Source organism: Engystomops pustulosus, chromosome 9 (assembly GCF_040894005.1).
Source record: "Engystomops pustulosus chromosome 9, aEngPut4.maternal, whole genome shotgun sequence".
NCBI lineage: Eukaryota > Metazoa > Chordata > Amphibia > Anura > Leptodactylidae > Engystomops > Engystomops pustulosus.
The window spans coordinates 26,098,132-26,170,220 of record NC_092419.1 but is presented as its reverse complement, the minus strand read 5'-3'; the positions used below and the strand labels follow the sequence as shown (position 1 = coordinate 26,170,220).

Below are 72,089 nucleotides of genomic sequence, written 5' to 3'. Positions count from 1 at the left end.
ATGCTTTACAGTTGGCATGAGACAAGACTGGAGGCATCGCTCACCTTGTCTTCTACAAAGAAGCTGTTTTCCAGATGTTCGAAACAATCAGAAAGGGGATTCATCAGAGAAAATGACTTTACCCCAGTCCTCAGCAGTCCACTCCCTGTACCTTTTGCAGAATATCAGTCTGTCCCTGAGGTTTTTTCTTGAGAGAAGTGGCTTCTTTGCTGCCCTCCTTGACACCAGGCCTTGCTCCTCACAGTGCGTGCAGATGTACTCACACCTGCCTGCTGCCATTCCTGAGCAATATCTGCACTGCTGGTAGCCCCATCCCAAAGCTGAAACACTTTTAAGAGACGGTCCTGGTGCTTGCTGGTCCCTCTTGGCACCCTGGAGCCTTTTTGGCAACAATGGAACCTCTCTCCTTGATATGCATGTGGCCTCACCGACTCAAAATAGTGATATACAGGTGGTCTCACCGACCCAAAATATTGATATACAGGTGGCCTCACTGACCCAAAATAATGATATACAGGTTGTCTCTCTGACCCAAAATAGTGAAATACAAGTGGTCTCACTTAATGATAACCTACTTACTGACTCAAAATTGGTAAAATCCATTTTACACAAGGACAAAAAAAATTTGTCTACAGTTATAAAATAAACTAGTTCTTATTTAAAAATTCTGCTTTGCCACATTCCCTAAGTCACTGAATGTATTATAAATCATGAGAGGAAACTGCATATTTGGAATAGACACGTGAATTGCAACACTCTGTAATCACTGAGCCATCCAGAGTTTCTGCCACATTTCATGTCGGTTTAGATCGTTAATATGTCTCCAGCACATGACAAACAGCAGTCAAATTGAGAGGTCTGCACTTAATTAATACATAACTCTATGTGTATATTCAATATACTTGTGAAATAATCCTGGAGGTGTGGTAAAAATATTGCCTGATTAAGATATTCCTAGAATAAACATGTCACCGGTTTCATCAACCCAATGGGAACAAATACTTTTAGAGTATCCGAACTGTTTTCAACTTCATGTCCTATTTTTGCCATGGCCAAAACAGTTGACCGATGCGAGGGCGAGGAATTACCCACCCACCCATCAGAGATTGATGGCAAGTCCGGTTGATAGATCATAAATAATCATTTCCAGGTACCCTTTTTGACTACTTTGTTCTGCACAAACCACCAGTAGTGGTTAATGAAATGTTCGCCATAGGAAATAAAAATTCTAGAACCCTGATCATGGTTAGAAGTAGGTAACAACTGTTACCTGGATATCATCCAGATCCTGGGAATCAGGGCCAGCGCCACGTGAGTCCTGGGGCCCAGAGCTGCTGAGAGGCCCCAACATAAGTCTGTAAATATGGCATCCATGGGGGTGAGAGTGGCTGTATCTAATTAATCTTTAGGGGGAGAGGGGGCTTATGTAAAATAACCATGAGGGGCTGTTTGGGATGATAAACTAGAGAATATTTTAGGGAACAGGCGACTGTTATAGTTTCTGAATTATGAATGCTGCCACGTGAGTTCACTGCAAAGGGGCCTACTGAGGCTCTGTCTCCCAGGGGCTGACTGAAACCTGGAGCCGACCCTGAAGGGCGTCAACACTGCAACACATGCCAAGAAAATTCTCATGTGTTCAACAGTCCTTAGTAAAAGAAGTACACCCTCTATAAATTCTACAGTGGTCCTTATCAGGACATAGATTCCCAGAAGCTCCTATGTTAGGTAAGTACAAATGGAAATTTCTATGGTTGTCTTGCAGTCAATGAGTTGACTATTACCCCGACTATTACCTCCTCTGAATACATACCAAAAGACAGAGATGCACAATCAATTTCTACTTTCCCTTCTTGCAAAAACACTCAGGGGACAATGGGGCAATAGTCCATAATTTGAGTATGTGCTCAGAACAGATGACAAATGAACAGAGAGAGACACACACACAGACAGACACAAGTGAAGTTAGAATAGTCAAATCTAAGATGGCGGAGAGGTACAGAATCATGAGGTAAAAATTAAGCAAGGTCCATTAAAGGTCCATAAAAGTCCATTAAATACAGCAAAATCCATTAAAGGGAACTTACCACCACAAATCTAGCTATAAAGGTAGATAGGGTGGTAGGTGGATCAATGGGACGTGAGGTTTAGCCCTTTTAAGGGCTAATCCTCACGTCCCCACACTTTTTTGTTAACTTCTATTAGACATTTATGCAAATTTACTTATGCGGCTACTGGGACGTGGAGTAGCCGCATCTGAGGTTACACAAGATGGCTACTCCACGCCCCGGTAGCCTCTTTTCCCCTCCTACTCACCCATCTTTGGCGTGCAGCTCCGCGTAGCTGCGCGCCCTCGTCCGGCGATCCTGCCGTCTGCACGTGCGCAGAAGAGCAGGCCCGCGCCTGCGCGGTCACTGCTCCGAAACACGCGCGGGCCTGCTCTTCTGCACATGCGCAGACGGCAGGATCACCGGACGAGGGCGCGCAGCTATGCGGAGCTACGCGCCGAAGATGGGTGAGTAGGAGGGGAAAAGAGGCTACCGGGGCGTGGAGTAGCCGCCTCGTGTAACCTCAGATGCGGCTACTCCACGCAAAGGTAGATGTGTGGTGGTAGGTTCCCTTTAAAGTGGGTTTGCGACAGACATATGAAAAAAAACATCAAAAGTAACAACATAAACCAGGGTGGGGACTGTTGTAAATTTATCCCAAAATGGAAATATGTGTAAAATCGCAAATCATGAAAGCAGAGTCTATGTTTAAGCGACTCTGCACTGTCCTATGTTCTTTTGGCACAATGGAAAGTTGCAATACAGCATTTGTACCAGACCTGCGCCAAAACAATGCCAAACATAGACAAAAAACCAAATGATAAATTTCTCCAATGAATGAACATGAACTAATGCCGCAAAAACTATGGTATATTAAAGGACATCTACCACCAGGATGAAAGCTTGTATGCAAATAAGCCTGAGGGGGCTCCAAACTCCATTAACCCCTTTGAAGCCTGGAGCCCCTCAGGCTTATTTGCATACAGTCCTTCATCCTGGTGGTAGAGGACCTTTATGTGTAGTCTGTTCAGCTCCTGCTTCGGAACAGGAGGGACAGCATGTTCAATGTGACAGTCACACAATCCAAATTAGGTGACACTTTGGAGAGAACCACTTCCCATCACGTCCCATGTTTATTTCCAGAAAAAAGTCACACTTCTTTTAAAACTTGTTTAGATGATATCAGATGTGATGTGACACATAGAGAGTATGTAGAAGGTTAGTAGACCATATAAACTTATCCTTAGAGAATTGTAATGTGTATTTAGAATTTATAACATTGTGTAATTGTTCTCATAAACTTAAAATTGAAGAATGAAGCAACGTAGTCCGGGGCGTAATAGTAGAGCAGGGAGCAGTAGTCTGCTTGCTCTGCCATTCACAGTAGAGATACATATTAGGGGACTCCCAGTTATAACCTTCCTCGGGGGTCCCAGAAATACTTTACATGGGGAGAGATAGCAGAGGTCAGTGTAGGGGTTGAAGGTAACATGTGTTTAGTTATTTTAGTGTACTCTAAAGTACAAAGATTGCAAATGAACAACAGATAAAAGTTTTAAAGGGAACCTGTCAGCAGAAATACACCTAATAAACTACTACCAGTATGTTGTCAAGCAGTTAAACACATTTTAGATCATATTTCTTTAATCGCTCATCTAGTATTGTTGTATAAAGTCAAGGAGTCGGAGAGTTTAACACTGAATCCAAACTTTCCCTGTCTCAGTTATTGATGGTCCTGCACCCAGAAAAATCACTAACCAGTACCAGATTGCCTGACGTCACAGGAGGAGGTGTGTAGAGACAGGGAGAGCTTGATATCACTGTTAAACTATCCTTCTCCTTGACTTTATAGTATCAATTTACATTTCATTTTAAAGTTGATTTTCTGGGGGATGGAACCATGCTGGGTTTTGAAGAAAGATGATCTGTAAAGTGTAAAGCTGCTAGACAACATACTTGTAGTTTTTAGGCCAGTTTCTGATGACAGGTTTCCTCTGACAAACATTATTAAAAAAAACAATTAAAAAAAAAATACAAAATTCCTTTTAACTGTAATAAGGTTTATTAAACTTTTATCACTCTAATAAATTATATACCCCACATAATGTAACATCAACTGAAACATCAACTGTGACATCAACTGAAACATCTACTGTAACATCAACTGTAGCCACAATCTATAACATCAACTGTAACTTCAACCTGTACCATCATCTTGCAATGTATTGAGACAACACAATTGGGTAATCACTCAGAAATGAAATGAAAATAGAACAAGCAAAAAAAAAAAAAAAAAAAAAAAATTTAATCGCAAACAAATTTTATTATGTATGTAGACTCTCTGTATATTATATGATTAATTTGTATGTTGGATGTTTGATGCTAGGAGAAGGCACCTGCGCGTTCCTGATCTCCTAATTCTTGTCTTCTTTGAATCACTTGTAATAACTGAGTCTATTTAATAAAATTTTATTAAAAAAAAAAAAAAAAAAAAAAAAAAAAAAGAAAATAGAACAAGCCATGTGATAGATAAAAATAAACACACATGAATTACACACTCATATATACACACATTTTAACACTTATATTAATACAGTCTATGCACCCCCTATACACACATGCAGATTAAACATACATACAGTATATACACACAACATACACAAAACATATACACACATTCATACAGTATCATATAGACCCATTAAACCAAGAAGATAAATTCCACCACACAGTATTCATGTAGAACATGATTACTGTGTGGTGGAATTCATCTACTTGGTTTAATTGGTCGACGCACATTCCACGTATCTCAGATATTTTTCTTGACTGAAGCGTCAATAGGAAAATTCTATTTGTTTGGTTAGGTACCATGTAGACTCATGCAGCATAAACACATCACCATATACAGACATACATAAGGCATATTCACACACAATGGGGCACTAGAGCTCACTAAAAGTGCTATTTACCGATTCAGTAAGATCATGCACTAGAAATCATGACTGTGTCACTTCCCTGCACTGGTCCGACAGAGTTCACCATCTTCTTTGTGGTGCACCTTGAACATAGGGCGTGCAACACAATTTGAAAGTTAAATACGGCGCTCGGTTCGAATCAGTTGGACCGCCTGACCCCACACCCCCTAATTTGTTTTGCATAGAGACCAGCGCTGCTGCGCCACAGAAGGGTTGCGTACCACACAATCGCAGTAGAGACACCTCGTATGTGTCCAAGCCGTTTTAGCCATGAAGAACATGCACAGTCCGACAAAGGTGCGTCGCAAAGGCCTTAGTAAATGAGCCTCAGTATATACACACCACACACACACACACACACACATAAACTTATATAGCATATACACAACAAAGATGCTGAGGCCCCCTGACACTGTGGGCCCTATAGCAGTTGCTATGGCTGCTACACCCCTGTTAATATCCTATTATTCTTTTTTTGTGTCCAATTATTATCATTCTTACTATTATTATGTTTAATATGACTGCATTGGTTTTCTTGTTTTTTGTCATATACGCACAGGGGGGGATAGAAAGAGGGATGGAGGACAAGTAAAGTACAAACTGTTGAATCACAATTGTCATTATTACTCTTATTATCATTACCAAATTATGATTATTATTAATGAAAATGCATGCCATTATTTTATAATGATTTCTATTACATCAACTAAGAAGTCATGTATATAGAAGTTTTTGGTTTGTGCCTCTGCCTGTACATCTGTCACTGTCATTGATTTATGATCAGTATTTAAAATGAAGGCCTGAGGCAACATCAGTGATCCAGCATCACCTGAACAAAGCCCAAGTAAAACAAATGTGTAAAAGAAACCATAAATTACCTGATTCCCATCATGCAAAGCATCCTCATTAAACAAATTACTATTCTGTACCAGTTGCAGCTTAATTAAATTATAATAGTGAAGTTAAATACTGTATATGGACACACTTGGGAAAAATGAAATGTCCTGGTGTGACCTTCTTGAAGAGAAAGGAGTCGTTCACAAGTTCTCGATAACCAGCAACTAGGAGTGGGACAGAATAGGAATATACCATATATACTCTAGTATAAGCCTAGTTTTTCAGCACAAAAAATGTGCTGAAAAGCCAAACTCGGCTAATACTCGAGTAAAAAAACTCACCTTCCCCTGCTGCTGGCTATATACTGGGACAGGGGGCTGGCTACATACTGGGGGATATGGGGTGGCTGGCTATATACTGGGGGCAGGTGCTGGCTATATACTATGTGGCAGGATCCGGCAGGTTATATACTGGAGAGGCTGTGACCAATGCATTTCCCACCCTCGGCTTATACTTGAGTCAATGGGTTTTCCTAGGTTTTGGTGGTAAAATTAGAGGCCTCGGCTTATACTTGTATATATACAGTAGGTATTTCTTGATGTAAGTGGGCAGTATGGAGATTATTTCAATCTTGGCAAGAGGAACAATGGAGTTGGTGGTGGAATACAAGTTCAAAAGAATGCAGCACCTTATCTGTAGGAAGAGCTCAAATGACGGTCTCGGATGGATCCAGATCATCTGAAGATTTTGATGAAGAATATTAAGTAATGTGACCAGAGCTCTATTAATCTTCTAGTTCCTCAGTTTTATTTATGCCTTATGGTTCCGTGTCTGGATGGTGCCTTATATTTCGTCTGAGGCGTTAATGGTTCAACAGGTCAAGGGACTCCATTGGAAGATATACATGGAATACGTATGGAGTTGGTGGTGGACCTGTTTAGTTTTCTAGTTTTCATTTATTTCAAGAACTTTCTCATGATTCATCATCCTGTGGGAACTAGAACTATCAGGCTTTACAGGTCATTGGAGTACTTGGGACACTGATGGTATCACCGCTTGAATCGAGAACCATAAGGTACTGCTGTCTCGCAAACAGTAAATAAGATAATTGATAGGTCGTCACCTTGGAAGGTTGAGTATTTAGGAACAATTCTAGTGAAAGTATGTGAAAATAGGGTATTGGTCGTTTTTTGTCTACTGGGAAAGGCAACAAAGGGAATTAGAGAAGAACCACCGGTATGTAAATGGCGAGCCATCTGGAAAGATCCAGCCTTCTCTGAATTTCAATTTCAGATTGGAATATTAATTTCAGAAGAAGACTACTCACTACTACAGGTCCAAATAGACCTGAAGAAGACAAGGGCAAGAGGATGTGTTGAACTAGTAGACACACTGTATAACCCAATATGTAGGTTCCCTTGTAGACATACATTATGTTACGAGTGGATGCCATGTTATGCATAAGGGCAATTAGTACAGTGTTTGTAGGGACATGCCGAGTGCCAGAAACATAAAAGTGCAGTAACAACCTCTGTCTCCTCATAGGGGCCTGTGCCAGATGCATACTGACCCAGCGATAGTGAATCACAGGCACAAACTCCAATTAAACGTTATTAAAAGTCTATAAATGGTTTCATTAAAATCGGGTGAAACAATTACCAGGACACAAGTAATAATTACTCACACCATGGAATTACAACAGAAATGTGTATAAATGTGTGTCATTAAAATGTTTAAGGTTGTATGTAGGAAGGTGATAGAATGACTAGAATGGAAATGTTAGTATCTATAAAATTTAATGTAGTATGACACACACCATCATTACCATGAAGACCTAGATAAGGTGGGACAACAATTTTATGGATAAAGCTTTCTATGCATATGCCCCGGTCTTGGTGGTTAAGGTGTAATTAGTGATGAGCAGTTAGTACTGAGCCATAGGGCTTCTCCTTCAGTTGTCTTCCTCTCTCCCTCTTCTATACAGGAAGGACGTGTGGAACATGGATGTTCATAGGAATATGTTATTCCTAGAAATTTTAAAAAAATTGCTACAAAAAAATCCTAATTCAAAAAGTTATACATCGTCTCTAAACAAGATCAGTCATTTTAGTAAATATGTATCTTTCTCAGCAAAAGGGAAGTAAGTGACCTGGATGTTGAACTATCCTAAGATATGATTGTTGGGGGTCAGACACCTAGAATTATTTTTCTTGAGGAAAAGCAACATTAAGAGGTGGATTTTTTACTACTATTTAAGAATACTGGCACACATTGGGGCACATTTACTTACCCGGTCCTGTTGCGGTCGTCGATCCAGACTGTCTGACGAGGATGAAGTCCGGCACGATTCGCCAAGATTGTGCGCCCGATATCCTGCATGTGTCGCTTCCCGGTTCACCTTCTTCTTCCCGGTGTATGTGAGTGCTTGGTCTTGCGACACAATTTGAATTGTAAATCCCGCGCTTATGTCCAAATTAGTCAGGTTGTCCGACGGCCATGTCCCCCAATTTTTGTCGCAAGAAATTCGGCGTGAATGCGCCAAAATTCGATCGCGTGCACCAAAAACCCCTGTTAAATGTGGCGCAAATCAGAAATAGTCGGGAAACCCGTCAGAAATGCAGAGCCTTAGTAAATGTGCCCCATTGTACTATGGTTGTGATTGGCATTACAGTTTAGTCCCATAGAACTGAAAGCCTTGGGAGGTAGATAGGTGGACAAGTGCTATTGTCGTTTACCACAACTCATCTGTGAATCGGTCATCCAAATTTTCATTACAGAAAACCCCATTAAATATAAACTGTGAAGAATCTTTTCTAAGAGCTCTTTATTGTACCATCACCAATAGCGAGGGGCAGACCCATTTAGGTCCCGGCAAGTTCAACAAAATTGAAATACGGAAGTCTGATTGGGTTTGTGTTCGGGTACTGAAAGTAGTAATAAATGTGATTGATGTTCTTATAAATTGTGGTTGTTACCCTTTTTTCATACAAATCTTTATTAATTTTTACAACTTACAAATACACCAAAAAACATTTTAAAAATTACATACTAATCGCATCAAAAAAAGTTAACACTTTTTTTATAACACTGCAAAAGTCATTTTACATAATTACAATCATTACATTTCCCCTGTAGGCCACCTTTGTCAAGGGGAGACAGAAATAGCCTGATAAAAATGGGTTTGCCCCCTCGATTATTGTTTGTCCTCTTTGACAGCCCAATATGGATTCTGGACTCTTTTTCAAGCTCATATGGGGGAGATTTCTCATAAGTATCTTAGACCAGAACTGTTCTAGTTTCCCATGGGAACCAATCAGAGCTCAGCTTTCATTTTCCCACAGCTGTTTATAAAATTAAAGCTGAACTCTGATTGGTTTCCAACTAGGACAATTTTACCTCAGAAACGTAATGATAAATCTTCCCCGTTGATTCCATTATATATGCTTTAATTTGGGGCCGTAAAAAAGTAGAATGAAAATTTTATACATGCATAAACCAAATGGGAAGGGGGACTTGTAGTAACCTTCTTTTTTGGTTACTTTATATCAACATAGATAAGTAGGTTGATTTGATGGGGGGAAAATAGATTATTAGAGACTAGAGATGAGCGAGCACTAAAATGCTCGGGTACTCGTTATTCGAGAGGAACTTTTCCCGATGCTCGAGTGCTCGTCTCGAATAACGAGCCCCATTGAAGTCAATGGGAGACTCGAGCATTTTTCAAGGGGACCAAGGCTCTGCACAGGGAAGCTTGGCCAAACACCTGGGAACCTCAGAAAAGGATGGAAACACCACGGAAATGGACAGGAAACAGCAGGGGCAGCATGCATGGATGCCTCTGAGGCTGCATAATCGCACCATTATGCCAAAATTATGGGCAACAGCATGGCCATGACAGAGTGACAGAATGAAGCTAGATAGCATCTAAAACATCCAATAATTGACCCTGACACTATAGGGGACGGCATGCAGAGGCAGCGGCAGCAGCGGCAGGCTAGAGAGTGGCATGGCGACATACCCTAAATGGACTCAGGCTTCAAACCAATGGGTGGCAGAGAGGAACCAAAGGAGGTGAGCAAGAAGCGTTCAAATAATATCGGTACATGATAAAAGTTTGCCAGTATATTTTGTGGATTACACAGCAGGGTGGCGACAAAGTTAACATGGAAGCCATGAAAACAACCCAAAATTCTGCCTGACACAGCTCGTTTGATAAGGGGACCATGTATGGAGGCAGTGAACTAGTAGTAGATTAAAGGTGCTGCAGTTAAAACTATGTTAGTTGGATCTTGGCATGGAGCTGGCGCTCCGCTTCCAGGCGAGCTTTCGACAATCCAAGCCCCTGTCTCTAGGCTACTCCCCAAACAGCACTTCTAAGAACCTTTTGTATAAGATCAAGTGTAGTAGCGTTCTTATAAGTTTGGGATATGGCGGGTGAGGGGAATGTAAACAGATGCGCAAGAAGCGCTGAAATAATATCGGTAAATGGTAAAAGTTTGCCAGTATATTTTGTGGATTACACAGCAGGGTGGCGACAAAGTTAACAAGTTTGATGTGGAATGGCCTGTAATAGCTCTTGGGCGGTGTGCCTTTTATCGCCTAGGCTCAGCAGTTTGAGCACCGCCTGCTGTCGCTTAGCGACGGCACTGCTGCTGTGCCTAGAGCTACCGACTGATGGCGCCATGGCCACGGATGGTAATTCGGAGGAGGAGGTGGAGGAGGGGTGGGAGGAGGAGGAGGTATAGTAGGCCTTTGATACCTGGACCGAGGTAGGCCCCGCAATCCTCTGCGTCGGCAGTATATGACCAGCCCCAGGGTCAGACTCGGTCCCAGCCTGCACCAAGTTAAGTGTAGTAGCGTTCTTATAAGTTTAGGATATGACGGGTGAGGGGAATGTAAACAGAAGCGCAAGAAGCGCTGAAATAATATTGGTAAATGATAAAAGTTTGCCAGTATATTTTGTGGATAACACAGCTGGGTGACGACAAAGTTAACAACTTTGATGTGGAATCCATGAAAACAACCCAAATTTCTGCCTGACACACCTCGTTTGATAAGGGGACGATGTATGGAGGCAGCTATATGGACGACTTTTGGAGGTAGCAATGGAGACAACGTGTGGAGGCTGCTATGGAGACAATTTAATTTGGATAGTGCCTGTATGTGGCAGTCCAAAAAAGTTTTCAAACCAGAGGAGCAGGTAGGTGGCCCTCCAGAAAAATGAAATAGATTGAGTGCCTGTAGGTGGCAGTCCAAAAAAGTTTTCAAACCAGAGGAGCAGGTAGGTGGCCCTCCAGAAAAATTGAATAGATTGAGTGCCTGTATGTGGCACTCCCAAAAATTGTTTAAAACAGAGGACCGGGTAGGTGGCCCTCCAGAAAAATTAAATGCATAAAGTACTTTAGCTAGAGCCAGTGGGCCCTGTCAAAAAATAGCCAGTTTCCTCTGCTTTAGTGTACAAAGAGGAGGAGAAGGAGGAAAATGAGGAGGAGGAGGAGTGCATAAATTATTCAGGTTGAGCTTCCTTCACCTGGTGGAGATTGGAAATTATGAGAAATCCAGGCTTTATTCATCTTAATAAGCGTCAGCCTGTCAGCGCTGTCAGTCGACAGGCGTGTACGCTTATCGGTGATGATGCCACCAGCTGCACTGAAAACCCGCTCGGACAACACGCTAGCGGCAGGGCAGGCAAGAACCTCCAAGGCGTACAGCGCCAGTTCGTGCCACATGTCCAGCTTTGAAACCCAGTAGTTGTAGGGAGCTGTGTGATCATTTAGGACGATGGTATGGTCAGCTACGTACTCCCTCACCATCTTTCTGTAAAGATCAGCCCTACTCTGCCGAGACTGGGGACAGGTGACAGTGTCTTGCTGAGGTGACATAAAGCTGGCAAAAGCCTTGTAAAGCGTACCCTTGCCAGTGCTGGACAAGCTGCCTGCTCGCCTACTCTCCCTCGCTACTTGTCCCGCAGAACTACGCACTCTGCCGCTAGCGCTGTCAGAAGGGAAATAGTGTTTCAGCTTGTGCACCAGGGCCTGCTGGTATTCATGCATACTCACACTCCTTTCCTCTCCAGGGATGAGAGTGGAAAGATTTTGCTTGTACCGTGGGTCCAGGAGAGTGAATACCCAGTAATCGGTGCTGGAATAAATTCTTTGAACGCGAGGGTCACGGGATAGGCAGCCTAGCATGAAATCTGCCATATGCGCCAGAGTACCAACGCGTAAGAATTCACTCCCCTCACTGGCCTGACTGTCCATTTCCTCCTCCTCCAACTCCTCCAACTCCTCTTCTTCTGCCCATACACGCTGAACAGTGAAGGACTCAACAATGGTCCCCTCTTGTGTCTCGCCAACATTCTCCTCCTCTTCCTCCTCATCCTCCTCCACCTCCTCCGATATGCGCTGAGAAACAGACCTAAGGGTGCTTTGGCTATCAACAAGGGAATCTTCTTCCCCCGTCTCTTGTGACGAGCGCAAAGCTTCCGACTTCATGCTGATCAGAGAGTTTTTCAACAGGCCAAGCAGCGGGATGGTGAGGCTGATGATGGCGGCATCGCCACTGACCATCTGTGTTGACTCCTCAAAGTTACTCAGCACCTGACAGATATCAGACATCCACGTCCACTCCTCATTGTAGACTTGAGGAAGCTGACTGACCTGACTACCAGTTCTGGTGGAAGTTGACATCTGGCAGTCTACAATCGCTCTGCGCTGCTGGTAAACTCTGGATAACATGGTTAATGTTGAATTCCACCTCGTGGGCACGTCGCACAACAGTCGGTGAGCGGGCAGTTGGAGGCGGCGCTGCGCTGCCCTGAGAGTGGCAGCATCTGTGCTGGACTTCCTGAAATGCGCACATATGCGGCGCACCTTCGTGAGCAAATCAGTCAGATTGGGGTATGTCTTGAGGAAACGCTGAACTATCAGATTTAACACATGGGCCAGGCATGGCCCATGTGTCAGTCTGCCGAGTTGCAGAGCCGCCACCAGGTTACGGCCGTTGTCACACACAACCATGCCTGGCTTCAGGTTCAGCGGTGCCAGCCACAGATCAGTCTGCGCCGTGATGCCCTGTAATAGCTCTTGGGCGGTGTGCCTTTTATCGCCTAGGCTCAGCAGTTTGAGCACCGCCTGCTGTCGCTTAGCGACGGCACTGCTGCTGTGCCTAGAGCTACCGACTGATGGCGGCATGCCCACGGATGGTAGTTTGGAGGAGGAGGTGGAGGAGGGGTGGGAGGAGGAGGAGGCATAGTAGGCCTGAAAGACCTGGACCGAGGTAGGCCCCGCAATCCTCGGCGTCGGCAGTATATGACCAGCCGCAGGGTCAGACTCGGTCCCAGCCTCCACCAAGTTAACCCAATGTGCCGTCAGCGATATATAGTGGCCCTGCCCGGCAGCACTCGTCCACGTGTCCGTGGTCAGGTGGACCTTGTCAGAAACGGCGTTGGTCAGGGCACGGATGATGTTGTCTGACACGTGCTGGTGCAGGGCTGGGACGGCACATCGGGAAAAGTAGTGGCGGCTGGGGACCGAATACCGAGGGGCGGCCGCCGCCATGAGGTTGCGAAAGGCCTCGGTCTCTACTAGCCTATAGGGCAGCATCTCCAGGCTAAGCAATCTGGAGATGTGGACATTAAGGGCTTGGGCGTGCGGGTGGTTTTCCTCCTTCTCCTTCTCCTATATTTCCGTTTCCGCTCCAGCGTCTGGGGTATGGAGAGCTGAACGCTGGTGGATGCTGTGGAGGATCGTGGAGGCGACGATGGGGTTTTTGTGCCAGGGTCCTGGGCAGGGGGCTGACTATCAGCTGACACAGGGGAAGGAGCAGTGGTGTGCACGGCCGGAGGTGAACGGGCTTGGTGCCACTGAGTGGGGTGCTTAGCATTCATATGCCTGCGCATACTGGTGGTAGTTAAGCTAGTAGTGGTGGAACCCCTGCTGATCCTCGTTTGGCAAAGGTTGCACACCACAGTCCGTCGGTCATCCGGTGTTTCCTTAAAGAACCTCCAGACTTCTGAAAATCTAGCCCTCGCCGCGGGAGCCCTCGCCACGGGAGCTTCACTACGTGACACATTTGGCGCTGATGCACCTGCTCTGGCCCTGCCTCTCCGTCTGGCCCCACCACTGCCTCTTCCAACCTGTTCTGGTCGAGGACTCTCCTCCGTCTCAGAAGCACTGTGTTCACCCGGCCTCTCAACCCAGCTTGGGTCTGTCACCTCATCATCCACCGATCCCTCAGTCTGCTCCCCCCTCGGACTTCCTGCCCTGACAACAACTTCACCACTGTCTGACAACCGTGTCTCCTCATCGTCGGACACCTCTTTACACACTTCTTCCACTACGTCAAGAAGGTCATCATCACCCACAGACTGCGACTGGTGGAAAACCTGGGCTTCGGAAAATTGCTCAGCAGCAACCGGACAAGTGGTTTGTGACTGTGGGAAGGGTCCAGAAAAAAGTTCCTCAGAGTTTGCCGGTTCAAATGCCAAATTTTCATGGGAGGGGGCAGACTGGGGGGGGGGGAGGAGGCTGAGGTGCAGGAGCTGGAGGAGTGCCGATTTCGGTGACATGGGTGGACTGCAAGGAAGACTGACTGGTGGACGAATTGCTCGAAGCATTGTCGGCAATCCACCACATCACCTGTTCGCACTGTTCTGGCCTCAACAGTGCTCTACCACGAGTCCCAGTAACTTCAGACATGAACCTAGGGAGTGTAGATCTGCGGCGTTCCCCTGCTCCCTCATCAGCAGGTGGTGTCTCACCCCGCCCAGGACCACGGCCTCTGACCCCTGCAGTAGTTGGACGCCCACGTCCCCGCCCTCGTCCTCGTCCTCTGCCCCTAGCCCTCGGGTTAAACATTTTGAAAATGAAAGTTATATAACTTTAATTTTTTTTTAACTTTTTTTTGTGTTTTTTAGTTTTTAAAACCAAACAATGCTATCCTATTGCTATGGCTATTTTCTAGCCAAGTATGAAAGCACACTGCTATGCCAGATGAGATGACGCTGAGTTATGAAAAAATTAACGTAAAATAAAAAGGAAATGGCAGACTGTGCCTAATTGAAATCCAACCCCTAATAAATTTTCCCACTTCGGTCTTTGCGATGGATATGTGCGTCACTAAGCGCTAAACACAGCGGTCGCAAGTCTCACTCCAAATTCCTCACAATTGGCTAGTATATGCACTGCAGCAAGGACAGCCACCAGCAGATCAACCAGAAATAAAATATATATAACGCTATTGTAGGCGTAAGTAAGCCGTTTGGATTCTCCTTTGGCTATTTTCTAGCCAAGTATGAAAGCACACTGATGAGATGACGCTGAGTTATGAAAAAATAAACGTAAAATAAAAAGAAACTGCCAGACTGTGCCTAATTGAAATCAAACCCCTAATAAATTTTCCCACTTTGGTGTTTGAGGTGGATATGTGTGTCACTAAGAGCTAAACACAACGGTAGCAAGTCCCCCTGCAAATTCCTCACAATATGGTACTAGCTGCACTACTAGTGCCAGCAAGCCCAGCCACAAGCAAACAAAAAAAAAAAAAGTATAACGTTATTGTAGCCCTAAGAAGGGCTGTTGGGTTCTTGTTGAATCACTCCTGCCTAACACTATTCTAATAGAACACCCTAATGCTTTCCCTGACCAGCAGCAGCTCTCTCCCTAGCGGCATCCAGACACAGAATGATCCGAGCAGCGCGGGCAGCGGCTAGTCTATCCCAGGGTCACCTGATCTGGCCAGCCAACCACTGCTATCGACGTGTAAGGGTACCACGTCATGCTGGGTGGAGTGCAGAGTCTCCTGGCTTGTGATTGGCTCTGTTTCTGGCCGCCAAAAAGCAAAACGGCGGGAGCTGCCATTTTCTCGAGCGGGCGAAGTATTCGTCCGAGCAACGAGCAGTTTCGAGTACGCTAATGCTCGAACGAGCATCAAGCTCGGACGAGTATGTTCGCTCATCTCTATTAGCGACTTTAGTGAGTTCGACTGAAGGTAGAATGGAGACAATCTGCAAGGTATTAGAAAGTGGTTATTTTACTCAATCAGGATTTAAGGATTTAACAATTTGTAATTTGTTACACAGGACCTGGGATTCACTTTAAAAGCTATTGAATATTCAAGGGGTTATGGTAGATACCCTAATATGGTTTAATAGGAACCTTCCGGGTCTTTGGGATCTGCCGATCCCATATTTTGGATAAACAGTGGAATCCGGCATCTCTCTCAGATCTGGGAGGAGGGGAAGATAAAGATGATGATGATATACAGGATTCGTTTCAACTTATAAAGGGGATTATCTGAGTTTTTTTTCAGGTTGCATAAACATTTGCAGCAGCTAAATCTCAGAGAGAATTTGAAAATTGAAAGTAACGAGTGTATTTATTTTTTACACATGACATGTTATATGGACACGAATTTTAAGGTATATATAACTTTGCTCTTTTAATTGGAATCACAAGATTATACTATATTATATTTTTCACCATTGGAGTTAGTTAGGATGAAAGTTAGGGGAAAAGCAGGTTGCAAAAAATGTGATTTATGGCAGTGTTCATCAACCTTTTTGTATATGGGAACCGAGTGCCCCCCAATTTTTTTTTTACCAGGGACCGGGTATTCCCTCACTAATAACATATCCAGCAGTGGTCTCCCTTCACTAATAACATGTCCAGCAGCAACCTCCCCTCACATATAACATGTCCAGCAGTAGCCTCCCCTCACTAATAACATGTCCAGCAGTGGTCTCCCTTCACTAATAACATGTCCAGAAGGGCCTCCTCTCACTTATAACTTGTCCAGCAGTGGCCTCCCCTCACTATGTACCGTGATAGACAAACCATTAATTTTAATATTTGAAGATTCACTGAGGACTGGTTATGTTCCACAGGACTGGTGCATAGCAAATGTGGTACCAATATACAAAAAAGGATCAAAAAGAGATCCTGGAAACTACAGACCTGTGAGTCTAACTTCAGTGGTGGGGAAAATATTTGAGGGGTTTGTTAGAGATGCTATCCTGGAGTATCTCATTGTGTATAACCTTATAACCCAGCGTCAGCATGGGTTTATGAGAGATCGGTCATGTCAGACTAATCTGATTGGTTTCTACGAGGAGGTAAGTTCAGACTGGACCTGGGGGACGCTGTAGATGTTGTATATTTGGACTTTTCAAAGGCATTTGACACTGTGCCGCATAAAAGGTTGGTATATAAAATGAGACTGCTGGGACTAGGGGCAAATCAGTGTATTTGGGTAAGTAATTGGCTTAGTGACAGAAAACAGAGGGTCGTCATTAATGGCACATTCTCAGATTGGGTTGACATTACCAGTGGAGTGCCACAGGGTTCAGTATTGGTGCCACTTCTTTTTAATATTTTTATTAATGACCTTGTAGTGGGTTTACACAGTCAAGTTTCAATATTTGTAGATGATACTAAGCTGTGTAAAGTCATAAATACTGAGGTCGATAGTTTAGCATACAGAGGGATCTGTGGAAGCTTGAGGAGTGGGCAAAGAAATGGTTGATGAGGTTTAATGTAGATAAATGTAAAGTTATGCACTTGGGCTGTGGAAACAAAAAGTATAATTATGTTCTAAACAGTCAATTACTTGGTAAAACTGGAGCTGAAAAGGACTTGGGGGTATTGGTGGATGGTAAACTTAATTTTAGTGACCAGAGCCAGGTGGCTGCTGCTAAAGCAAATAAAATTATGGGATGTATCAAGAGAGGAATAGATTCTCATGATAAAGACATAGTTTTGCCCTTATACAAATCCCTGGTCAGACCACACATGGAATATTGTGTACAGTTTTGGGCACCAGTGTATAAAAAGGACATAGTAGAGCTGGAACGGGTGCAGAGGAGAGCAACCAAGATTATTAGGGGAATGGAGGGATTAGAATACAATGACAGATTACAAAATTTGGGATTGTTCAGTTTAGAAAAAAGACGACTGAGGGGAGACATGATTAAACTGTACAAATACCTGAACGGACAGTACAAGGATCTCTCCAAAGATCTTTTTATACCTAGGCCTGTGACCAGGACAAGGGGGCATCCTCTATGCCTAGAGGAGTGGCGATTCTACCATCAACATAGACAAAGGTTCTTTACTGTAAGAGCAGTGAGACTGTGGAACTCTCTGCCACAGGAGGTTGTTATGGCGGACTCTATGTACATGTTCAAGAGAGGCCTGGATGCCTTTCTGGAGACAAAAAATATCACGGGTTATGGGGACCGTTAAAGTCTTAGTTTGGGTTCAGGTCCAGTCATCACTATTGTCTACCTCACATACTATACGTTGGATAGTGGCCATGCTTGGTATTGCATCTCTGGAAAGAAGAAGTAATGTTTACAAGAATTACATTGTCACACAGAGAAGATTGATGGAGGGATAAGGTATTTAGAAAAGACCACCAATTTTTAATTCCAGGAAAACTAAAATAAACCTGTAACAACTTTATTTAACTGCCCCGGTTATTTCTCCTAAAAATATATCAATAAATAATGAAACTTAGTGTCAACATTCCTCTTGTTAAAGTGTTGTATTCCAAAATTTCTAGTAAAAAAACTGTCCAATTTGATGCAAGTAAATTTGATCACACAAATCTTTTCACACATTTTTTCACTTCCCTTTTTAACATCCTATATCTTTTTATGGATCATTCATTAATGCTCTTTAATATTCCAAAATGATCAGTTGCTATAAAAAAACATGTTGTATAAACTTGTAATACAGAGAGTTATGTTTATTAAGGTCTCCATAGTAACAAACCCAACAAGTCAACGAGTCTTTCCCCAAACCACAACCAATTTCATTGGCTAAATGAACTGTTAGAACTGGATGTAGATCTATTATAATTTATCCAGCTACACCCTGTTCATGATCCTAAAATGAAAATGTAGATTCCAGAATGTATGATAACCTCACCAGGCCCTGCATTGTTTGAACATTGGTCATTGAAAATGGTGGAGGGCAAACAATGCCTTATTTGTGGTCCCTCCCTCTTCCTCGGAATGGTGTCAACACCTCTGTCCGAGACCTTAAAGTGAGAAAGGGCATCATACTGCCCTCATTTTTACTATCCGTTCCAATTCCTTGGCACCAAGGAGGAACTTCAATGGTTCAAATATGGCTGTTGATCCCAAGACGTCATGGATAATTCTAGTAGCTGTGTATCTCGTCTCAGCTGGTAAGATTTTCCTGGTTATACCTCTGTTGGAATTTTGTATCCAAATGAATTATTTATTTTTAGCAAAAACTTAAAGTAGTATTAAAATTTAGGCCATTTCATTATGGTGCTGTTTCATATTATACATAACTCTATGGTGATGGAAACAACTGTACTTTTTGTAGTTTTTTAGGAAAAAATTATCTTATTTATTATTTCTTTAGAAAACAGTTTACATTTTTTTTTAAGAAAATGTTAAACAGATTTTTTGACAGTGCATGGTATTATTTCAGTGTGTATAAAAATAGGATGGGGTTTGTTATAATAATATTTTTTTATTTTTGGTTTCACAGAAATATGACTAGAATATACTGGATATTACAGCTTATGTTAAAAATTAGGCAATCTAATTATTTAGAATCAAATTCATTTATCATTAAAATTGGTGTGAAGAATGAAAAAATTGAAATATTTATTCATCAACTGTAAATATCCAATGATCAATAACCCAATGAACCATGTAAAAGATATAAAAATCGATATAGTGGTTAATATAGGTACAATATAAGAGAGGCAGGATGGGAGCAGAGAGATCTGACGTCTGATGTACATGTAGCTACTTGAATGTATATGTGATAGGGATGAGAGTGAACGAATTGTGAAAAAAAAATGGGAGGGCTTAAAAGGAAGAGATCGGAGAGATTCCAAAAAAGGAATAAAAATTAAAAAGAGTCAGATGAAGGGAATGGAACGAGAAGCTGAAGGTAAAGGGAGAAAATCCAAGAAAGAGAAGATAAATAGGGGAAGAGATTGGGGAAAGGACATAGGAGGCAACTGAAATGGGAGAGAAGAAAATCAGGAAAAAAAAGGGGAAAAGAAAATAGATGCAGTACAGGGAGAAAAAGAATAAGGGAGGAACTTGAAAAGAACTAGAAAATAGGAAAAAAGGTTAAAAAAGGTTAAAGATCTAAAGAAAAAAAATTAGAAGAGGTTTGGAGAGGAAACAAACACTAAGAAGAAAAAGGAGGGGAGGGAAGAAAGTAACAGCAGGCAGAGAAGGAAGGGTTAAAAACAGAGAAAGCTGGAAATTAAGAGATTTACAAATAAACTGAGTCATAGAGGAATAGAGAAGTAAGCAAAAAAGAGAAAGAATAAGCAAATCAATGGAAATAAGGGGAATGAAAAAACAAACATAAAAAGAAATGGAAAGAAAATAGAATGAAATGGAGAAAAAAGAAGGAAAGAGTCAGAGGAGAAAAGAGAGAGTAGAACCGAACCAACACAGAGGAAGAAAAGACAATAATTAGAGATTGAAAAAAATGAAAAGTATTAGGAAAGGAGAGAGAGAATGAAAAAAATTAGAAAGAACAACAAGAGAGACATCAATAGAAGAGAAAGAATAAGACAAGAAAAAAAGCAACCAAATAGACGGATAAGGAGAAGGTAAATAAAACCAGAGGAGAGGGAAAAGGACACAGAAGCAACAAAGATGAAAAAAAGAGAAAAGTACAGATGCAAAGAAAACAAATGTATGAATTAGAAAAGTAAGGAAAAAGGGAAAAGTGATGGAAAGATAAAAAAAAACACACAATATGCAAATCTAAACACAAAGAAATTACACGATTCATTGTACATTTACATTTTAAAAAATTTAAAGAATATTAGAAGGATTTAGTAAAAACACTACGAAATAGAAAAAGTTCATCGGCTTTATATAAAGTTTATTACTGAATTTGTAAAGAACGTATATTGATGCAATAAAGTAATAATCGCTTTTGACTTTTGCTGCCAGTACTCATTACCAGAGCGCATAAAGTTACAGCTAAAGAGAGTCAAATTTCTGCTGCTCCTTTAAAACCTTCGAGGGTAAAATTCCTCTACTGGCATTAACCCCAAAAAGATATAATATGACACATAATCAACTAAAAGCACAACATGGAAGGAGGCACAGACACAAACTTTGATCGGAGGTTTGTATTTTTCAGAATTCACAGCTAAATACATAAATACAATCTAAATACAAAAATAATAGTATTTCTAAAATAAGGGTGGAACAAAAAATATACATAAAAAAGCCTAAAAGCTAAAATGAAGAAATGTGTAGAGATGCCAGAAGTGAGAGGAAACAAGATTTAGAGGGTTGGTGCGTGTATAGAGTTGTTTAGAACAAGAAAATTAACCACATGTTTTACATTTTTGGAAGCTGATATCCCCCTTAGGGAGATAGTACTAGAATAAAGAATTACTCCGTAGATCACAGAAGGTAAGAGAGAAAAAAAAGGAGAAAGAAACCGAGAAAGTGAGAGGAAAAATGCAAAATTGTCTCATTTAAATTCCCATGAAAGGGGAAAAGTAAAAAAAGAGGGGAAAAACAAATTAGAGGCACTCAGGAGAAAAATATTCCAAAAATCTCTACTATGAGAATAAGACTCATTGCACACTCACCTCTGTTGGATCCAAGGCAATGTGGAAAGAAGGAGCTGAAAGTGACTTGTTATCTGCTGGTCCACACCCTGATATTAATAGCACATTATGTGGTCTATCTCAGAGGTTACTACAAGATAGGATCAAGAAGGATCTGTCAATAATATTATCTACCTGGATATCTTCTAGAAGTGTCTGGAAGGGATTTGCTTTCATTAATTGTCTATGTTGATTTACATGTGAATATAAAATGTAATCCGAAAAACCAGATAGTTTCCTGTTGTTGAGTGCATCGCCCCATATTTTAATCAAGTAGTGGTGGAGTTTAGATAGTGAGGGCTGATGTAACTCGTAGGATATAATTACATGGCCATCTAAAATAATCCAGAAGATTATGAAGAACTAAATGTCTCCGTGGAAACAGACTGTAAACACATGTGGTGTAGTCTGGTCTTACACTTTGCTTCTTGATAATTTGGCATGTTGTAGATACCTCTGGTGGGAGTGTGATAATGGTATTCTTAAGAAAAGTTTCAAACTGCATCTACAGTGGGTACGGAAAGTATTCAGACCCCTTTAATTTTTTTTGGTAAGATCAAGGAAGTTCTTTTTTTTCCAATTAATGTACATTCTGCCCACATCTTGGCAAAAGAGCTAGTAGCTAGTAGAGCCGTGAGTCTTCTTAGGAAGATGCTACAAGTTCCTCACACATGGATTTGGGGATCCTCTACCTCTTCCTTGAGGATCCTCTCCAGTGCCCTCAGGTTGGATGGTGAACATTGGTGGAAGCCATTTTCATGTCTCTCCAGAGATGCTCAATTGGGTTTAGGTCCAGGTTTTGGACCAGTCAGGAATGGTCACAGAGATATTCTGAAGCCTCTACTTTGTTACTTTAGCTGTGTGCTTAGAGTCATTGTCTTGTTGGAGGGTTTGGCCCTGTCCTAGGTCCAGAGCACTCTGGAAGAGGTTTCATCCAGGATATTTCTGTATAACCAGTGGTCCTGTCCCTGCCTCATAGAATGATGCTGCCACCACCATGTGTTACTGCAGGGATTGTATTTGGCAAGTGATAAGCAGTGCCTGGTTTTCTCCAAACATACCACTTAGAAGTAACACCAAAAAGTTCAATCTTTGTCTCATAAGACCAGAGAATCTTATTTCTTATAGTCGGGGAGTCCTCCATGAATTATTTTGCAAACTGTATGCTGTTTTCATATTTCTCACTCACCAAGGCTCTTCTCCTAAAATTGCTTAGTTTTGCTGCACAGCCAGGTCGAGGAAGAGTTTTGGTCATCCCAAACTTCTTCCATTTAAGGATTACGGAGGCCACTGTGCTATAAGAAACTTTGAGTGCTGCTGATTTTTTTTTAACCTTGGCCAGATCCATGCCTTGCCATAATTCTGCCTCTGAGCTCCCTGGGCAGTTCCTTAGATCTCATGATTCTCATGATTCTCATATGCTCTAACATGCACTGTGAGCCATCTCAAGGATCAGAAGGAAATTGATAGCACGTGAGTTAAAAATGTCATAGTGTTTCATAGTAAAGGGGCTGAATACTTATCACTATGTGATATTTCAGTTTTAATTGTTTAATAAATTAACAAAAATATCTACTGTTCTGTTTTTTTCTGTCAATTGAGTGCAGAATATACATTAATGAGCAAAAAGCACAATTGCCTTCAATGAAATAGAGTGAACAATTTAAAGAGTTCTGAATACCTTCCATGCCCACTGTACTTACAGTACAAGGGGTCCCTCATACACATTTGGACAAGGTCAGCTGAAAACACTAATTTTGGTGGCACCCCATGATATCTATGGATCCTGACTCTAATTTATAGGGGTTTACTGGGCTTAAAAAAATCATATAAGGCTAAGGGGGGTTGGAAAAACAATAAAAACTCACTCCAGTTCCCCCATTCAACCATGGTGCCACCCATCACTGCCAGCCTTTGTTTTCAGAGACCAGTGCTCCCATCCCTTCTGCTGCCTTGCATCTGCAGTGGTCCGGACGGGATGCCAAATAGAGGATGGAATTGTTGGCCACTAGCACAGGTGAATGGGAGCGCCGAGGAGGTGCCTATAATATTTTTCTTATTTTTCTAGCCCTCCAAGCTTTATAGAAAAGGCTTAGACAACCCGTTGTTTTCTAAAATGATAACAACCAAAAAAAAAACAAAGCCTATAGCTTTGCCCTCTTCCCATGTGCTAGTATGTGAACATACATAGATGCATTTAAAGAAGCGAAGAGTCTTATCATTTTGGATGACAGCTATTGAAAGTGTATTGTCAATGCGTATTCGGAAAGATAAGAAATGTACTGTTAAACATTGATAAAATATTGCTAGAGAGAGAAATAGACATCATATTGGTGACCCAATGGTCCTCTACCAAAGATACCAACATTATAAACAGCATTTAATATACTGGGGGTCATTTACTAAGGGCCCGATTCGCGTTTTCCCGACGTGTTACCCGAATATTTCCGATTTGTGCCAGTTTTCCCTGAATTGCCCCAGGATTTTGGCGCATCGGCGCTGACATGCACACAATGGAAATCGGGGGCGTGGCCGAACGAAAACCCGATGGATTCGGAAAAACCGCCGCATTAAAAAAAAAAATCTGTCGCGGAGCTTGCACTTACCTTCACTCATCCCGGCTCGGTGAACTCCAGTGCGTTCCGATGCTTTTCAGCGCACCTGGTGGACAGCGGAGGAACTACCTTAATGAATCCCGGCCGGACCCGAATCCAGTGCAGAGAACGCGCCGCTGGATCGCGAATGGGCCGGGTAAGTAAATCTGCCCCACTGTGTCCCAAGGGTCCTTATTACACATTGTTAACTGTAGCCCGGGAGCTTTAGCTTTTGCTTCTGACATGAAGAACTCAGCAAATTTAATTTACTATAAAACTTAGAACCTTAATAAAGAGATATATTAGGTAACTACCAAGTAGGGAGGTTTTTGGAGAGATGATTTGATTCCAGTTTATCTATGTCATAAAAGTATTGTATTCAAAGTAGCACTCAGCTTCACTAAAGTCCTGGGAACTCTATGTTTTCCATTGCCCTTAGAAGAGACTGCATTCTTATAATTATGGATTCTGGGTTTGATATCTGGGGGGCATGAACTCAATATCATGTTGATGGATCCAACTTGAGAAAATCGCTTTGGGTTGTGATGTTTTAGTCAACTCAAAGAAACCATGGGTGGCCTAAACGAAGATGCACAAGAATATAAAGAAGACCAAGGAAATAAACAACTAGAACTGAAGGGATTGAAATGGCCATAAGAACATTCCTCACTCGAGTACATGTATAAACCACATGCACAATGGGATCTAAGAATTTCTGGTGGTTTACAAAATATTTATTTTTCAACTAGTTCATACAGATTCTTCAGAATAGGTGACTTTTTTTATTGCCCTTTTTTAAAAGTCAACTACAGACAGGACCAGATATTAGAGTGGGGATCGTCTCTTCTTCCAAATCTACATTTGTACATTTTGTTATTTGTGTCTTATGCCTATATAATAACATAAGGTAGGTGGGAACTTATCCTTACATATCTCACTAGAGACTTTGAAGGCAAATCTCCTGAGGTACAATTTTATTTTGCTTAATTATCGCCTTAAGGTAATATTCTAAAAGTGACCCAAGACCTTAGAGAGCTTTTGGACAAATGAATGCTTAGCCAATAGTTAAACCTCTATACCCTCCATATACATACACAGTATATTTCTGAAATTGTGAAAAAGATGATGCCATTTGTTTAAGTCCAAAGGGAATTGTAGAGAGATGGTAAGGACACCCCAATATACTTATATATGTTGATACTAACACTGGCATGTTTGGCTGACAAAAACTGAATCTCCCTCTTTCAAGTCATACAAAACCTTTAACTTAATTGATTTCCAGATACAGTATCTTACATATTGTATAAACAAAGGTTAATAATGGTTTTTTTTTAGGAATTACAGCAAAACCCCTATATAAAGGTAATGTTAAAAAAGTTTTAAAAAAATAAATTGTATGCACAAAAGTAATTAGATGTGAAAAGGGTGAAGACTATGACATGGGCCAATGATGAGGAGTGAGCTGCGCGCTTAAGACAGGAGGGGAGGAAGGATTGAAAGAGGCTAATGGGGCGTGGAGTAGCCTAGTCTCCAGCTTCATGCCTCAGTAGCCTCTTAAGAGAATTTGCATTTATCGGAGATGAAATTTTTGGGCACAAAAAATTTTAATTAAAAAAAGGATAAGAATGGAGGATAAGACCAGAATACACTACAGAAACCTGCCACCGGTTCTACCTTAGTAGGTAGATCCATGATGGTAGGTTTCCTTTAAGCGCTAGTCACAGCTCCACCCTTATTGAGGTCATCACTGAATACTAATACAGCAAAATATATGTTCAAGAATGCTGATAACAAAGTTATCTCAATTTTACAGAAACAGAAACATGCCGGTGTCCTACTGACTGCTCGGATTTGATACTGAGCCTAAATCTCTGTAATATCCTTCGTCAGACATGCAAGTGCCCTCGTATGTAAAAATTTATTTCTTAATTTATACTGCACTACACATTTTAGAAAATTCTAGAAAATGTTTGGTGTATTGAACAGACTTTTGCATATTTCATAGCTTGTGATTTCAATTTTATCAACAAAATTCCATACAATTAGTGTTGAGCGGAACTGCAAAGCCCGTGCTTATACCTTACTTTATAGGTTCAGGTCCAGTCCATTAGAAGTTTGGGACCAGGGTTGGGTTTGGCTTAACTGTACACCCTCCTCCCTGTGGTCAACACCCACAACTGGGGGAATTAACTCTTTGAATACTATTGGCAAAGTCACCGGTGGCATTTAAATGGCTGCAACCGAGTGCCAGCACTAACCTGGGAGATAGGTGCTGCCATTTTGGGAAAGATATCCCAAAGACATGATCAGGAGCGATGACCTCCACAAAATGGTGCATCCCCGCAGTAGTTTAAAAGCCTCCGCCAGCAGCATATGAAGACTTAACATCTATGATTGGTTCCAGTACAAATCGCAAGTGTTAATGGCTGGGGAGTTTGGTCCGAAAAGGACTTTAAAAATTGGGTTTGGATAAGTTTAAATTTAACGAGTCCACTCATCACTACATACAATTACAAGTTTTTACAAAGGTTTTAGGAAATAATCCACTTTTAATAATTAAAAGAAATCGGCTCGTCAAGGTCAATGATTGGGCAATATTTTTTATGTTTTAATTTTTTTTAATGTTTCCACCAGCATTGCTGTATGAGGGTTTGTTTTTTTAATGGAACGAGTTGTAATTTGTTATATTTTCAATTTAGAGGTCAGATAACAGGTCAGCTTATTGATTATGCATTTTGAGCAGTTCACATGTTATTTCTACTCTGTGGCCCGGTGAGTCAGTGAGGAAGGGCCAAATTATCAAATTCTATAGCTTTACTCATTTTTTCTTACTTAGCTTTTCTATCTTGTGTCGTCATGTACTAAGATATCATTTTATTTTGTGTATGTGAGTAGAATAATGATGCATTCTGCTTCTCTTATTTTTATGTTTTTGGAGACGTGACCCAAAAAAAGGCAATTCTGTGGGCAATTCTTTGATTCAGGGATGAAAACAAAATTGCTTGAGTGTTTAATAATATGTGTTTTTCTGTTTTTTCTAAAGCAACTGTAAAAGCAACCACTATATTCTTCGGGCGTGTAGATGCCCTCGTATGTAAAGCTTTTATTATACATGAGGCCACTCTAGATTTCATGGAAAAACATCTGTGAATTTTTTAGGTTATTGCATTTTTCACACTACATTGTTTCAGTATTAGAGACAAAAATTTTAAAAAGTTTGAAGGGGTTTTTTCCAATGTACATGTTGGGCCCTATCCACGTGATAGAGCTTAACTTGCTGATTGGTGGGGGTCTTCATGATCATGAGAACGGAGGCCTGATGGGGTTTGATGTACCCCAGTCTGACCACTCGTTGCTCCCCAAGATGACCGGAGCAGCCGCTCGCGCATGGTCAGACTGCCCTGTTCATCTCTATAGAGCTGCCGGAGATTGCTGAGTACCTCAGGGAGCGACGAGGGGGTCCGACTAGGACCTAATTTCTATTGTTGGAATAAATTATTAATAAAAATTCCTCTAGAGGCATTGTTCCTTTAGGTTCTTTGGTTTCTGGCAATTTTGCATTCCCTGAAATGTTTCCTTCAACTTAGTTTAAAGAGGGTTTGTTTTTTTGGGAAGGAGATATAATGCCCAATTTTCAACATAATAACTGTTTACTCAACATGTGACCATTTTGTGGAGGAGCGGAATGGAAATGAAAAGAAATATTAACAATTACATAGTCTGACCAGAACCAGGATATCATGGGGAGATGGGAGAGTCATTTGGATTTTGGGTTAAAGGATTTCATGTTTCTTGATAAATTATAAAAAAATACTTATTTGCACAGATACTACAACTCCAACCACAACATTTTTAGTTATCTCATGTTTATTTCTATATTAATAACTATATACTAATGTTTTTATGCAGCCGCTACTAAAACAACGCAAACCACAACTACAAAACAGACCACAAGTAAGTGTTTTAACAGATTCTCCTGGTAAATTGAATTTCACCAAATTAAAATACAAAATACTTAAAGGGACCCTGTCATCAGAAATTGGCATACTAAACTATTAACTATCAGTATGTTGTGAACCAGCTGAACATCTTCTCGATCATTTTTCTTTCATGGTCAAGCTTTGTGGCATCATCAAGAAAACCAACTTTGAAATCAGGTGTTAACTGGTTGTATAAAGTCAGGGAGGTCACACTGAAGTCAAGATCTTCCCACCTCTAAACACCTCCTCCCCTGTGAGGAGATCTGGTTAATGATATCTGTGGACTCAGGACCACCAATTACAGTGAAGGAGGCATTCTGAGGCAGGTAAAGCTTGACTTCCGTTTTAAACTCCGCCTCCTTGACTTCATAAAACCAATTTACCCCTCACTTAAAAATAAATTTTCTGGATGATGCCACCACACTAGGCCTTGAAAGAAACATGATCTGGAAGCTGTTCTGCTGCTTGAAAACATACTGGTAGTGGTTTATTAGGGCCAATTTCTGATATCGGGTTTGCTTTAACCCGGTTTTACTAATACACTATGAACATCTCCACATAATGGGGCACATTTACTTACCCAGTTAGCGGAGTACCCCGAAAGTGCATTTTCCAACCAGAAACTAAGATTGTGCACCCGATATCCTGTATGTATCGCTTGTATCCTGGTGCATGTAAGTGCTTGATCTTGCAACATTATTTGAAAGTCCGAATTAGTCGGATTGTCCGACGGCACACCCCCCCCCCCATTTCAGTTACATGAAAGCCGGCACAACCGCACCAAAATCTGATCAAAATTCATGCGACACAATGCCCAGTTTAATACCTGTCCGAGTGGTGCAAATCCGGAAAATGTCAGAAAAACAGACGAAAGTGCGGCCGTGGACCGTTAATAAATAAGCCTGAATATGTTTTTAAAACCTATTATAAACTAAAGTAAAATACGTTTAAATGCATCCATTTCATGATACTATGGGGATTGAGATTGTGTTTTTAGTCATTTGTATTATTTCCTATCTCTTTTTTTAAAATGTTTATCACTTTTTTGATAGTATTACATGTCATTTCCATTCCAATTTGTTGTGATTTTTGGAGAAAAATATTTTTTTAATTTGTTTTACTGTTATATGTTATTTTTTTATGTAGCTACAACACCTGAAACTACAACAACTCCAATCCAGACGACAAGTAAGTCCTTATCATCTGAATAAAAGATTCTACATCTTAACTAACATTCACAGAAAAAATTGAATAACTAAATCAGTCTAAGATACTTCTATACTTCTATCTATTCGTTATTTGTGTACTAACTTGTTATGAACAGATAAGTAGAGACAAACAAATCATCCGAGATTTACTTTAAGAAGCTTTGGGAATTTTTTTAAAAAAATATTTGCTTCTGGTCTGAATCAAATCAGTCCGAATTGATGTTGCTCCAATTTGTATGCAACTCTCTCTAGAATCCTAAAACAGATTTTTTTTCATCAAAATGCCCCTATTTGTTTTTTTATAATTATCCTTACCCATCCCCCCTCCCGAAGCTGGGGTATTAGCTAGACGCCATTTTAAAAGATTCATCCAAAGCGAATCAGAAAAGATTCCGATTCAACTTGGTGACTAAAATATGTCAGGCTTATACCAAATCTACGAGCCAAAAAATAGATTAACTCGTCTCTACTAATAAAGTAATCAAATTTCCTATTTCCTAATACGACGGTTGGGAAAAATGCTTTATGTTAAGTCATGTATATTATCTCATATAGAATTTTTTTTACAGCTACGAAAACATCTCAAGCCACAACAATCCAAACCACACGTAAGTTATAACTATCTCAACTAAGTTCTTTCACTTAAATATTCATCTTGAAATATTGTATTAAAGCAAATCTAACACCAGGATGAAGGATTGTAAACCAAGTGCACTTATATGCTGATTTGCACCCACTTTGGCAAGATTTGCTCTTCTTTAAGCATCTCGTGCCCTTGTTTTTTTTTTTTAAACTTTATAAATTATGCAAATGAGCCTGGTTTTGTGAAAACCATCCAAAGAAGCTAAAAGAAGAGTGGTTCCTGTCAGAGGGGTCACCTACCAGCATGTAAGTGTACTTGGTTTACAATCCTTCATCCTGGTGGTAGATTTCTTTTAACTTCAGCATGTACCATCTGAAATAGACCAGGGCGCAAAAGTATCTGTGCCCACATAAAGTAAACTGACTAAAATTAGTCTACTCACATGTTAAGAAAGCGTTTAGCATCTAATTCAAAGGATGTAAAGAGTTGGAGTTGGTAGAGATGGTGGAAGGTCATTATGACCAGTTATTTCCTGCATTCAGTCTTGGGTGGTTTTCCCAATATTAAGCCAAATTATAACACAGGACCCTTGTGTGAAAGTGGATGTCCCATCAAATCACCCTCCGTATGGTCTATATATAGACTTTCAGTGATTCAGTGATTTCTCAGATATCACCACGGAGATCTCAACAACTACTGACTGTCCAGAATGTGTGGAGTCCTCTACCCCTCCAACAAGTACTATATAGACACAACCCTTTTTCCTCCGGTTTATAGAATCAAAGGCATAATATGACAAATCAAAAAAAACATTTCTGCAAAGGTAGATCCTAAATGTTATATCAATAGTTGGTAACTCTATAATTCTAAATTTTTTATTTCCAGGTTCTTTAACATCACTGACAAGTACAACCACGACAACCACACCTGTGACTACAAGTAAGTGTCTACTGAGTATAGAGGTCAGAAAATGACAGTATGTCTAATTATTCAATACTATTGTAATAAGGTGGTTTATAGACCTTGATGTTAACTGGTTTTCCCACCATGATGACCCCTTGTCCATATTAACCTAATTTGACACCATAGAGATCCAGGTTTAGGACCGACCTAAAGTCTGAGCATGGACACCCAGTACCAGGCAGTGGTGCTTTGCTCTTCTGTACTGTATCACAAAGGCAGTTATTTACATAAATGTTTATCCATGTAATATCACATTTTGCTCACCTTGGGTTTCGGGAGTTCAGTTACCTGATCAGGTTGATGGAAGATATCAATATTGTCAGCACCCGTCCAGCAAACGCGCAACCACAACCAGACTTGGCGCTAACTGTCAGACTATGTAAGTGATGGCGAACTCACCCTGCGATGTCCCTGTGGGCTAAGGTCCTGCCTAAAGCAGATAAACCGCCCTGACAAGGGCAAACCCACTATCAGGAACCTAACTGACGGTCCCTGAGTGACCCTACAACAGGAAAGGGGACACTTACTTCGTCTGGCAGCTGCTGGATGGTGGAGAGGACAGGTAACGGAAATACAGGTATAGACCAGTGTTCACACTGGCACACAGAAACCAACACAAGACTGAACAGGTAACCGGAATGCAGGAATAGACCAGTGTTCACACTGGTACACAGAATACAAACACAGGACTGAGACAGGGACAAAACAACAATAGACAGGTCTTCAGGCAGATAATCACAGGTCAGATCCAGATACAGGTACAGGCAGGATATACACAGGTCAGGTCAGGTCAGGTCAAGATCAAGATCAAGCAAGTATACACAGGTCAGACTCAAAATAACCAGCAAGCCTGAAGGATACAGGTACAGGCGGGATATACACCGGTCAGGTCAAGATCAAGCAAGTATACACAGGTCAGACTCAAAATAACCAGCAAGCCTGAAGGATACAGGTACAGGCGGGATATACACCGGTCAGGTCAAGATCAAGATCAAGCAAGTATACACAGGTCAGACTCAAAATAACTAGCACAGTCTGATGGGAGTAGGCAGGTATATATGCAGTTCCCGGACACGCCTCCAGCAGCACACTGGGGGAACTGTCCATCAGCCTAGTAACCCTTGCTGGACAGGACAGAAATGCAAGGAGCAGGGTGTGGCTCAGTTAATCCAAACACAAGAATTAAGCCACAGATCACACACAAATAAACGCCATGTATTCCGACAACTGCTGATAGAGCGACGTTCAGGCACGGACATTACAAATATATATCATCAATTAAACAGCAATGAGCGTCTGCTTACGCTACATAAGTTAAGCTCTTGAACTCCGAAACATACACTGATTTCTTAGATTTTGTTTTCACAGCTACCACCACAGAGATCTCAACAACTACCGACTGTCCAGAATGTGTGAAGTCCTCTACCCCTGTTATCAGTACGTATATAGACACAACAATTCTTTCTTTCTGGTTATATGAAGAATTAGAAACTATTTTGAAAAAGTGGATAATAAGTATTAATAGCTAATAACTTGATAACTCTGACTTTTTCTTACAGCTTCTACGACATCACAGATGACAACCACAACATCATCACCTGTGACTACAAGTAAGGCTACATTCACACGGACGTATGAAAACGTCCGTATCCGTACCGTTTTTTTACGGGTTACATACGTCACATTCATTTCAATGGACAATACGTCCAACCATTTATATTGCCGTTTTTGACACTGTAGTGTACCGTACCGTATACTGGCCGTATAAAAATATAGAGCATGTCCTATTTTCTTCCGTATTTCAGTTCTGTATGCCCTAGAAGTCTATGGGGACGTATAAAATACGGGTTAAATACGTGCTGCATACGGATGAAAAACGCCATGTATATACGAGCTCATACGGCCCGTAAATACAGGACTGGAGAAATCACACGGTCGTGTGAATGTAGCCTAAGTGTCTTCTGAGAATAGAGAAGGTCAGAAAAACTGAATTTCTACTATATATCTAGTTATTTACTACAAATAAAATTAGGTGGTTTCTATTTAGGTCTTACGGTGGAAATCTGACTAACAGGATGTTAATGTGATGTTTCATATGACTTGGTTTGGTTATTGGATATAGCAGGGATACAGTTTTAGGACCTACCTCTAAGGCTTCATGAACATAAAGATGAATTTTGGCCATGTACTACAAAGTGTTTCAGTTGCTAGTGCAGAGCCCCATGCATTTCGATGGGTCCACACATTTGGATGACACGCGGGCTGCAAACAAAGGATCACGGGTTAGGGTGAGGAGCTTCTATGAAGCAGTAGCCCTCTCTCTGGAAGATGTGTTCCATCCATATAATGCTAGATATACCCTTCCAAGTTTCATAGAAGGAGTCTATTTTGTTGGGAGCCGCAGTGTGTAAATTGAAAGTTCAGTTTTAAAAGGTTTTTTACTTATATTTTCAGGATACTGTTTAGTAAAGGACCTTTTCTTTTAATCCAGATAATACCAGGTGGATTCTCAAAAATTTACCATTTTTGCCTTTATTAAAACAACTCAAAGTTTTGCTGATTTCTACATAACAGTCTGCATTTATCTCAAGTTATCACACTGGATGACATCCAAGAAACTGTTCTGCCATTGTTTATGCCAAAGTTTAATGTTGTTATCTAAGAATATCTAAGATGTTGATTGTTGCTTAATAGCTGTAATCCCATTTCCACTTAGCGTAACGTAGTGTAAATCATGTTTTTTTACATCGGTACACTTCAATCCACAGCTACAACTTCAAGAGCGAACATCAAATAACATCTTCAATTTTAACCGTATTATTCTTTTCGATGTTACGCCGCAATCCCGGCTGTTTAACCCTATAGACGCTGCGGTCAAATTGACCGCAGCATCTATGGAGCAGAACCAAGAATTCACAAATTGTAAGTTTCAGCTACATTTTGCTTTTACCCCTGTAAAACACTTAAAGAGTTAACAAACTTCTTAAAGTTGGTTTCTCATAAATTGAGGGATATAGTTTCTACAATGGGGTAATTTACGTGCTTTTATTAGGCCTCTCAAAGTCTCTTGAAAACTGAGCAGGTGCCTGTAAATAAAAATGTCAAAATTTGCACCCACAGTTCTAAGCCCCATAAGAACCTAGAAAAATAAGACACAATGGGGCAGATTTACTTACCCGGTTCGTTCGCGATCCAGCGGCGCGTTCTATGCGGTGGATTCGGGCCCGGCCGGGATTCATCAAGGCAGTTCCTCCGACGTCCACCAGGTGGCGCTGCTGCGCTGAAGTTCCCTGAAATGCACCGAAGTTCACGATCCTATCCTGGATGAAGGTAAGTGCAAGCTCCGCACCTTTTTCCGAATCCTTTTTCCTTTACCCGATTTCCGTCGCGTGCATGTCGGTGCGAATGCGCCACAATCTGATCGCGTGCGCCAAAATCCCAGGGCAATTCAAGGAACAATCAGCGCAAATCGGAAATATTCGGGTAACACGTCGGGAAAACGGGAATCGGGCCCTTAGTAAATGACCCCCAATGCTTGAAAAGCCATGCCAACATAATGCGGACATTCGGGAAATGTTATTTATAAAGTTATTCGGTAGCTATGACTATCTACTTGAAAATCAAAGATTTTAGAACTTTGAAAATTGAGAATTTTTCTACATTTTTGACAAATTTCGTTTTTTTTTATGTTAAAGCATTTGAAGTTTACAACCACTTATATAGGGCAGATTAAAAAAATTAGTTTTCTTCTGGTGCCCTGAAGTGGCTTGGTCTTTTAGGGCTCAATTACTAATTATTAAATTTTTTTTAAAAAACCTCTTTAAAGGAAAACTTCCATCAAGATAAACCAGGGACTTTACTCATAGATCCTCTGTGACTCTGTGACTGTAGTGTCTTCTTATATGTGTTATCCATGGTCTCCTTCCTTCTAAAATTAACTTTTACAATTAGCCCTAGCCCCTCTGGCTTTACAGGCTGTTACACTGTCTCGCCCTCCCCCCTGCTCGATCAGCACATGTACAGTGAGCACTTTCTGAAAAGCCAAAAGCCAAATCACTGAGGTTCAGGGTAGCCTGTCAGGGTCATTAGCATAATTTTAAAAGTTGATGTTAGAAGGAGGCTATGGACAACAAATATAAGAAGATTACCACAGTGTCCGGAGCTATGAGGAAGTGTCTCTGGTTTATCATGATGGATTTTGACAGTAGATTCTCTTTTTAATCGTACCTAAGTGTATGTTAATAGCAGCAAGACTGTAAAAAATAATATTTTCACGCATTGTAGCTTTTGGGGGAATGTCCTCACACTGCTGTGTTCATACTATAGCTCTCTGCATTAAGCTGCTCCATAGCGCATCATCTCTTTTCTGATGGATTTTTGTAGAATTCAACTTAAAACCTTATACAGTTTGCATTGGAGAAAAGCCCTCGAGCAGTAGAGAACCAAGAGCACAGCTGTGTGAGGACTTGTCCAAATGTACTTAAGAAGTTACAACACTTAAATATAAATCACTTTCCAATTTCTACATACACATGTATCATATTTTTTCGACTGCCACTTTTTTTTAATGTTTCCTGAAGTCGTATACTTAATCATTGTGATGTATTTTCAGTTTTTCCCTTTGTGATACATGTGATAAGTTGCCTGTTTGGTGTCACTTTTGAGACTTTTTGTAGTGTGCAACTTTTTAGTCCCAAATAGTAGCTCCCAAAAGTAAGTCTGGGTCTAACATGTTCTGTTTTAGGACTTATTAGGTGCAAGAATGGGACAATTTCAGAGCCCAAAAGTTGCACCAGTTAAACAAACATCTGGGCTACAAAAATAAATCTGACCACTGCACTAAATCCTTGAGGCAGATAACTTTGGTACGCTGTTCTGCACCTAAACAGTCTCAAACTGCGAGTTATATGTGTCCCCCACAACGTTGCTAATATACTTTTCAATACATCTAGATTATTTTCTTTCTATTTTAGCTACAAGTACTGAAATTTCAACCACTACACCCTGTCCAGAATGTGAAGGTAAGTAACTCAATTTGCTCAATGTGGAAAAGCAGCTAAAACAGATACAATAATGTGTACACAATAAACTGTACTTGAAAGTTACCATGTCAATCCACATCGACTTATCTCCTTAGTGGTGGCTACTACATGGCACCTCCTTATGAACTTTGATGACTGACTAAAGAACAGCTGTCACGGGTGCTCCCGCGCCCCGCAACATCCTCTTACCCATCCTGGCTCCTGCTTCAGGGTCTAGGGAGTGTGTGCGTCCCCTTGGGAGCACACGCGTCCCCTAGGGAGCGCTTATGCCGGCTTCAGGAGATTTAAAGGGTCACCATGCCGTTAATTGGTTCTCGCCATACCCAGAATCCTATTCAACCCAGTCTCCCCCCGCACACCCTGCCAAATCTTTGTGCTATATGCCTTGGAGAAAGCTTGTGTTGTTGCCCTGTGGTCCTGTCCCTGCCTGTGCCTGACCATGAACCTGCTTTCCGTTTCTGTACCTTGCCTTGGTTGCCACTGTGGACAAAGTTGCACCTGTGGAATGACCTGGTGGTACCACGCCGCAGCAAGCCCAACCTGCTTTGCGGCGGGCTCTGGTCAAGACCGGGTGCCACTTACACTCCGGTGCCAGGTGTCGGCTTACGTCATCATCAGCGGTGGCCCAGAGGGTCCACTACCCAGGGAGCCTGACAACAGCAACATCTTCTGTTATAAATCCACATCATATCACATATGAGGGTCAGGGTATTACTCTCTTTTTTCTACTGTAGTTCTCCTTCTTTTGTTCAATTTATGCCTATAAGTAGAGATGAGTGGATCCAAACTTTATGTTCACTGTCCTGCGTTCGACAGTTCTGCTTAACCTGAAAGTGTTGCATAATGGACTACAGAACAGCCAATCAGGCAGCTTTACAAGTATAGCAACTAGGCATGGGCTGAGATTGGCCAGATGGATGTCTGGTAGACACACCTGACCAATCACAACCAGAATATAGTTTTTTCCATTCTACTTGGTCTGATAATAATATTAATCCCATAACCTCATTGTAATTCTCATCTTTGACAGATACTCAGTGTATTTGCGCCATGGAGAAATGCCCTGTGTTACTTCAAAATTTGGGTCTGTGTGCTATTTTGTGGTGTCCCAACTGTCCAAGTAAGTGAATACATAACTGATAGGCACATATAGAGGAAACCAATTATGACAATTAGTGATCTCAATTCCAGATAATTTGACACTTGTTTCAAACGCAAGTACATGTCTCTAATATCATAAAATCCAGGAAACTGATCTTGGATGACCAATTAGGAATCCCTAAAAAAGTTGAGCTTCCTCACATCTCTCGAGCTGCTGACTGACCACTTTCTTTAACTGGTCCAAAGCCAATAGGATTTATCTAATATTTCTAGTTAATGGAGCTACATTATATTTCTGTCTGTATACAATAACATCTTTTAGAGACAACCATCTAAAATTGGTTTGGAAGATGATGTTCTGAGGGGAAGTCCTACCAAAGTATATTGCTAGTCTACATAGGATATGATGGGACTGGAGACCTTGGCTACATAGAATAAGGAAGTCTTCTCAGAGATATGGCTTATTTCACTGTATTAGTCTGTGGACAATCCACCAGCATAGTAAAAACTCTGTAACTTAAAAATGGCGATTTTCTTCACAGCTACTTCCACACAGCGATTCACAACTACTTCTCCGATTACTACAGGTAAGTGTCCTTAACCATAGCAGATGTCTGAGAAACCTACCTAAAAGAAAACTACCTTCAAATTTAAGCAACATAAACCAGGGACACTCATAGATCTGCAGCACGGATGGGCTCTGGCAGTGCCTTCCAGAGCCATTCTGACTCAGTAGCATAGTTGTAAAGTTGATATTAGAAGGAAGGAGGCCATGTATAAAAAATATAAGCAGATTACCACAGTCACGGTGCCTGTATCTATGAGTAAGTGTCCCTGTTTTATTATAATGGATTTTTGGACTACCCTGTTTTTTGCCATGAAACCCATAAAATGGTTCAAGATTATAATCTTTCCCCAAAAATGATTACTTATGTAGTGTATAGTGTAACATGTAGAACCCTGAGGTTGTAGAACCCTGATAAGATTGTTGATCATTACATTATTTGCATCGTATCAATAACAGCTTTAGTGGAATAAACAATGGACGACTTTTCCATGAGGTAAGATGGGGGGTTAAAAAGGGCATCCCTTACTGTACTATGGATGTAACCATTGGTGCCTCCTCTAGAAAACCATAGCCAGTGATCTCTGTTCTCCGAGCTGTACATTTATACTGTAGTTCATGAGCTGATGACTTTGACTTTTTCTTACAGCTCCTTTAACTTCAACATTAGAATCTACAGTCACTTCACCTAAAACTACAAGTAAGTTACCCCAACTAGCACAGACGTTTAAGAAATCCTGTAATATGTGTTGTTTAGCGAGTAACGTACTACAATTTACAATATATGGCTCCTCCTTAGGGTCATGTATAAAACCTATGGCCACAATCCTATTATCTCGTGGCAATAGCCCAATTCTTACATGGACATTATGGGAGACCCATAAGTATTTATTGTCAAGGGTCCCTAAAAAGCATTGGTTACGGTCGACTCTCGCCATACAAGTGTTATATAAGCTTTTGATGATTTGATGTCAATGACTTTCTTTTTCAGGTCCTTCTACATCATCAATGACATCAACAACCACGTCACCTGTGACTACAAGTAAGTGTCTTCTAACAATTGTGGAGGTCATGTTTAGCCAATATATCTCTACATTTAACATTCAGTGGGTCCTCTTAAAAGATCAGAATGGGTCTCTTGGACCAAATTGTTTAAAGTCAAATGAAGTCAACCACTGTCTACATCAATGGCTACAGTCCTGGGAGATTCTTACCATTTGAGTATTTCATAAACATTTCAATAATTAAAATTAATGGTTTTGTCTTGCAACTCACTCTTCATCATACTTGACTTCTACTGCTACTTCTCTGGTAAATACACGTAGGTGTCTTCTAATAATGCTAGAAGTTTTAGAAACTTTAATTCTCCCATTGTTAGATAATTTCTTCTAACATTAATATTCAAGAACTCGGATTGAAGATGACTTATTTAACTTTTGGAACACATTGTTGATGGGGTTGTCCAATGAAGATAACCCTATGAATTTCTCAGATCATGTAGACCTATTTGGGACCCTATGGTGGATGTCTCTGAAGGAGATACTACTCTTAGACCCCTTAGATCTAGGAATGTCCATCTGTATTAAATTATATGTTTCAGACTTAGGTTCTTGGGCATTAGCTGCATTTTGATTCGCCTGAACCTACTTTTACAATTCACTTATACAATACTTTTGAGGAAAGCTTCAACAGAGATGTCTTCTTCACATTTCAGCAATGACTACTGGAATCTCAACAACTACAGAGTGTCCAGAATGTAAAGGTAAGTATATAATCCAGAGAATGGTTTTATATTGTGGGTCTTTTCTACTAATAAGAAATGGGATGTTCTGGCCTAATGCAGAAGACTGCGGCCTACCTTCTTGCCCAGGCTTCGTTGTGCTAATATTATTGGAATCTCTTCAGTATCAGCTGATATTTGCCTCTGCAGTATCAGCTAGGATGATGGAGCTGCATCTATTAATGGTGTAGGCCAAATCAGTAAGAAATCCACATATTATCCCATCTCCGGATCTTTCCATGCTTTACATTGCACTTCTGCTGCCAGGTATTCAACCAGGTTTTATGTTCATAATTATCTTATGTCTCCTTTCTTTGTAGACTGTATTTGTTCCATGGAGGAATGTTCTTTTTTACTTCAGATATTGGGTCTGTGTGATAATCTGTGGTGCCCCACCTGCCCATGTAAGTAACAGATATTTGATGTATGTACATACAGGGCAATCCCTTCAATTGGACCTTCAATGACAAACGAGGCAACAATCAAGCACAGCTACATGGTGTCAGCTACTAAGAATGATCTTAGATAAGCAATTACGAGGGCCTCAAAATAATAATTTTTTTAGACCACCCATAATTTCTTTGGAAAATGGAGATGTCTGGAGGGATGGTCCTTTCAATGTAAATATCCAGTATACATAACTTTTGATAGGACTACAAATAAGTCATAGAGATGGTCTGTGGAAGTGAATTTATCACCTTACTGTTAGCTTGTGGACATTCCTCCTATAAGATGTATATGTGTAGATGTCTATGACCCCGAGAAGATAAGCAATGACTACTCTAACTCATTACTCATAGTCCTAGACCTTATAACACTTTTTTTTCCGTATAGCTATAACTACTACACAATTCCCATCTACAACCTCAACACCGGCAACTACAAGTAAGTGTCTTCTACAGTAATTATATTGAGAGAAGCCTCTTGCTTTTGAGATCAAAGTTAGGCAATACAAACCAGGGACACTCATGTATCCAGGCTCTGTGGCCGTGATTTCTTATATTTGTTATCCATGGCCTCCTTTCTACTAAAATCAACTTATTAATATAAAATGAGCCAGTAAGGCTCTGACTGGCATTACCAGAGCCCCTCCTTGCTGTGGGCATAGGCTGGTATACTGAAACCCTGCTTCCAACATTCAGTCAGCCAGTTGTAATCTTACACAGCGGGTAGGGGGGGCTGCCTGTACAGCCTTTGAATCTGCCACACAGATGGGATCTGGCAGCACCTCCCAGAGGCCTTCTGACTCAGCATAATTGTAAAAGTTGATTTTGGAAAGAAGTAGTCCATGGATAACAAATATAAAAATATTTCCACAGTCACAGTACCTGGATCTATGAGTAAGGTCCATGGTTTATCATAATGGATCTTTGGACTACCCTGATTTTTGCCATGAAACCAATAATATGATTGAAGATTATCATGTTACCCCACAATTTATTACTTATGTAGTGTAACATGTAGAACCCTGAGGGTGTAGAACCGTGATAAGATTGTCGATCATTACATTATTTGCAACGTCTTAATAACAGTTTTAGTCAAATAAATAATGGACGACTCTTCCATGAGGTAAGAGGTGGGGGATAAAAAGGGCATCACTAACCTTACTGGACTATGGGTCTATGGATGTCACTGTTGGTGCCACTTCTAGAAAACCATAACCAGCAGTGATCCCTGTTCTCCGAGCTGTACCTTTATACTGTAGTTCATGACTTGATGACTTTGACTTTTTCTTACATCTCCGTTAACTTCAAAATTGGATTCTACAGTCACTTAAGCTAAAACCACAAGTAAGTTTCCCCCAACACGCATGGGAGTCTAAGTAACCCTATGATATATGATGTTTAGCAAGTTACATACTACAATATAGAATATATGGCTCCTCCTTAGGGTCATGTATAAAACCTATGACCACAATCTTATCACCCCATGGCAATAGCCCAATATATGCCAGTTTCATTACATGAACAGAGTGGAAAAGCCACAAGTATTTCTTGTCAAGGATCCCTGAAAAGCATTGGTACCGGTTTCGGTAGCCTCTCACCATACAAGTGTTATATAAGCTTTTGCTGATTCAATATCAGTGACTTTCTTTTGCAGGTCCTTCTACATCATCAATGACATCAACAACCACGTCACCTGTGACTACAAGTAAGTGTCTTCTACAATTGTGGAGGTCATGTTTTGCCAATACATCTCTACATTTAACATTCAGTGGATTAAAAGACCAGAATGGGTCTCTTGGACCAAATTGTTTAAAGTCCCATGAAGTCAACCACTGTCTACATCAATGGCTACAGATTCTTACCATTTGACAATTCATAAACATTTCATGAATTGATATCAATGGTTTTGTCTTGCAACTCACTCTACATCATACTTGACTTCTACTGCTACTTCTCTGGCTCATTGTTAGCCTTCAATAACAAAATAGGCAACAATCAAGCACAGCTACTAAGAATAATCTTAGGTGAGCAATTACGATGGTCTCAAAAATCAAATTTTTTTCAGACCACCCGTAATTACTTTGGAAAATGGAGATATGTGGAGTGATGTCCTCTCAAAGTAAATATCCAGTATACATAAGTTTTGATAGGACTACAAATAAGTCACAGAGAGGGTCTGTGGAAGTGAATTTATCACCTACTGCTAGCTTGTGGACAGTCATCCTATAAGGCGAATATGTGTAGATGTAGATCTGTGACCCCGAGAAGATTAGCAATATCAACTCTAACTGATTATCATAGTCCTAGACCTTATAACACTGTTTTTTCCATACAGCTACAACTACTACACAATTCCCATCTACAACCTCAACACCGGCAACTACAAGTGAGTGTCTTCTACAGTAATTATATTGAGAGAAGCCTCTAGCCATTGAGCTCAAAGTTAGCCAATATAAACCAGGGACACTCATAGATCAAGGCCCTGTGACCGTGATTTCTTATATTTGTTATCCATGGCCTCCTTTCTTCTAAAATCAACTTTTATTATTATGTAATGAGCCAGTAAGGCTCTTGCGGGCATTACCCGAGCCCCTCCTTGCTGTGGCTTCACAGGCTGTTATACTGAAACCCCGCTCCCCCCCTTCAGTCGGCCAGTTGTAATCTTACACAGTGGGTAGGGGGTGGCTGCTTGTACAGCCTTTGAATCTGCCGCACAGATGGTCTCTGGCAGCACCTCCCAGGGGCCTTCTGACTCATTTACATAATTGTAAAAGTTGATTTTGGAATGAAAGAGGCCATGGATAACAGATATAATAAGATTTCCATAGTCACAGCTCCTGGATCTATGAGAAATGTCCATGGTTTATCATAATGGATCTCTGGATCACCCTAGGTTTTGCCGTGAAACCAATAATATGATTGAAGATTGAAGATTATCATGTTTCCCCACAATTTCTCACTTATGTAGTGTATAGGGTAACATGTAGAACCCCTAGGTTGTAGAACTGTGATAAGATTGTTGATCATTACATTATTTGCAACGTCTTAATAACAGTTTTAGTGAAATAAATAATGAATGACTCTTCCATGAGGTAAGAGGTGGGGGATAAAAAGGGCATCACTAACCTTACTGGACTATGGGTCTATGGATGTCACTGTTGGTGCCACTTCTAGAAAACCATAACCAGCAGTGATCCCTGTTCTCTGAGATGTACAATTGTACTGTAGTTCATGACTTGATGACTTTGACTTTTTCTTACATCTCCGTTAACTTCAAAATTGGATTCTACAGTGACATGAAGTTTTCCCCAACACGCATGGGAGTCTAAGTAACCCTATGATATATGATGTTTAGCAAGTTACATACTACAATATAGAATATATGGCTCCTCCGTAGGGTCATGTATAAAACCTATGACCACAATCTTATCACCCCATGGCGATAGCCCAATATATGCCAGTTTCATTACATGAACATCATGGAAAAGCCACAAGTATTCATTCTCAAGGGTCCCTGTAAAGCATTGGTTCCGTCTTCAGTAGCCTCTCACCATACAAGTGTTATATAAGCTTTTGATGATTTGATGTCAGTGACTTTCTTTTGCAGGTCCTTCTACAACATCAATGACATCAACATCCACGTCACCTGTGACTACAAGTAAGTGTCTTCTAAGAATTGTGGAGGTCATATTTTGCCAATATATCTCTACATTTAACAATCAGTGGATTAAAAAACCAGAATGGGTCTCTTGGACCAAATTGTTTAAAGTCCAATTAAGTCAACCACTGTCAACATTAATGGCTACAGCCCTGGGAGATTCTTACCATTTGAGAATTCATAAACATTTCATGAATTGATATCAATGGTTTTGTTTTGCAACTCACTCTATATCATACTTGACTTCTACTGCTACTTCGCTGGCTCATTGTTAGCCTTCAATAACAAAAGAGGCAACAATCAAGCACAGCTACTAAGAATGATCTTAGGTGAGCAATTACGATGGTCTCAAAAATTTAAATTTTTTCAGACCACCCGTAATTACTTTGGAAAATGGAGATATGTGGAGTGATGTCCTCTCAAAGTAAATATCTAGTATACATAAGTTTTGATAGGACTACAAATAAGTCACAGAGAGGGTCTGTGGGAGTGAATTCATCACCTTACTGCTAGCTTGTGGACAGTCCTCCTACAAGGTGAATATGTGTAGATGTCTATGACCTCGAGAAGATAAGCCTTGACTACTCTAACTGATTACTCATAGTCCTTGACCTTATAACACTGTTTTTTCTATACAGCTATAACTACTACACAATTCCCATCTACAACCTCAACACCGGCAACTACAAGTAAGACATCGGGCAGCGCGGGGGAGACATCGGGCAGCACGGGGGAGACATCGGGCAGCACGGGGGAGACATCGGGCAGCACGGGGGAGACATCGGGCAGCACGGGGAGACATCGGGCAGCACGGGGGAGACATCGGGCAGCACGGGGAGACATCGGGCAGCACGGGGGAGACATCGGGCAGCACGGGGAGACATCGGGCAGCACGGGGGAGACATCGGGCAGCACGGGGGAGACATCGGGCAGCGTGGGGAGACATCGGGCAGCACGGGGGAGACATCGGGCAGCACGGGGGAGACATCGGGCAGCACGGGGGAGACATCGGGCAGCACGGGGGAGACATCGGGCAGCACGGGGGAGACATCGGGCAGCACGGGGGAGACATCGGGCAGCACGGGGAGACATCGGGCAGCACGGGGGAGACATCGGGCAGCACGGGGAGACATCGGGCAGCACGGGGGAGACAACGGGCAGCACGGGTGAGACATCGGGCAGCACGGGGAGACATCGGGTAGCACGGGGGAGACATCGGGCAGCACGGGGGAGACATCGGGCAGCACGGGGAGACATCAGTGGAAGAAGAGGAGCGGATCCCGGGACAGCGTATCACCCCGACAAGTAAGCAGATGTGCCGAACATCTGTAATCTATTCTTCACTGTGTTTTTCACTGCGTTTTTCACTTAAATGATCCTGTGTTCACTGTTTTTATTCTATTCTTCACTGTTCTTCACATCTGTTAACTTGTCGGGAGATAATATACGCGTGGAACAGTGAAGAATAGATTGCAGATGTTTGCATACATCTGCTAACTTATCAGAAGACATTCTTTTTCAATTAAATAACACATTTTATTCCTGAACCATGGTCCCTTCGAAAAATGCTCGGGTCTCCCATTGACTTCAATGGGCCTCGTTATTCAAGACGAGCACTCGAGCATCTGGAAAAGTTCGTCTCGAATAACGAGAACCCGAGCATTTTAGTGCTCGCTCATCTCTAATCTCTACGTTTAACATTCAGTGGATCCTCTTAAAAGATCAGAATGGGTCTCTTGGACCAAATTGTTTAACCCCTACGGGACACAGCATCTTTTGGCCTAAAGGACGCGGCCCCATTTTTCAAATCTGGCCTGTGTCACTATAAGTGGTTATAGCTTTGGAACGCTGTGAGATATCCAGGGGATTTTGAGATTGTTTTCTCGTGACACATTGTACTTCAAATTAGTTTAAAAATTTGGATGAAATCTTTTGCGTTTAGTTATGAAAAAAAACAAAATTTGGCAAAAATGTTGAAAAATTCTTTATTTTCAATGTTCTAAATTCTCTACTTTTGATTCAGAAAGTCATAGCACCCAAATAAATTCATAACTTACATTTCCCAAATGTCTGCTTTATGTTGGCATGGTTTTTTCAGATTCCACATATTTTACTAGAATGTTATGAAGCTCAGAATTTGGGAGCCATTTTTCACATTTTTTGTAAAATCGCCAAAACCTGTATTTAGATGGACCTGCACAGTTTCTAATTGACACTGAGAGGCCTAAATAATAGCGAGACTCGTAAATTACCCCATTGTGGAAACTACACCCCTCAACGTATGAAAAACCACTTTTAAGAAGTTTGTTAACCCTTTACGTGTTTTATAGGGGTTAAAACAAAATGGAGGTGGAGTCTGCAAATTGTAATATTTTTTCACAATACACTCATTTTGGGTGGAAAATTAAACATTTGTAATGGATAAAATGAAAAAAGGCTCCACAAAGTTTGATACGCAATTTCTCCCGAGTACACCGATACCCTACATGTGGTGGTAACCTGCTGTATGGGCGCACGGCCGGGCATAGAAGGGAAGGAGGCGCCATCCGGAGCAGATTTGCTGTCACATTGTACAGGCTATAATTTTTTTCTTTTTTTTAATGAGGACCTATAGGGGCTTATTTCTTTTGCCACATGAGATGCACTTTTCTAATACATAATTTTGGGGCATCTATAGCTAATTGGTGAGATTTAATTAACTCTTTGTTGGTGGAGGAAATGAAAATCATCAATTTTTAGGAAAATTTTTATGTGTTTTTTTTTTTTGGCCGTTAACCATACCATGAAAATAGTATATTATTTTTATTCTTTGGGTCGCCACGTTTATGAAAATACTTCATTTATATATATTTTTTTATTTTTTCCCATTTTTACTGAATAAAAAGTAATTTGGCAAAATTGTTGTTAATTTTAGCATCACCGACTTACATATGCATAACTTTTTTATTTTTCACCTCAAAAATCTGTTTAAGGGCTTATTTTTTGCAAGAATGATAGCTCTTTTTAGTGGTCTTATTTTAGATTGCGTAACTTTTTAAAATCACTTTTTTAGAGCATTTTTAAAGGGCATTAATAAAAAATCATCTTTATCAGAGAGAGTTTTTTTAGGTTGTTTTTTACGGGGTTCACTTTGCGGATCTAATAACGATTCTGTTTTATTATACAGATTGTTACGGACGCAGGGATACCAAATATGTGGGGGTTTTGTGTATTTTATTCAATTGTACTGAATAAAAACTAATTTGGAGAAAATCTTATTCATTTTAGCATCACCATCTTTTTATATGCATAACTTTTTTATTTTTTGGCAGATAAATCTTGTTAGGGGCTTATTTTTTGCGAGAACAGTTGTTCTTTTTAGTGGGCTTATTTTGGAGTGCATAACATTTTTTAAATCACTTTTTAGAGCATTTTTTATAGGGTATTAATTAAAAATTATCTTTTTTCGGAACGTTTTTTGCGTTTTTTTCCTCCGGCGTTTACCGTGCGGGTCCAGTAACAATTCTGTTTTATTATGCAGATTGTTACGGACGCGGCAATACCAAATATGCGGGGTTTTTTTGTGTTTTTATGTTTTTTATACTTTATTAAGTTTTTTTATGGGAAAGTGACATTTTAGGGGCTTATATTTTATGTATTTATTTTTTATTTATTATAATGTGTAGTGTTAACTGTTTTTGCATATTTTTACTTATACATACTTGAACTTAAACCAGTGATGCTCTGATCACTGGTTTAAGTTCAATACACTGCTCTACAATACTATTTTATTGTAGAGCAGTGTAAACTGTCTGAGCAAGCTTGCGCATGCTCAGACAGTTTACAGCCAGACCCGGAAGGGGTCTGGCTGCCATGGAGACCGGGCAGCTCCGGGGCACATGCCAGTCCTCGGAGCTGCCCGGCAGAGGATCGGATCCCCCGGTAAGCGGCACGGGGGATCCGATCCACAGCGCTTACACCCTTACACGCCGCGGTCATGTTTGACCGCGGCGTGTAAGGGGTTAACACCCGCGATCGGAGCCGGCTCCGATCGCGGGTGTTAGCGCAGGCTGTCAGCTGTACTAGACAGCTGACAGCCGCTGCTTCTGGTACCGGCTCCGTTCGTGAGCCGGTGCCAGAAGCAGGACGTTATAGAACGTCCCCGTGCGCTAAGCATCTAGCCCCGGGGACGTACTATAACGTCCAGGTGCGCCTAGGGGTTAAAGTCCAATGAAGTCAACCACTGTGTACATCAATGGCTACAGCCCTGAGAGATTCTTACCATTTGAGAATTCATAAACATTTCATGAATTAATATCAATGGTTTTGTCTTGCAACTCACTCTTCATCATAATTGACTTCTACTGCTACTTCTCTGGTGAATACATGTAGGTGTCTTCTAATAATGCTTGAAGTTTTAGAAACGTTAATTCTTAATTAATGTTAGCTAATTTGGCCCAACATTAATATTCAAGAGCTCCGATTTAGGATCACTAATTTAACTTTTGGCCCACATTGTTGATGGGGTTGTCCAATGATGATAACCCTATGAATTTCTCAGATCAAGTAGAGCTACTCTTAGACCCCTTATATCTAGGAATGTCCATCTGTATAGCATTACATGTTTCAGACTTAGGCTTTTGGGTGTTAGCTGCATATTGTTCCGATAGCTCTGGGTCCAAAGGACCAGACATAGATGCATTATTAAAAACCTTCTTTTACAATTCAGTCATACAATACTTTTGAGGAAAGCTTCAACATAGATGTCTTCATTTTTCTTCACATTTCAGCTATGAATACTGGGATCTCAACAACTACAGAGTGTCCAGAATGTAAAGGTAAGTATATAATCCTGAGAACGGTTTCATACTGTGGGGTCTTTTCTCCAAATAAAAAAAATGGGATGTTCTGGTCTAATGCAGAAGACTGCGGCCTACCTTCTACCCCAGGCTTTGTTGTGCTAATATTATTGGAATCTCTTCAGTATCAGCTGATATTTGCCTCTGCAGTATCAGCTTGTATGACGAAGCTGAATCTATTAATGGTGTAGGCCAAATCAGTAAGAAATCCACATATTATCCCATCTCCGGATCTTTTCATGCTTTACATTGCACTTCTGCTCGCCAGATATTCAACCAGGTCTTATGTTCATAATTATCTTATGTCTCCTTTTTTTGCAGGCTGTATTTGTTCCATGGAGGAATGTTCTTTTTTACTTCAGATTTTGGGTCTGTGTGATGATCTGTGGTGCCCCATCTGCCCATGTAAGTAACAGATATTTGATGTATGTACATACAGGGCAATCCCTTCAATTGGACCTTCAATGACAAACGAGGCAACAATCAAGCACAGCTACATGGTGTCAGCTACTAAGAATGATCTTAGATAAGCAATTACGAGGGCCTCAAAGTAATAATTTTTTTAGACCACCCATAATTTCTTTGGAAAATGGAGATGTCTGGAGGGATGGTCCTTTCAATGTAAATATCCAGTATGCATAAGTTTTGATAAGATTACAAATAAGTCACAGAGAGGGTCTGTGGAAGTGAATTTATCACCTTACTGCTAGCTTGTGGACAGTCCTCCTATAAGGTGAATATGTGTAGATGTCTATGACCCCGAGAAGATAAGCAATGACTACTCTAACTGATTACTCATAGTCCCAGACCTTTTAACACTATTTTTCCCCTTACAGCTATGACTACGACACAATTCCCATCTACAACCTCAACACCGGCAACCACAAGTAAGTGTCTTCTAAAATAATAGTATCAAGAGAAGCCTCTAGGCTTGGGATACACAGAACGTTTAACACTAAGTTGCAAAAAAAAATCAGTCAGTGGAAGCTTAGATGAAAACCCAGTTCCTCACTGTCTTGGCCAAAGGCACCAGATACATTCGCATCTACAAAAGCCTTTTTTTTGCAGTTTAAAATTGGTGGTTGTGCCTTAAGGAGCACATAGAATCACAAGTGTTATACACGTTTTCTTATCATAAGATTGTAACTCTTAACTATATGTTCGATTAGGATATAGAGATATCATAGAGATCAACTATTGGGACAACACCTTATAATTTAGAGTAGATAGATTGTCACATAGTCTATGTATGTCATGCATATTCAGTACTTTTTTGACCTGTTGACATTGACTCTTTCTTCCAGCTCTTTCAACTACACAACTGATATCTACAACCACACCACCAATGACTACAGGTAAGTGTTTCTCATTGTAGTATGGAACCCTGAATCTACAACCCTAAAGATAGATAGATGTCCCAACAACTATAACTTTTGTTCATGTATCTTATTCCATGGTTGTCACATAAACCAACAATCGGAGCATGCCTCAGCGATCTAAAGTAGAGATTAATTAAGAAGAGGTGAATTTTGCTCTGGTAGACTCTTGTTATCAAAGTATTGCATTAACGTTGGTAACTCCATGTCAATGGCTTTTTGTTGTAGCTTCTTCTACATCACAAGTAACATCTACAACCATATCTCCTGTGACTACATGTAAGACACTTAACAATAATTAAGGTCAAAGAAACAGTTGTTTTCCAAAAATATTAAATATAGTGGGTTCCTCCTCAGAGTCATATATGCAAACCGCAAATTTCAAGATGGTTGTCCCATCAATTTGATGACATCATAGAGACCCTCATTTGCAGCCCACTTCTATGATTTAGAGTGGAGGTCCGTGTAGAAGCAGTGATTTTTGTACAGGGAGACTATTGTTATCCAACTATTGCATTCCCATTGTTAAGACCTTATCAAGGACTTTCTGTTACAGCTTTTTCCACATTACAATCGACAACCACAACCACTTCACCTGTGACTACAAGTAAGTTTTTATATATTTGGTAGATCAGAGAAAAATAATTTTTTGTGATGTACAGCAAATTTGTTGACTTTTTGGTTACAGCTTCTTCAACATCAGAGCTGACAACTACAACCACTTCACCAGTGACTACAAGTAAGTGTCTTCAATGTTATTCAATGCAGTTAGAGTTCCTCCATGGAAGTCATAAAATAAAACATGACAGTCAATTTCTAAATGTGGTGTCCCACAAAGATCAGGGTCATCTTTGTGTTGTCTATGGGTATTTGGACACAATAGAAAACTTCCATTGTGCCTCGCCAGCATCTAACCCTTGATGATTTTTTTTTTTAATTCCAAGTATTTCTTACTTTGTGACTTGATAAGTTTTACTTTTTGTTACAGCTTCTTCAACATCACAGCTGACATCTACAACCACTTCACCTTCCACCACAAGTAGGTGTCTTCTGATGGAAACTTATTCTCAGGTTTATTCTCAGGTTTTCGGTTGTGTAAGAAGTCCCAAAGGATAACCCATAACCACAATATTTAAGAAGTCCCAAAAGATAACCCATTACTACAACATTTAAGAAGTCACAAAGGATGACCCATAACCACAACATTTTATAAGTCACAACGTATAGCCTATAACCGCAACATTTATTGGTAGTTCCTTCAGAAGCCTTTTGTCCAAGTGTTCTATGAGGACATGTTCACTCTGAGCTCATGCATTTTTGATTGTCCAGCTAAATCTCATCTTCTTGATTTATATTGTATTAAGGGGCATTTGTTGATCAGATTTAATGTCTGGAATTTTCTCATAAAGTTTTCTTAGCTATTAGATGTATTTTTTTGGTATAAGGCTACCCAAATTTTATAAGTCTGGAATTAATACTCAACATCAAGAAGAAGCAATGAAGATTATGCTTTCCTTCTGTACTATCATTACTGATCATTAAGAAGTTGGTTCTCTGATATTGTGACTTTTTGTTACAGCTACTATTACATCACAACCGACATCTACAACCCCTCCCCCTGTGACTACAAGTAAGTGGCTTCCATTAATGGAAGAAGGGGTTCAGGACAAAATCTTTTCTGATCCTTAGCTGGAAATTCTCTTTGATAAGTATCTGGTTAATCTTCCTTAGAACCTACATCAATGCTATACAGTTCTTCCATAGGGACAACCCATGCCCAATTATGGCATATGGACATTGTAGCAACCAATTATTTGGAACAACCTGTATGATTTAGAGTACAGAGTCTCAGAAAAGCATTTGTTCTTGCTTTGGAAGATTTTTGCCTTCCAACTATTACATTTATTCATAACTTTGTAACATTGACTTTTACAGCTCTCACCACTTTATTACTGACTACGACCACCAATAGCCCTGTGACTTCAAGTAAGTTTTACTAAATACTTTAATTTTATCCTGTAAAGCCACTAATAGGAGATCAGCACCTCAATGGTGAGGATTATCACATTGGGAAATCTCCCGTATTTATGTCCGGTGAGGGCATATGGATGTCATGGAGGTTGATATCTTACACCTCTACGACTACCCATCTGTATAACAACTGATTCCCTATAGGGGTCACATTCACTTAACAGAGACCAAGACAGAGTGTGGGAACTGTGATTTTGTTTTATATCATAAATCATACTAATTTTATAAAATTTTTCAAAACATGAATTAACACTTTTATACTCCTGTATAAAAACTAATATTAATAATCTCATATCTAATCTACTCCACAGCTTCTCAATGTATTTGCCTCTGGAAAGTCATGTGATACTTCTCACCTTTGATCTGTGTGATCATACACACAATGGGGCACATGTATCATAGTTTCAGTAAAATTTTTGCGACTTTTGCCGTTTTTGCGGCATTTTTGCAACTTTTCAATTACGTCTTGTCTGTACCTTTGTGCTGTGTGCCTTATGAATCATTGTTTTCTAGATGTTCCGTGCCACATTTTGCCTTTTTGTGCCATTTTTGCGCCAATTCTGCACCTGGTCCAGGGTGGGTGCACAGGAAGTAATTTTTTTTTCATGGACCCCATTTTAACATGTAAATTGGAATTATTTCACATCCTTTAACTGTTTAACATGTTGCAAAAATTTAAATTTAAATTTTTGCATTTTCTTTTTTTTTTTATTATTGGTTACTTCTAAGCATGAGGTCACTTGTAGCAGTTTAATTGCGTTTATAATGCATTTTGAAACTAATTACAACAGATGAGGGGAGGTGATTTGCCTTATTTCATTACTGTAAACATTTGCATTTACAAAACGCAATATAAACGCTGTGTTTACCCATGTGTGTTTACTATGCGTTTTTTACATTCAAATGTTAAAAGTAATGTAAATAGGAAAATCACCTCTCCTCAGCTGTTGTAATAGGTTTCAAAATGCATTAAAAATGCAACATGTTAAATCACAAATTAACAGTAGTGTCCACTCCTGTATATAACCCCATTACGTGGCTTGTATCCACTCCTGTATATAACTCTCACATGGCTTGTGTCCTCTCCTGTATATAACCCCCTCACATGGCTTGTATCCTCTCCTGTATATAACCCCCTCACATGGCTTGTATCCACTCCTGTATATAACTCTCACATGGCTTGTGTCCTCTCCTGTATATAACCCCCTCACATGGCTTGTGTCTACTCCTGTATATAACCCCCTCACATGGCTTGTATCCTCTCCTGTATATAACCTCTCACACGGCTTGTGTCCTCTTCTGTATATAACCTCTCACATGACTTGTATCCTCTCCTGTATATAACTCTCACATGGCTTGTATCCTCTCCTGTATATAACCTCTCACACGGCTTGTGTCCTCTTCTGTATATAACCTCTCACACGGCTTGTATCCTCTCCTGTATATAACCCCTCACACGGCTTGTATCCACTCCTGTATATAACCCCTCACATGGCTTGTATCCTCTTCTGTATATAACCCCTCACACGGCTTGTATCCTCTCCTGTATATAACCCCTCACTTGGCTTGTGTCCTCTCCTGTATATAACCCCCTCACATGGCTTGTGTCTACTCCTGTATATAACCCCTCACTTGGCTTGTATCCACTCCTGTATATAACTCTCACATGGCTTGTGTCCTCTCCTGTATATAACCCCCTCACATGGCTTGTGTCCTCTCCTGTATATAACCCCTCACTTGGCTTGTATCCACTCCTGTATATAACTCTCACATGGCTTGTGTCCTCTCCTGTATATAACCCCCTCACATGGCTTGTATCCTCTCCTGTATATAACCCCTCACATGGCTTGTATCCTCTCCTGTATATAACCCCTCACATGGCTTGTGTCCTCTCCTGTATATAACCCCTCACATGGCTTGTATCCACTCCTGTATATAACCCCTCACATGGCTTGTATCCTCTTCTGTATATAACCCCTCACACGGCTTGTATCCTCTCCTGTATATAACCCCTCACTTGGCTTGTATCCACTCCTGTATATAACTCTCACATGGCTTGTGTCCTCTCCTGTATATAACCCCCTCACATGGCTTGTGTCCTCTCCTGTATATAACCCCTCACATGGCTTGTGTCTACTCCTGTATATAACCCTCACATGGCTTGTATCCTCTCCTGTATATAACCTCTCACACAATTTGTGTCCACTCCTGTATATAACCCCTCACATGGCTTGTATCCTCTCCTGTATATAACCCCTCACATGGCTTGTATCCTCTCCTGTATATAACCCCTCACATGGCTTGTGTCCTCTCCTGTATATAACCCCTCACATGGCTTGTATCCACTCCTGTATATAACCCCTCACATGGCTTGTGTCCTCTCCTGTATATAACCCCCTCACATGGCTTGTGTCTACTCCTGTATATAACCCTCACATGGCTTGTATCCTCTCCTGTATATAACCTCTCACACAATTTGTGTCCACTCCTGTATATAACCCCTCACATGGCTTGTATCCTCTCCTGTATATAACTCTCACATGGCTTGTGTCCTCTCCTGTATATACCCCCTCACATGGCTTGTGTCCTCTCCTGTATATAACCCCCTCACATGGCTTGTATCCTCTCCTGTATATAACCTCTCACACGACTTGTATCCTCTCCTGTATATAACCCCTCACATGGCTTGTGTCCACTCCTGTATATAACCCCTCACATGGCTTGTATCCTCTCCTGTATATAGCGCCTCACATGGCTTGTAACCTCTCCTGTATATAGCCCCCTCACATGGCTTGTATCCTCTCCTGTATATAGCCCCCTCACATGACTTGTATCCTCTCCTGTATATAACACCTCACATGGCTTGTATCTTCTCCTGTATATAACCCCTCACATGGCTTGTATCCTCTCCTGTATATAACCCCCTCACATGGCTTGTATCCTCTCCTGTATATAACCCCCTCACATGGCTTGTGTCCTCTCCTGTATATAACCCCCTCACATGGCTTGTGTCCTCTCCTGTATATAATCCCTAACATGGCTTGTGTCCTCTCCTGTATATAACCCCCTCATGTGGCTTGTGTCCTCTCCTGTATATAACCCCCTCACATGGCTTGTATCCTCTCCTGTATATAACCCTCACATGGCTTGTATCCTCTCCTGTATATAACCCCCTCACATGGCTTGTATCCTCTCCTGTATATAACCTCTCACATGGCTTGTGTCCTCTTCTGTATATAACCCCCTCACACTGCTTGGATTCTCTCCTGTATATAACCCCTCAAATGGCTTGTATCTTCTCCTGTATATAACCCCTCATATGGCATGTATCCTCTGCTGTATATAACCCCTCACATGGCGTGTATCCTCTCCTGTGTATAACCCCTCACATGGCTTGTGTCGTCTCCTGTATATAACCCCTCACATGGCTTGTGTCCTCTCCTGTATATAACCCCCTCACATGGCTTGTGTCTACTCCTGTATATAACCCTCACATGGCTTGTATCCTCTCCTGTATATAACCCCTCACATGGCTTGTATCCTCTCCTGTATATAACCCCTCACATGGCTTGTATCCTCTCCTGTATATAACCCCCTCACATGGCTTGTGTCCACTCCTGTATATAAACCCCTCACATGGCTTGTATTCTCTCCTGTATATAACCCCCTCACATGGCTTGTATCCTCTCCTGTATATAACCCCCTCACGTGGCTTGTATCATCTCCTGTATATAACCCCTCACATGGCTTCTATCCTCTCCTGTATATAACCCCCTCACATGGCTTCTATCCTCTCCTGTATATAACCCCCTCACATGGCTTGTGTCCTCTCCTGTATATAACCCCCTCACGTGGCTTGTGTTCTTGTGGATTTGAGACATTTGCAGCAAAAAGTCTCAAAAAGAAGCCAAAATTTGCGCCTGCCAGGATAGGAAAAACTGAACGTGTATCACAAGTAAAAAGACAGGATCATACATAAGCTGCAAAAAAGAGCCGCAGAATGTCTCAAAATTTCACCACAGAAAGACAAAACTATGATAAATGTGCCCCAATGTAACTTTGAATTTGATATCCCAAAAATTACTGACAATTCAGTATTACACAACACTCATAATATCTTCAATCATAACATCGCAATGCAAGAACCAGTAGATTGACCATAGACAACAATTTTTAAGGCCCTTTTTCTAAGGACTTCTTATTTGTAGGTCCTCCTCCTCCAGATTCAGAAAGTAATTTTCCTGGAACATAAATCCTTATACATGGCCTGGGGGAGTATTTAAAAATAATAATTGACAGCCCATCACTAAGTGTCTTTTTATATACAGAGGCCAACAGTGATGCCTGCTACTGCAAGAGCTTCAGGTAGCAGGTGCATGGATGTTGATGTGACCTCACTGCCGACCAGTAATGGACGGCAATATGGCCGAGCCTGAGTGGACAGTAAACAACTGTTAAAAATTTTTTTTACACCTAGATAAAAGAAAGGTCTTCTCAAAGAGATGGACTTTTGGATCAGTTTTACTGTGTATGTAAAATATTTAAACATCACAAGAAAGAACTAACTATGGTTTAAATGTGTTCGATCTTGAGGAGATTCAGTTTTCTAATTATTCATAAAACCAGTTAGACATCTGAACACAATCCTTGACAAGCCATAACTCACCACACAACCATTTGGTGACCACACATAGAAACATAGAAATAATTTTGTGATAGAATATCTGTAAACCACGTCGTTCAGGAGAACTCATCTTATAACCCACACATCTACATATCACATCAACGTATGTCCAGTCAATAGTAAGAGTAAAGAAGGGCCCATCATTGCTGTTACTGATCATCGATAGTTAGTGACTTATTGATTCTTGTTGCAGCTCCTCCAACATCAACAACTACTATCACCTCCCCTGAGACTACAAGTAAGTGTGTATAACAATGGTGGAGCTTGGGGAATGTGTTAAGCTTTTATCAACTGTTATCAACATTAGGTGTTTCCCCTTAGAGATAACATAAAAAGAACCAACTCTTCCATCTACAAGTGGAAGACTTTCAATATCCAAGTATTGAGTCTACTGTATAGTTGGTGATTGATAACATTGACTTTTTGTTACAGCTTCTTCTACATTATTAATGACAACTACAACCACTTCACCAGTAACTACAAGTAAGTGTCTACTTACATTGATAGGGGCCCAAAAATGCCCGTTTTCCCAGATGATTCGTCGATTTTTACTGCGATCTGTGTTTGGGTAAAAAATTATCTTTATTGTGTAGACATCACTAGGGGATTAAAATTTGAGAACTTTCTTTCATGGGCAAAACCCTTTAAGGTTCTGACTGACCAGACACATAGAAAAGTTGATAGAAAAAACAGACCCATCATACTTTTCCTCGTTCTGATGTATTGTAATCCTATAAACACAGTTGATCCTCTATAAGACCTCCAACCCTGCATTGGCAAATGTCCCTCTAGAGGAGTGGTCCCACGACAGTCAGGGGTTAATATACAGATACACACCCATGCTGACATCATACGTGAAGAGACGCCATATTTAAGAGTCAGGTCTTGCTTTTGTAATAAATGACTGCAATCCCAATGCTGCCCCTCATTTTACTGCAGGTGGTGCTGCCTGAGGCAAGAAGCTCAACTCACCCGTGCTCACAGTAGACTTATGGAGTACCTAAAATATAACAAAACTAAAAACCTGTTTTAGAAAAAGTTGTCTAGACAAAGAAAAGGTCTGAATCTCTAAATGATGGTCTTCTGGAGTGGTTTCGCTATGTAGGTATAAGTCCATCACACACAAGAAATTAAATCTGGCTAATTCTTTGACCTGAGGTGGTGTATGTGTGTGAAAATTTGTTTCAGTACTCTGAAACATTACTCTTACAGACCATTCATAGATAGTGACTTGTTAGGTTTGATTCTTGTTGAAGCTCCTCCTACATCATCGACTACTACCACCTCCCTTGTGACTACAAGTAAGTGTCTACAACGGTGGTAGAGCTTGAAGAAACCTTTGAAGTTTAGAAAATTATTTACCGCTATCATTTTATTGGGAGGTTCCACTCTGAAGGTCATACATAAAAAATGGGCATTGTGGAGGCCCAGTTTTGGGACCCAACTCTTTGATATTTGATTAAAAGACTTCATCTAAACTGATTATTTTTTACAGCTCCTACCACATCACTAACAACAACTACACCCACTTCATCTACAACTACAAGTAAGTTTCTTCTGCTGAATGTAGGGCCTCAGAGAAACCTGTTTAACCCAATGTTTTACCTGCAAACTGTGTTGGGTGGTTCCTTCTTGGAGGTCACAACAGGGACACAAGTGGCGTGGGTTACTGTAAAAACATGAACAAAGTTGCACTTACCCCCCCCTGTTGTGCTCCGGTCCAGTTCTGTACCTTCCATCACCACCAGTCCCTACATGTATGCAGATGCACAGTGGTAACATGATGACCACAGCACACACTGTCTTCGGTCCCTGGTTATGGCGTTTGTAAGTGCTAGAGTAGCGAACCAGAGGGAGGTAAGTACAACCTCTTTCTTGTTTTTACAGCTCCCTCCAGGCAATATTAGAAGAACAGTAGCCCAGACAACCCTTTTAAAGTATTGGTCCAAACTAGAGATGACAGGACCCATAGTTTAGTTCTGCCAATTTGGCAATATATCTGGTTCGTGGAACACAAACTAAAACTATGGGTTCACTCTTCTCTAGTCATAACCAAAAAAATGTCACCCTAATACAAACCATTACATGATCCCTTGTAATGTGTGGATTTCAAGATGTGATGTTCAGGTAGATTGTTATCTTTACCAGGAACTATGGATATATGTCTACTCTGAAGAGTATACTGTAGATACCTATGGCAGAAGGTGGAATGAGGCCGAGCTCCCAAAAATAATTTTTCTCCCTTCATTGGGGCTCATTTACTATTGGTCCGCAGACCGCATTTTCTTCAGGTTTCCCGATGATTTCCGTTTTGCGCCGCATTTAACAGGGGATTGTGTCACACGCAATCGAATTTTGGCACATCGGCGCCAACTTGCACGAGGCACAAAACGGGGGGAGGGCCGTCGGACAACCCGATGGATTTGGACTGAGCAGGATTTAACATTTCGATTGTGTCGCAAGACACGCACTTACAAGCACCGGGAAGAAAAAGGTGAACTCCGGTGGACCTCGGCGGGGAAGCAGAGGATGCAGGGACTCAAGCACATGAGCTAATTGAATCACGCCGGACTTAATCTTCGTCGGACCGTCCGAATCGGGGGTCGCGACTAGACCAGGTAAGTAAATTTGCCCAATTGTCTTTCTTCTGTGTCTCTACTAGTGTCCTGCATCCATTTTTCTATTATCTTCTTCCATCATCCATAGTTATCAGTAACTGCACCTCACTTTTTCATGCATGGCCACATTGCAGCAGTTGTCCATGTCTATATTTACATCCACAGCATCACGTAACACTGTGAGGCCAACCATAGCTTCCAGATAAGGAACTATAGCAAAGTTTTGGTCACTGGTTTAGTTAAGAGATGATAATAGTCATGAGTTTTTAGCTGTAGAGGAGTTTTGAAAACCTGTTGGGTCCCGGTTTGGGAACCAAACCAACCATTAACACCCAAAATCAGTGCTGCCGCAGTAACTTTGCCAGGAGCATTTAAATTACTGTAGCTCACCCGATCCTCCCAAAAATGGCGCAAGGTTCTTACTGGCACCGGTATCCACTGACATTTAGTAGTTTTAATGATGGGGAGGCTGGAGTTTGAACCAAACCTGACCTTGAACTTTGTGGTAACTGAACCCCCAAAATTCAGAAGAACAGATCTACTCAACCTGCTCAACACTAGTCACTAACCTATGAGGTCTGAGAATAATTGGTCCCAACTGACTTTTTTTTTTACGGCTACTTCTACATCACAACCTACAACTGCAACCACTCCATTTGTGACTACAGGTAAGTGGCTTCTTATTAGGTAAATAGACACATAGGTAGATTGGGTATATGGGTTATGGTGACAAAAATAGATAGATAGATCCATGTTATAATTTATTACTTTTATTACTAATCATGTTACAGCTACAAGTACATCAACAACAACCACATCATCTACACTACTGGCTACAAGTAAGTTCTTGGCAAAAATAATGATCCAGGAGGAATGTATTTACCTCCTCCATTAAAGTGAATTTCCTTTCCTCAGATTAATTGGAGTCCAGATATCCCTTTAACATATCCATTTAACTTTAATATTCTTCACCTTAAGGTTCCGTTATCGAAGCTGAGATATCAGAAGATGCTTTGTGTAGTCCATATATTGAGGAGCTGTTGTGGTTGTCTATGTGCTGCAGGGGCCATTGTTAGAATGTGGGGTAATTGGGCAGTTTTATTGGGCTGGATATAGATTTGGGTGATTTTCTTTAAGATGATGGATATTTCTTCTTTAAAATATTTCTAAATCTGTTTTTACAGCTACAAGTACATCTCAAACATCAACCACAACCTCAAGTAAGAATAAACTCCAAATCTAATTCTACTAAAACCATCAAAATTCTCATAAAATTCAGCTGAATTGAGGAAAAATTTTAAAAAAATAGTAAACTGCTTCTGTTAGCAACTAGATAACTAGGTTATTTAAAGGAAACCTACCATTTGATTTGATGCATTATGAAGCAAACATACCTTGAGACTGCTGTAGCTACACTGATGCAGGATGGTTAATCCCTGAGCTGAGTGGTTTTGCGGAAACTTTGGGAAAGCTAGGTCAGCATGTGACACATTACACAAGGGAGCTTGGAATTACAAATGGCTGCTAAGTAAAGAATGACTAGTCAAGCACTAATCACCCTGAGCTGGATCACTCATACACAGCAGCTGGGAGATAGTGCAGCAATTGATTATTCTGTCTGTCAGGAAGAAAAATGATTGCATCATCATCTCCTGCAGAGAGAAACTCTCCTGCTATGAGAAGAAGGAAAGCAAGTGCTGGAGCAGCCATAGAAGCGACATTCATTATCATAATGTTATATCTGTTTTATCAGCAAAACCACTCAACACGCACAGGGATTAACCAAGATATGATCCTGCATCAGTGTAGCCAGGGCCGGCTCCAGGTTCTAGTAGGCCCCTGGGCGCCAGTGCCTCAGTGGGCCCCTTTACTATGCCTCCCACATTCGAGAAAGTGACCCACGGCCCGCTTTTGCCCCCTCCTGTTGCCCCACCATACATTTTTTATGTTACCATGTGTTTGGCTGCTTTTAAAGCCATTATCTTCATTGATGGAAGCGTAAGCTAATGTGTTTACATTTTCACACCTGCTCACACTTCTAACAATGAAAGAAAACTCTTTCTAAGCAGCCAAACACATGCGGTGTTATGCATACGTACAAACGTGTGCAGAAAACACTGTGGGCCACATTTATCAAAAGTAGTGCAATAAGTGCAGTTTGCCTGTGGAGTGTGCAGGATGCGGCACATTACAGAATACTGCCGCACGGTTTTCATTAATCTGGTACCTCCTGCACTTTTTGGGAAGGGTCACCAACCTTTTTTTTGTGCACTGTTAAAATAGTGTGCAACGCAATCCTGTCGAGTTGCAGTAATAAATGTGGACCGAACGCCCCTTTATGTGCAGAATTTTGTGGTGCGGCGGCTACAGAGCAGCTGCCACACAAAACTGGTGAAGACACTTTATAAATACAAGTGCAAGCAATTTAGACATTCAGACAGAAAACTGGCGCAAGAGCTTTAATAAATGTGGCCCATGTGTGAACGCACCTTCAGGGTTATTGTTTTGAAGGAGGGAGGGAGTCAACAGGAAGGGAGACATTGGAAAAGAGGTAGATCAGGTGGCACAGGGGTAAAATAGCAGGGGGCAGAAAGTGGACAATAATTTACAATGTAGGATGGAGAAAATGAATGGCAGACATCAGCAGGTGTAATGATACAAACCCTTTTAGACTACTATGCATAGATGGACTATAAAAGTAAGAGTTAGGCAGTGGCATGAGAACCTGACTGTCAGGGGCAGGACAGCAAAGGGTTAACTGAAAAGACAGCGGAATGACACCTACCATGCTGTACTCCAGAGCCTCCTCAGACAGGGTCACGGGGGTCACCATACATCAGTAGACGGAGGTGACAAGTTCAGCACATGTTGCCGCTGTCAGCGTCCAGCCTGTCTTCCTCATGCAACTGCTTATACAGCGGCAGGCCGACCCCCGAACAGCGCTGGTGGCTGGGAGGTTTTTACAGCCCCTACAGGAACCCGGGCAAACGCTGCACAGGCACTGATGATGCAGAGAGTGACTGTTCTCTGCATCATTATTATATCACCGGGGAACACCTCCCCTGCCTCCAGTGGGCCCTGCCAGCTCCAGTGGGCCCCGGCACTTGCCCAGGTATGCCGGGTGCTGACGCCGGCCCTGAGTGTAGCTACAGCATTCTCAAGGTATGTTTGCTGCATAATTCATCGAATCAAATGGTAGGTTTCCTTCAATGGAGCTCTCATTCACTATGCAACTTCTGGAGATGGGAAACTGCCCCCTCTGGCAGAATCCGCTCTTCTTTTAGCTCCTTATGCGTTTTTCTTTTACAAAAAAAAGGCTTTTTAAATTATGCAAATGAGCGCGAGGGGCTATGTGCTCTGTCTGTTAATTACTCACACCTCTGTGCAGGGTTACAGTCCAGCTACTTCCTCCCCTCCCCAGTGAGAGAGCTTGTATCTCTGGCTGGGGAGGAGAAAAAATAAGGCGGCATGGTGTGAACTTAGCTTAATTGGGGGCCTTTTAAGCAATACAACTGATGAGCTTTCAGACTATTATTTGTACACTACAGAGCTCATTTACGTTTAGTTCGATTATTTGCACCTCTATTTTTTGGGAGGTGGAGAGTCGCATTTTTGAAAGGTCACATAAAAGTCACAAAGTATAAAGCAACCCCCTTTAATCTTTATTCTATGCCAGCAGGGAGGGGCAGAGGTTTCTTTTTTCTTGCGCAAAAACACTTGCACACAAATTTAGAGTTTTTTTAAACATCCAAGTTGGAATCCAGGAAAATTGGAAAACAAGGCTTTGGCGATCTTTGCTGGGTAGGTGAAAAGTTGCAAAAAGTGCAAATCCACCAATGAGCCCAAAAATGGCCAAAAAAAGAGAAAAGATTGCTTGCCTCCTAATCCTCCCATATCTACCAGGACAGTACCAAACTTTGGGCTCTGCTCCGCTTTCACACCCGGAGAGATGTATGTAGCACGACATCAACTCTGTTGGTTTCCTCCAGACGTGGACAGAGTAGAATACAGTACCAGTTCAAAGTACCGGCAGCTCCATGCACTATCGTTGCAGCTGCAGTGTGCAGAGCCCAGTAGGTCATACAGCCTGTCGACTTCAGATCTGCACACAGCAGAGGGGGAGGGGAGAGCTACAGTGAGAAGGATGAGAAGTGAGGTGAGTATCTGTGTTTGCTATTTTATTTTATTGTACAGTAACATAGGAGATCTGGGAAGAGGCACAAAATGAGGAAGAGCTGCAGAGGAGTCAAAATATGCGGAAGGCACAATATCAGTGGTCCTTGAGGTATACAATATAATAGGGACCTGACGGTGGGGCACAATATGAGGAGACATAATGCTAGGGGGAGATGGGATACAATATTTGGGGGGCCACAATGTGAGGGGTGGATGAGTGGAGCTGAAGGGAATGATATCATAGGGGTCAAAATGTAAGGGGTAGGAGGGGCCACAATCGGGACGGGGGCAAAAGGCGGCACTTAGACACACATCTTTTGTCCCGCTTTCACTTCCACAAATGTTAGAAGGTATGACAATGTGATAGATTCCCCCCATATAGTTGTGGCTTGTAGGCTGTACATGGCGGTATTATAATTAAACTATACAGTATGATAGATTGTCAGTGTGTCACGAGCTAAAACTAAACTACAGCTATAATAAAGCTACAGAAAAGACAAGTAGTGGAGACCCTGTGTATTTGGCAGATACTGTAAATATAGAAGTTTTGATACTGATCATTGACAGTTGGTGACTTTGATTTGTGTTGCAGCTCCTCCCACAACACCAACCCCAACCACTCCCCCTGTGACTACAAGTAAGTGTCTCCCGACAAAAATAATAATAATAAATGTCCACTTTTTTCTAGACAAAAAAATTAAAATAATAAATCGAGTGACTAGAGATGAGAGGATCCGGCCACGCAGGCCGGACATAATGCTCAATTGTCCCCTGTGGTCATGTGGCCGAACTCGAATGCAAACGTCGGGTAAAAATTGTATGAAGCGATCATAAATTAGAGGCACGTCGTAGATATAAAGCCCAGAGTGTTTCAGCACTTTTAATAACGGGTCCTCATTTACTTTATTTTACAGCTATTTCTACTTCACAACCTACAACTGTTGGATACATAAGTGATATTTAGAAAGACGTCAGATTGATGACAGATAGATAAGATTATAATACTCTGTGTATTTTAGTATATGTAAGACACTAATCCTGGAGCAATTAGTGCCCCCTAGTGGTGTCCTAGCCGTAGGAGGACTCAGAATGTTTCTTTGATATAACAAAACTCTTACGTCTGAAATTTCCTGAAGCTTCGCAACTGCACTGCCTGCCCCATAGTACTGATATCTACATTAACTTCTTAGATAACTTTGCTTTTATTTCACAGCTGCTTCTACGACACAAATTCCAACTTCTGGAACATCAACAGTGACTACAAGTAAGCTTAATTTCTAGAGAAATATTCCACATCTAGAAACATGTCCGCCCCAGCATCAGTGCCATCTGCTCTTCTTTTAGCTTCTCATGCCCTAGTATTTACCTAAAAAGGGCCAAAAAATTATGCAAATGAGCCTGAGGGGCTTCAGGCTTCATAGCTCATGGCTCATTTGCACATTTTTAAAGTCTTTTTTTGTAAAACATGAGGACATGTGGAGCTGAAAGAAGAGATGATCCTGCAAAAGGGGGCACACACCAGTATCTCAGCGTTCTTGGTTTACATTTAAAAAGCACATGATGTCTCCCCTCCCTAATTTCATAGAAATGTCGCCCCAACAGTTGTCATGAGCAGCAAAAATGAACTGTAATTGAGAGGTGACTTGCTTTACTTCTTTCCCACCGCCCCAAACTTCCATGATGACTTCAGACCTGTGTATAGAGTACAGAACTCTATAGTCTGCAGAAAAGACAAGTAGTGGAGACTCCGTGTATTTGGCAAATACTCTAAATATAGAAGTTTGGATACGGATCGTTGATAGTTGGTGACTTTGATTTGTGTTGCAGCTCCTCCCACAACATCAACCCCAACCACTCCCCCTGTGACTACAAGTAAGTGTCTCCCGACAAAAATAAGTCATGTGTACTTTTTTCTAGTCAGAAATATTTAAATGATAAACCGAGTGACTAGAGATGAGAGGACCCGGCCATGCAAGCCAGACATATAATCAATCCTAGCCCCTTAAGGACGCAGCCTGTTTGCAGGTTAAGGCTCGCAACTTTTTTTTGAAATTTGACCTGCGTCTCTTTATATGGTTATAACTTTTGAACACTGTTACTTATCAAAGCGATTCTGAGACTGTTTTTTCCCCACATGTTGTACTTCATTTTAGTGGTAAATTTTGGCTGATACGTTTTGCGTTTATTTACAAAAAAAAGAAAAAAATGATGAATTTTTAGAAAAATTTGCCATTTTCGAAATTCAAAATCACCGCGTTTTCAGGCAGATAAATTTACCACCTAAATAACTTGCAGAATAACATTTCCCATTTGTCTACTTTACATTTTCATAATTTTTTAAATGTTTGGATAATTTATTTTGACGTCACGCGGCCTACAAATCGAATAGCGATTTTCCGTATTTTCGGAATTGACTATTTTGGGGATAAATACTCTTTGAAATCAAATTTTACACATTTAGCAACAAAACCCCCTATATTACTAACCCATTTTCAAATCTGCACCCCTCAAACTATCAGAAACAGCATTTACAAAGATTGTTAACCCCTTGAGATCTTCATAGTAATTGAATCAAAATGGCGGTGAAATTTAGAATGGTCAAATTTTGTCGGTTATACGTTCATCTAGCCCTAAAATTTACACATTTCCAAAAGATAAAAAGAGAAAACTCACCATAAAATTTGTTCTACAATTTCTCCTGAGTGCAGAGACCCCCCACATGTGGACATTACTTGTGTTATGGGGGCACAGCAAGGCGCAGAAGGGAAGGAGCACCCTGCAGCTGCCAGGATTTTAGTTTTCTGGTTTCCCCCTTTTGAAGGCTATAAAATTTTCGCTTTTTCGTTATTTGAGTCATGTGACGGCATTTTTTTTGCGGGACGAGATGCTTTTTCCAGTGTTACCATTTTGGGGTTGGTATCACCTATTGTTGAAAATTTTGGAACTTTTTTTGAGGTCATGAGTAGAAAAGCATCAATTCTGTACTGGATTTTTTACTTTTTTTTTTTTTGTGTTCACCGTATATCCTAATAATAACGTTATCTTTATTCTATGGGTCGATACGATTACGGGGATACCAGACATGAATATTTTTTCTTATGTTTTACTAAATTTGCCAAATAAAACCCTAATGTGGGGAAAAATCTATCATTTTTGCATCGCCGTCTTCCAAGTGGCATAACATTGTTACGTTTTTGGCTACAGAACTAGTTGATGGCTTGTTTTTTGCGGGACATGTTGTTCTTTGCAACAATATCATTCTGGAGTACATATGTTTTGTTGATCACTTTTTATTGCATTTTTAGTGGGATATAATAGGTAAAAATCATAATTTTTGGTGGGTTTTTAACGTTTTTTTTTTACGGCGTTCATCATATGGGTTCAATAGTTATTTAGTTTTATTCTATGGATTGTTACGGACGCGGTGATACTATATATGTGGGGTTTGTGTTATGATTTAGACTTTTTTGAGTGTTATTTGTCTCTTTATATGTTTTGGGGCATATGGGCATTTTTAGTGATTTATAAAGTAATTTTTTATTGAAAAACATTTTTTTTTACATTTTTTTACATGATCCACCATGGGATATGAACAAGCAATCATCTGATTGCTTGTTCTTGATAATACTCTGCAATACTAATGTTAAAGGTAAACCCTCCAGGCTTCTCTGGGGTCCCGATCGGACCCCAGAGGTGCCAAAACAGCGATCGGCCCCCCCGAAAACGGTGCGGGGGGGCCGATCGTGGGGTAAAGACCCCCAGAAGGCATGTTAAATGCCGCGGTCGCGTTGACCGCGGCATTTAACGGGTTAGCCGGGGATGTCAGCGGCAGATTACCGTTGAAATCCCGCGGCTAACGATGCCACTTCGGCTGCTATACAGCGCTGAACCGGCATCGTCTCTGCGCAGTAGCTGTACTGCGCTGAGCGCTATTCGCGGGACTCAGCGCAGTACAGCTACGGCGCAGAGCGCTACGGGGCTAGCCATGGTTTGTTGTTTGGGGTGTCAATTGTCAATATGTCTTGTTTGTGCGGCAGAACTCGAATGCAAATGTCAGGTCCACTCATCTCTACCGGTGACACTTTGACCATATTGAATGAAGCGATCATAAATTAGAGGCACGTCATAGATACAAAGCCCAGAGTGTTTTTGCACTTTTAATAAATGGTCCTCGTTTACTTTATTTTACAGCTACTTCTACTTCACAACCTACAACTGCGACCACTCCATTTGTGACTACAGGTAAGTGGCTTCTTATTAGGTTAATAGACACGTAAGGAGATTGGATACATAAGTAATATTTGCAAAGACGTCAGGTTGATGACAGATAGATAAGATTATAGGTCAGTGATGGCGAACCTTTTAGAGACCGAGTGCCCAAACTACAACGGAGACCCGCTTATTTATCGCAAAGTGTCAACACAGGAATTTAATTTGTGATTTATACTACCTTCTCGGTCACAGTTTTAATTGATACCAACACTCCGAGGACACCAAAAAAGCAGAAAATAGTCCCAGGTAGGGCTGTCACTTTAAAATAGCTCTGTGCACAGCAAGTCCTGGGCTGTATGGGACTGCAGGAAGATACCTGGAGTCCTCTCTGGTGATGGCCTGAGTGCCCACAGAAAGGACTCCGAGTGCCACCTCTGGCACCAGTGCCATAGGTTAGCCATCACTGTTATAGGTGGTGGTGGATTTGCTCGGTCTACTCTGTGGAGAAATTTGTGCCCCCTAGTGGCGTCCCAGCCGTAGAATGACCCAGAATGTTTCTTTGATATAACAAAACTCTTATGTCTGAAATTTTCTGAAGCTTCACAGTGTATTTGTTTCCTGGAGGAATGCCCAACGATACTTCAGAATTTGGACGTATGTGATCTTCTATTCTGCACTGACTGTTCCTTTAAGTAGTGATATCTTCATTGTATATATGTGCAAGGTGCTAAAGAAATATCTCATGTATCCTTGAAGCCTTCTACCAAATCCTGAAATCAGGACCAGCTCCAAAAAGATTTCAGAGTTTTATGTTTCTATTGGTTTCTGAGATGAGCGGACCCGACGTTCGGCCACCTGACCTGGTATTATTGCTGCTAATTCGGCAATATGTCCAGGTCGCACAACCGTACCGGAACCCCAGATGTGAATGACTAGAGATGAGAGGACCCGGCCATGCAAGCCGGACATATTGCTGTATTGTCCCCATGACCAATCATAGCCATGGTTAGTTATTAGGGGCATCAATTGTTAATTTGTTTTGGTCACGTGGCCGAACTCGAATCTATAATCTATAACTTTTTTTATTTTTACACGTAAAGAGCTGTGTGAGGGCTTGTTTTCTGTGTAACAAATTGCACTTCATAGTGACAGTATTGAATATCCCATGCTGTGTACTGGGAAGCAGGAAGAAAATTCCAAATGCAGTGAAAATAGTAAAAAAAACGTATTTGTGCCGTTTTCTTGTGGGCTTGGATTTTACAGCTTTCACTGTGCGCCCCAAATTACATGTTTACTTTATTTTTTGGGTCAATATGATTACGGGGTTACAAAATTTGTATAGGTTTTATTATGTTTTCATACATTTACATAAAATAAAACCTCCTGTTTTTTTATTTCTTTATTTTGCCATCTACTGGTGCTAATAACGTTTTCATACTACGGTGTACAGAGCGGTGGTTAATTTTTTTGCGACTTTTGATGATGATTTCAATGATATCATTTTTAGGATCGTACGACCTATTGATCACTTTTTAATAGATTTTCTTGATATTTTTCAAAATGGCAAAAAAGGGCCAATTTCGACTTTGGGCGCTATTTTCTGTTACAGGGTTAAAATCAGTGAAAAAACGTTATTATATGTTGTTTATGATTTTTACTGTTTATTTATAGTTATATCAGTTCTAGGGAAAGGGGGGTGATTAGAATTTTTAGGTTTTTTTATTATTATTATTTTTAACTTTTTTTTATTTTTACTATTTTTCAGACTCCCCAGGGTACTTTAACCCTAGGTTGTCTGATCGATCCTAACATATACTGCCATACTAGATTATGGCAGTATATGGGGATTTTCCTCCTCATTCATTACAATGTGCAGATACCACATTCTAACGAAAGGGTTAAAACGAAACGTCATGGTGATGTCATGGGGAGCGACAATCCTCGGCAAGATGGCAGTGCCCATGCACCACTATCTTTTTGAAGCCGCCAGCTAGCACCGATCGCGGGTGTTACCAGTAAGTCTCACTGCAATATGCAGCAAAGACTTACCGGCTATGGAGAGGGTTTAGCCCGTGAACCCTCTCCATTATTATGCAAGTAGTGAAATCTACATTGCATAATACGTGCAAGGTGCTAAAGAAATATCTCATGTATCCTCGAAGTCTTCTACCAAAACCTGAAATCAGGACCAGCTCCATTAAGATTTGAGTTTTATATTTCTATTGGTTTCTGAGATGAACATACCCAATGTTCGGGTTCGGCTGCTTGACTCGGAATTATTGCTGCTAATCTGGCAATATGTGCAGGTCGTACAGCCGAACGGGAACCCCGCTCATCTCCAGTTTTTGACATCTTTTCCTACCAGCTCAGTATTCATTTCAATGCTCAGAAATTTGAGGAATTTTTTCATTATTTTTTCAATGTTTCTTATGTTACAGCTACAGGTACATCAACAACAACCACATCCTCTACGCCTTTGACTACAAGTAAGTTCATAGCAAAAACAAACCTACAAAAGCGTCACTAAACACTTAAGCGAGGATTTCCGATCCTTAGATCATCAGGTCAATTCGGGTACAGGAAACTCTCCAACTTCTGCATTCTTCTTTCCCATGTTCCTTTATTAGAAGTAGAGATATCAGAAGTCCCTTCAATGTAGATGTCAGGATTCGGGATGCATGAATCCACTGGACCATCCCGGGATGTGGTACTAGCCGACACCTGGGGCCGGGCACCTGGTCTTCACCAGAGCCCGCCGCAAAGCAGGTTGGACTTGCTGTGGCAGGGTGCCACCAGGTCATTCCACAGCTGCGACTAGCCCACGGGGGGCAGCCAAGGTCGATGTACCTTAGCAGGATACAGTCTTGTGGTGAGCACCAGGCACAAGGTCAGGGCAGGTGGCAGAGATGCAATGCAAGTCCAATCTGGGATCAGCAATGGGAGGTCCAGGCAGATGGGAACACAGGCACATGGGACACAAGACACTGGAATTCAGGAGCAGGAACACACAGGAGCAGGAACGCAGGATACACAGGAACACACAGAAACACTGGAGACACAAGAACGCAGGAGACACAGGAATGCTGGAGGCACAGGAACGCTGAAGATGCTTTTTCTAAGGCTGTGAGGCACAAAGATCCGGCAGAGTGTGATGGGAGAGGCAGGTTTAAATAGCCTTCTGGAAAAATGGGCAGCACCAATTAATGGTGCGCTGGCCCTTTAAATTTCCTGAAGCCGGCGCTCATACCCCCCAGAACACGGGGCTGCACGAGCACGGAGCGAGGCAGGGACTCGGGACAGGTGGGTGGCGCTAGCATGGTTATCGCATGGGTAACTGATGGGTGACTATTTATTTGGGGGCCCGTGAAGATAAAACTCCCCTGAAACAAATTAAAACCTAAAAACAAATTGCACAGTGTGTGCTAAATTGCAGGGGGTTTTTTTGCAAATTGTATAGCAGTAATACAAGAATTAGTGAAGGGCTCATAATTTATTCGCCAAATCTGAGCTACATAGAGCTCTCCATCAAAAAAAAAAATAAAAGAATATATTTTTTATTTGTCATACTATTCAAAATATTAATATACTGTGTATTTGGCAGATACTCTAGATATTTTAGTTTTGCTATGGATCATTGACAGTTGGTGACTTGAAAGCTTTGACTTGTGTTACAGCTCCTCCTACAACACCAACCCAAACCACTCCCCCTTTGAGAATATATGTCATGTCCACTTTTTTCTAGACAAAAAATTTGAAATAATGACCTGAGTGACTAGAGATGAGAGGACCCGGCCATGCGAGCCGGACATAATGCTGGATTGTCCCCATGACCAATCCTAGCCATTGTTTGTTGTTTGGGGTGTCAATTGTCAATATGTCTTGGTTGTGCGGCAGAACTCGAATGCAAATGTCGGGTCCACTCATCTCTACCTTTGACACTTTGACCATATTGAATGAAGTGATCATAAATTAGGGACACATCATAGATACAAATCCCACATTGTATTTGCACTTTTAGTAACTGGTCCTCATTTACTTTATTTTACAGCTACTTTTACTTCACAACCTACAACTGCGACCACTCCATTTGTGACTACAGGTAAGTGGCTTCTAATTAGGTTAATAGACATACTGTAGAAGATTGGATACATAAGCAAATGTAAGACGCTTATTCTAGAGCGATTTGTGCCCCCTGGTGGTGTCCTAGCCGTAGGATGACTCAGAATCTTCCTTTGATATAACAAAACTCTTATGTCTGAAATTTCCTGAAGCTTCGCAGTATATTTGTTCCCTGGAGGAATGTCCAACTTACTTCAGAATTTGGACCGATATGATCTTCTATTCTGCATTGTAACTCCCTTTAAGTAGTGATATCCACATTGTATATATGTGCAATTTGCTAAAGAAATATCTCTTGGAGCCTTCTACCAACACCTGAAATCAGGACTTGCTCCATAAAGATTTGAGAGTTTTATGTTTCTATTGGTTTCTGAGATGAGCGGACCCGACTTTGGGGTTTGCCCGCCTGACCTAGAATTATTGGTGCTAATCCGGCAATATGTCCTGGTCGCACAGCCGAACCGGAACCCCGGACGTGACTGTCAGGTCCACTCATCTCCAGTTTTTTATATCATTCATACCAGTGTTCATTTCAATATTTGTGGAATTATTTTTTACATTTTTCTCATGGTACAGCTACAGGTACATCAACAACAACCACAACCTCTACACCTTTGACTAC

At 41.0% G+C, this 72,089-nt stretch overlaps 1 protein-coding gene and 1 long non-coding RNA gene across 2 annotated transcripts; both read left to right on the top strand.

The window, feature by feature from the left end:
- The first annotated feature begins 19,013 nt into the window (after positions 1–19,013).
- On the top strand, positions 19,014–58,025 carry LOC140076421 (uncharacterized). Its single transcript, XM_072122951.1, has 30 exons — positions 19,014–19,051; positions 19,670–19,794; positions 25,901–25,993; positions 27,997–28,041; positions 29,214–29,255; positions 29,845–29,883; positions 30,744–30,797; positions 32,190–32,258; positions 32,381–32,431; positions 35,795–35,842; positions 36,894–36,983; positions 37,507–37,551; positions 38,179–38,229; positions 38,521–38,571; positions 39,244–39,291; positions 39,630–39,713; positions 40,144–40,194; positions 41,410–41,460; positions 42,091–42,141; positions 43,363–43,413; positions 44,052–44,102; positions 49,556–49,606; positions 50,184–50,234; positions 50,316–50,366; positions 50,616–50,666; positions 51,207–51,257; positions 51,563–51,613; positions 56,536–56,580; positions 56,775–56,825; positions 57,838–58,025. Exons 1-30 carry the CDS (start codon positions 19,014–19,016, stop codon positions 58,023–58,025), a joined length of 1,818 nt encoding a protein of 605 aa, XP_071979052.1.
- Positions 58,026–59,572: 1,547 nt separating this feature from the next.
- LOC140077490 (uncharacterized) lies at positions 59,573–60,180 on the top strand. The gene is made up of 3 exons (XR_011849790.1): positions 59,573–59,628; positions 59,752–59,799; positions 60,145–60,180. It is a non-coding gene; the product is annotated as an uncharacterized lncRNA (long non-coding RNA).
- Positions 60,181–72,089: the final 11,909 nt, after the last annotated feature.

Excerpts from the sequence above, each read along its gene's own strand:
- LOC140076421 (XM_072122951.1), top strand. The coding sequence starts at position 19,014 with ATGGATAATTCTAGTAGCTGTGTATCTCGTCTCAGCTG. Across the intron at positions 41,461-42,090 it reads CACGTCACCTGTGACTACAA|CTACAACTACTACACAATTC; the intron begins GTAAGTGTCTTC and ends TTTTCCATACAG. Across the intron at positions 42,142-43,362 it reads CTCAACACCGGCAACTACAA|GTCCTTCTACAACATCAATG; the intron begins GTGAGTGTCTTC and ends TTTCTTTTGCAG.